Genomic DNA, 70,414 nt, shown 5'->3' with positions numbered 1-70,414 from the left:
GCCCTTGGGGTGGGTGGGCTGCCGGTGCAGGAGGCCTCGTAGGGACCAGCATTCCTGTGGGGAGGAGAACCTATCATGCCTGACCCTGGAGCGGGCGGTGCATGTTCAGCTGGGCGTGTGGACAAGGAGCAAAGTGCTGTGTGGACTGCGTGCACACTCTGCCAGCCAGGCGAGTCCTAGAGAGCTCCTTCTGATAGGACTTGTAGAGATGCCTTGTTGATCTGGTGTGGCCTCGGAGGTTCTTGTTGGATTCTTTGTGAGACAATTTTTGAATGGTCTGGGCGTGGCCCCGACCTTGAGAGCTGCTGGCACATTTTGTTTCCTTTTAGGAAATGGCTCCACATTTAATTCCGGTAGTGGGGAGTGACGAGGCCCAGAGCTCTTTGCATCGGGGCTGGGGGTATGTGGGTTTCAGGTTGCAGGGCTAGGTGGTTCCCCACGGGGACAGGGGGACAGGCTTCTATGTCCGTCTGTCTAGAGCACCTGTTTATGCCTCTCCCTGTTGCAGCCTCCATGCAGTACCAGGTTGACAAGTTCCGGATCCTTTGAAGTGAGTGTTACACACCCCACACCCCTTCCCACAGTCCTGGCTGCTGAGCAGGGCCGTGGGCTGGCCCTGGCTTGAGGCTCTTCCCTGACTCTGCTGTTTCAGAGGTTGAGCCCAGTATCTTCCGGCAAGAGGAGCAGCTGTTACCTCCGGGGCCGACGAGCTGTGGCCAAGCTTGTTGCCTCCTGTTCTGCCTCCACCAGGGCATCCTCTGCCCCTTGTTTTGCCCCCTGTCTGCCCCAGTTTCACAGCAGTTTTTGATTAAAAGGCTTCTCATATTGTGTTCTGTCCTCTCTCTGGGGGGTAGGGGTTGGGGGAATGGGGCAAGGCCTGGTGGGGAGCCACTCCGTATCAGAGCCTGTTCCACAACAGTACCTCTGGCATCCTGTGGGGGGCACTCTGGGTCAGCCTGTGCTACCATCCAGGCCGTCAGGCCAGCGGAGCGCCCCTAGTGTGTGTTCTGTGTGGGCTCTGTCTGGCCACCTTGGCACGTCCCCCCTTTTCCCTGAAGGCCCTCTTCTAGTTCTCTAAACACCCTCCTCTGGGCTTTAGGAGTTTCCATTCATTGCTGCCATTCTGCCTCCCTGTCAGAAGGAAGTCATGACCCCCTTACAGAGCTCCAGTCTTTCACCCTTCCCTCACTGAACTCATTGTCCTGCTTACCCCGACCACTCTGCTTTCCTGTCAGAGCACCCTCGATCTCTCCCCTGGCTTGCCATCGATGACCTTGCCTGCATGTTTACTTAAGCAGGTGGTAACAGGCACAGGTTTGCTCATCTTCCCCCTTCCCCTGCCCTACCCTCTCAGTGGAGTCCCTACCCCACCCCACCCCCGGAGCCACCTTGCAAGCAGGAACCTGCGTACTCTCCCCGCTCTCTTCAGCACTCACCCCTGAGACTCAGGCACCAAAACTTTGGCTTCCCCTTCCTTGGGTTCAGTAAAGGGCATGAGGATGAATCTTGGACCCGCTGAACTGGGGAGCAGGATCGAAGCTCAGGGGAACACAGGGGAACACAGGAGAAAAGCTCAGGTTAGTTGCTGAGCTGGAGGTCAGGAGAGGCGTCTGGTGCCAGTCTGGGGCAGAGTGCACCCTGACAGCTAGAGATGGATGGTCCGGTCCTTGGAGCTTTCATATCCTCCCTGCCCTAACCAACTGACCAGCCTACACTCCTGCAGCCTGGATGTCTCTCTGCCCTTGAGTGGAAACGGGCCCATCAGGCTCTATGACAAGTATGGTTGGTAAGTCTGTGTTCTTACAGGGTCTCCATCAAATACCGTTCCACCAGCCCCATGACATAGATTTTCCTGCAAATGATACTTCCCGGAGTGTCCCAGCTCAGTCTCCCAGACTACTTGTTAGGGCACACAAGACTGAGTCTGAAATCCATGTTCAATTCCCGTCCCTCCCTCCCGCCCTGAAGTTTGGGGAGGACTTCCTTCTCTCAGCCAAGACCCCAGGGCTGTGCCAGCCTGAGACTCAGAGGGACACATTTGTATTGGAGTGAAATGAGGGTAGGTTCTGCCTGACTCCCTTCCTGAAAGACCACGGTTTTATTTCACAAAAGAGGGTATGATGGTAGGTAGCACATTCAAAGTTGGTGCCTGGGCATCTCTCTGGGTGAATTAAAGTCATCAGGGATAATGCCCCTTGAGGCAGAAAGGTGTGATTCGGGGAGTAATGGAAATAGAGCCTGGTCCAGATTCTGTAAGGCACTGAGTGAGCCGAAGCAAGGGTCGGATCTCCTTTATTCAAGGGGTGTTGTCACGTTCCCAAAACATAGAAGGGGGAGGATGCAGTTCACCAAACCTCAGGACAGGACATCCCAAAATGTTGGAGTCGCTGGAGGAGGCACTGGATCCTACCTTGCGATTCTGTGATGTCTGCCAACTGCTGAGGGTGTGGATGAGTGAAAATGGGAAGGGTGGCTCCGGAGACTACCTGGGACGTGGCTGCCCATCTTAGAAACAGGAGATCCCCCCCCCAACCTGGATTACTTGTGGGGAGTTAGGGGTGACTGCACCTGAGCAATGGGGAGCCCGCGGGCCCGCCCTTCCCCCACATTTTGACCTTGACTTCCTTCCGGGGCTCATGGCATGAGGTCAGGTGGACAGAGCACGAGGGTTGGGCCAGTCACAGACCTCAGGGTCAGCAAAGAACATGCGTGGGACTTACTCCTTCCACTCAGACCCCTCCCTGGAGCAGGAGGGCCTGATCACTTAGTTTACAGCTGATCCGGTGGTTATTGCCTGGTGGTGTAGCACATCTCGCTGTTGTCCGAGTGAGTAGATTTGGCAGAGACCTTCCCGCTGAGGTTTCTGCCCACCGAGACACGTAGGTAAGTTGTGCCTGGGGCGAAGTCAAGCACCAGCATCAGCACCACCCTTGGGCAGAGTGGGGCACGGGACTGTGGTCACCAGGGTGAGGAAGTTGGAGAAGCTCATGGAAGTGGAGGTGCGAGGGCGTGAACACAACCCCTCGCTCACTTTTCACCAGGCTCCCTTCCCTCCTCTGGGCACACAGTTCAGACCAACTACCTCACTATAATGTTGCTGGAAACATATACATCACAGGCCTTGGCTCAGCCCCAAGCCTTCCACTTCCAGCGGGAAATCTGAGGCATAGGTTAAAGAAATACATCTGCGCCCCAGAGGGTAGGAGGAAGGCCGAAGCCCAGCCTCATTCGGTGCACCCCTGTTGCCTTTCCCCCTCATGCCCCTTCTCCAGCCTGGGAGACAGTGACAGCTGCTTTGGAGAGCCCTAGGCCCCATCCTGCCTGTCCAACACCTGGGAAGAGGCTCCCTCCCCATTACACCCCCACCCCACCAGCCCCAGCCCCAGCCCCAGCCCCAGGCCTACCTCTCTCTCTGGACTCTTGAGGGAGATTGGCACAAACAAAGAAGGTAGAGGAGGTGAGTCCTGAAGAGGGAGCCTGGGGTGGTGAGCACAGTAAACTTGCCCAAAGATGTCCAAGTCCTAATCCCTGCAGTTGGCTTGTATTTTCCTTTGCGTGATAACAGTGGGTTATGCTTGCAGATGCAATGAAGGCTGCTACTCAGCTGACTTAATGTGGGGTAAGTTTCACCTGCATTGGCCAGGTTCGGCCGGGCACACTGGGGCTGCCAGATTTTCCACCTTGACTATCCCTGGGTAACTATCCCAGTCCCTGGAGTGTCCCAGTGTTTGAATGACTGTGGTGTGCTTGATGCCCTTGTGCTCGTGCGATCTTGAAGGCCTGGTAAGTACTGCTCAGATGCAGATGGAGAACAGGCCTGTAGTTTCGAACCCCCCTTTTGTTCCAAGCCAATCACTTCTTCCTCCCTAGTCCTCTTGAGGTATCTGCCAGCCTGACTTTTACCAGGATGATTCACTTTTTGAAAAGGATTTACTATTGCTTTTTATTAAAATAACCCTTCCAAACATAAAAGATTAATTACATTGAATTAAACAGACCATACATATACACGTTGTGGAGCGTGTGAGCCCTCAGTATCACAAATAATCACGAACCAATCAACCCATGTAACTATACTCAGGTGACATAAATGTACATTGCACGTCCAGAAGTCACCGATATGTTCTTTTCTCTGAGGAATCCAAATGGATAAATCTACATACTGCCCGATTCCATTTACTTCACATTCTTGAGGAGGCCAAACTATAGACACAGAAAACAGACTGGGGATTGCCAGGGTCTCGGGCTTGAGATTAGGGGTTAAACTACCAAAGAGAATGAAACAATTTTGTAGCTGATGAAAATGCTTTTTATGTTGATTGTAGTGGTGTTTCCATAATCGAATGTTTGTAGGCACTTAGGTTTTTATGTAAATTAATCTCAGTAAACCCATATTATTTAATAAACTGTAGAAAGTACAGTATGAGATCGCAATCAGAGAAGAAAAAGAAACAAAGGGAGTCCAAAATGGAAAAGGAAAATGAAAACTGTCACTGTTTGCATGTGACATGTTACTATACATTGGAAATCCTAAGGATGCCACCTGAAATCTTCCAGAATTCATAAATCAATTCAGTAAAGTTGAAGAGTACAAAATTATTATATAGAAATCTGTTACATTGCTATCCTGTTCATGGGGTCCAATCCCAAAGAAGGGTAATGCCAAAGAACGTTCAAACTACCATACAACTGTGCTCATTTCATATGCTAGTAAGTGAAAGTGAAAGTGTTAGTTGCTCAGTCGTGTGTGAGTCTTGGCGTCCCCATGGACTGTAACCCAACAGGCTCCTCTTTTATGGGTTTCTCCAGGCAAGAATACCTACCTAAATATCCATCGACAGAGGAATGGATAAAGAATATGTGGTACCTATATACAGCGGAATATTACTTAACCATAAAAAGAATGAAATAATGCCACTTGCAGCAACATGGATGGACGTAGTGATTGCCATACTGAGTGAAGAAAGTCAGAAAGAGAAAGACAAATGTCCCTTACACGTGGAACCTAAACAACTGTACAAATGAACTTATTAACAAAACGGAAACAGACTTTGAAAACGTATGATTACCAAAAGGGAAAGGCAGAGGTAGGGAAGGGATAAAGTTCCTCATCTGGAACGCCCTAATGAGAGATGTTGAAGATGACATAAACAGATGGAAAGAAAGATCATATTCTTGTGAGGCCAAGCATTTGCAACTAGCCTCTGCTTTCCATTTCCCAAGGAAGGAGGCAAGTGGGCTTGAGTCCAGGTATTTACAATCAACCTCCGGCTTGCCCTTTGAAAGAGAAAGAATAAGAGATACAGGGTAAATAGTCAGGCTTGGTCTCCTGAGGACACTTTAAGATAACAGCTCTGGCAGAGACAGAGGGGCTACTCTCCGTTTGAGTAAAAGAGCAAGAGGTCACGTGTGTCCCATTCTCAGGGCAGGAGAGACACTGCACATGGGCAGAAAGGCTCCTTGGGGGTCAAAAACAAAGGGGCCCCACCCCATAATATGTGATGCAACGTCTCCCCCATAGGTCTCTGGGCTGGCATGCATCTTGGGATAGAGTTGCTCATGCATGTTGGGGAGGGTCCTAGGGCAGGTCAGGTGTGAGAAAAGAAACAGGATAACTGGCCAAACGGAAACAAAGACCCAAAAGGACTGCCCTATATAAGTGACTTAACTGCCTCTCACTGCACTCCTCCTCATTAGGACAGATGCCCACACCCTGTCTCTCCAACTGTGTATCATTGCCTTCTCTGTCTTAACTAAACAAGCTGTTTCTCTGTGTGCTCTCCTACTTGTTGTGCTGTGTCTCTAACAATAAACTCTGTACCTCTTTTTACAGATTTTGCCTCCTTGAGAAATGCGTTTTTCAAAGGGGCAAACTTAAAGCCACAGCTCACTGCTGCCTCTCTGAGATCACTTGGATTGGAAGAATCAATATTGGCAGAACGACTATACAACCCAGTGCAACCTACCGATGCTGAATCCCTATCAAATTACCGCTGGTATTTTTCACAGAACTAGAACAAAAATTCTCAAAGTTTGTATGGAGACACAAAGGACTGTGAATAGCCAGAGCAATCCTGAGAGAGAAAAATGGAGCTGGAGGAATCAGGCTCCTGGGCTTCAGACTATACTACAAAGGTACAGTCATCAAAACAGTATGGTACTGGCACAAAAACAGAAATATTGATCAAAGGAACAGGATAGAAAGCCCAGAAATAAACCCATGCGCCTACGGTCAATTAATCTCTGACAACGGAGGCAAGAATATACAAAGGAGAAAAGACAGTCTCTGCAATAAGTGGTGCTGGGAGAACAGCTGCACAGAAAAGAATGAAATTAGAACATTCTCTAACATCATACACGAAAATAAATTCAAAATGGATTGAAACCTAAATGTAACACGAGATACTATGTAACTCTTAGAGGAAAACATATGCAGAACACTCTTTGACATAAATCACAGCAATATGATTTTGCATCCACCTCCTAGAGTAATGAAAATAAAAACGAAAATAAACAAGTGGGATGCAATTAAACTTAAAAGCTTTTGGACAGCAAAGGTGGCGGGGGGGTGGGGGGTGGGGCGGGGACTATAAACAAGACGTAAAGACAACCCTCAGAATGGGAGAATATATTTGAAAATGATGTGACAGACAGGGGATTACCTTCCAATATACAAGCACTTCATGAAGCTCATCATACATACATACATACATACGTATATATATATAAAATCTGCCCATTATGTTTTATAAAAAGGGGCAGAAATTGTGTTTCTCCAAGAAGACATACAGATGGCCAAAAAGCACGTGAAAAGATGCTCAACATCATTAATTATCAGATAAATGCAAATCAGAACTACAATGAGGTATCACCTCACACCTATCAGAATGGCCATCATCATAAATGTACAAACGGTAAATGCTGGAGAAAGTGTGGAGAAAAGAGAATCCTCCTTCACTGTTGATGGGAACATAAATTGGTACAACCACTACGGAGAAGAGTATGAAGTTTCCCTAAAAACTGAAAATAGAACTACCGTAAGATCCAGCAATCCCACTCCTGGGCATATATCTGGAGAAAACCATAATTTGAAAAGATGCATGCACTCAAATGTTGATTGCAGCACTCTTTACAACAGCCAAGACACGGTACCTACCTAAATATCCAACGACGGAGAAATGGATAAGGAATATGTGGTACATATATACAATGGAATATTACTTAACCATACAAAGAATGAAATAATGCCACTTGCCGCAACATGGATGGATGTGGTGATTGTCATACTGAGTGAGGAAAGTCAGAAAGAGAAAGACAAGTGTCCCTTAGGGGTGGAACCTAAAAAACTGTACAAAGGAACTTATTTACCAAACAGAAACAGACTTTGAAAACTTATGATTACCAAAAGGGAAAGGCAGCGGTAGGGGAGGGATAAATTAGAAGTTCGGGATTAACAGATACAGCCTACTATATGTGAAATAGATAATCAACAAGGGCCTTCTCTATAGCACAGGGAACTCTACTCAACATTGTGTAATAATTTTTATGGATAAAGAATCAGAAAAGAAATGGATATATGTAGATGTATAACTGAATCACTCTGCTGTACACCTGAACCTAACACAACATTGTAAATCAACTACACGCCAGTTAAAAATAAACATTAAATTAAAAGAAATGTTTTTAAAAGTACATTATGAATAGATATTGGCACTACTTACTTTTTCTGAACATGGTTTTCTCCCATAGTCTGATGAGCTGGAAGGATATATCACCTCAAATTAAATCAAGTTTGTATTCCTGGGGTGAATCTGTGTGCTGTGCTATGCTTAGTCGCTCAGTCCTGCCTGGCACTTTGCGACCCCATGGAGCGGGGAGCCCAGCGGCTCTTCTGTCTATGGGGATTCTCCAGGCAAGAATACTGGAGTGGGTTGCCATGCCCTCCTCCCGGGGATCTTCCCCACCCAGGGATCGAACCCAGGTCTCCCGCATTGCAGGTAGGTTCTTTACCATCTGAGCCACCAGGGAAGCCCCGGGATGAACCTACTCATGGCATATGATGTATTTCCCTTTTGCATATCCTGTAGGATTCACCTTGCTAAGATTCCGTTTCTGGTTCTTGCTTTTATGCGCTGAGTGTGTGATTGACCTGTGCGTTTCCTTTCTCAAACTGTCCTTGACAGGATTTAATATCAAGGTTATTTCATTCTCAGGGAAATGAGTTTGGGAGTATCCCACCTTTTCTATTTTTCCTAAGGTTTTGTGTGAAATTGAAAATATTTATGCCTAGGATGTTTGTCAGCATTCAGTGGGGGAAGCCTGGAGGATTTCTGTGAAAGTTGCTTTGACTACTGGTGTATTTCATTATGGTTACCTGGAGCAACTCAGGGTGGCTATTCTTTCTGGAGTCAGTGTTGGTAAGTTATTTCTTTTTTTTTTTCTAAAAATTGGTCATCTTTTCCTAAGTGTTCAAACGGATTGGAATAAAGTGGCCCGTGATGTCCTCTTTGCCCCCAAATTTTATTTTCGGAAATATCTCTCTTACATGTAGCTGTTGTTGTTGTTCAAGTCACTAAGTCGTGTCCAACTCTTTGCGACCCCATGGACTGCAACACACCAGGCTGCCCTGTCCTCCACTATCTCCTGGAGTTTGCTCAAACTCGTGTCCATTGAGTCGGTGATGGCATCCAACCATCTCCTCCTGTGTACCCCATCCCCACCCCACCTTATCCTCCTGCCCTCACTCTCTCCCAGCATCAGGGTCTTTTCCACTGAGTCCTAACCACTGGACCCCCAGGGTATTCCTTCTACAGATAGCAGTTGCAAGAAAACAGCACAGAACACCCAAAGATCCTTCACCTGGACTGACCCACTATTAATATTTTGCCACATTTGCCATAGTCTTTGTCTGTCTCTCTCTCTGTTTTGTTGAATCACTGGAGTTCCTTTAAGACGTTGTGGTGTATCTTCTCTCAATATTCCAGTATGGATCTCTAAAGAAAAAGATTAGTCTGCCTCGAAATCTTAATGCAATTATCATACTCAGGAAATTTAATTTTGAGACAATACAGTTACCTACTATATGATCCTCACTCAAAATGTCTGATCGTCCCAATATGGTTTTTCTACCTGATTTCTAAAATAAGTTTGCTTCCAAATAAAGGCCACGTGATGCATTTGGTTGTCAAGCGTCTTCAGTGTCCTGTAAACTATAACATTTCCCTAGATTTTTTTGGTCTTGCACGATAGTGACATTTTTAAAGATCCAATCCAGGTGGTTTTTAGAAATCTTCTCCAGTTGAATTTGTCTCATTGCTGCTTCCTGATTCCACTCAGGTTAAATGTTTTGGCAGGAATACCACAAAGTTGATGTCCTGTCCGTCTCCGTGCATGGCATCAGGATATTCTTTAGATTCTTCCAATTCTATTCAGATATATTTGACATACAGCACTGTATAAATTTAAAGTGTACAGCATCATGGTTTGACTTATATACATCATGAAATGAAATGATTATCACAACAAGTTTAGTGAACGCTCATCTTCTCATATAGATACAAAATTAAAGAAAAAGACAATTTTTCTTGTGAGAAGAACTCTTAGGATTTGCTCTCTTAACAACTTTCATATATAACATATGGCAGTGTCGATTGTATTTACCATGTTGTACGTTACATCCCTCGTACTTATTTATCTAATAACCGGAAGTCTGCCCCTTTTGCCCACATTTGTCCAATTCCCCTCCCCCACACCTACCCTTTGGTAAGTGCAAATCTGATCTCTTTTCCTCCGCATCTTTGTTTGTTTCCTTGTTTGTCTGTTTGCAAGCGTAATTGACCTACAACACCATGTTAGTTCCTGGGATACAACATCGTGATTTATTATTTCTATACATTTCAAAATGGTCAGCACTGTAATTCTAGTTATGATATGCCACCATACAAGGGCAGTGCGTAGTTATTGACTATATTCCGTACACTGTGCCTGTCTCTTTTTCTATCTGATTATTTTAAGTTGCTGGCCTCTTAAGTTTAAATGCATATTAACTACCCCCCATCTTTACTCCTCTCCTCACGTTTACTGTTTCTGACATCATATTTTCCATCTTTTTCTTCTGTGTATCCCTTAACTAAGGGGCTTCCCAGGTGGCTCAGCGGTAAAGCATTTGCCCGCCAATGCAGGAGTCGTGCGTTCGACCTGTGGGTCGGGAAGGTCCCCTGGAGAAAGAAATGGCAACCGAATCCAATATCCTTGCCTGGAGAATCCCATGGACAGGGGAGTCTGGCGGGCTAGGTCCATGGGGCTTCAAAGACTCGAACATGACTTAGCAACTAAACAACAGCAACACTCCCGTACCTACTCATTGCGGATACAGATGCTTTTTACTACTTTAGTCCTTTATCCTTCCCACTAGCTTTGTAAGTCATTGATGTACTACCTTTACTGTATATTCGCCTTTATCAGTGAGCTTTCTCCTTTCATCATTTTCATGTTTCTAGTTGTGTCTTTTCTTTTTTGCTTGGAGAAGTCCGTTTGACATTTCCTGTAAAGCTGGTTTGGTGATGCTGAACTCTTTTAGCTTTTGCCTGTCTGTAAAACTTTTGATCTCTCCTTCAGATCGGAGTGACAGTCTTTCCAGTAGTGTCTTCTTGGTTGGAGGTTTTTCTCTTTATCGTTTTAAATATGTCGTGCCACTCCCTTCTGGCCTGCAGAGTTTCTGCCAGAAAGTCCCTTGTGTGTAACTTGTTGCTTTTCCCTTGCTGCTTTTAACATCCCCTCTTTAGCTTTATTTTTTGCCATTCTAACTACAATGTGTCTTGCTGTGGTCTTCTTTCTGTTTAGGGCTCTCTGTGTTCAGTACCTGGATGCCCATTTCTTTTGCCAGGTTAGCAAAGTGTTCAGCTGGTATGTCTTCACATATGCTCTCTGCCCCTTTCTCTCTTTCTTCTCCTGCTGGGACCCCTAGAATTCAAATGTTTCTATGCTTGACCTGGTCCCAGAGGTCTCTGAAACTGTCCTCATCTATGTTTATTCCTTCTTTTTTCCTGTTCAGCTTCAGTGATTTCCACTCTCCTGTCTTCCAGCTTCTTGATCTGTTCCTCCGTATCATCTCACCTACCGTTGAAGTATATTTTTTATTTCACGGATTGTACTCTTCATCTCTGTTTGGTTCTCCTTTAGATGTTTTATTCTTGCTACTTTTTTTAAACTTTTTTAAATTGATTTATTTTTAAATGGAGGATAATTCCTTTAAAATATTATGTTGGCTTCGGACGAACATCAACTTGAATCATCCATAGGTATACATATATCCCCTCCCTCTTGAACCTCCTTCCCAGCTCCCACCCCACCCCACCCATCTAGGTTGCCCCAGAGCACCAGGCTTGAGTCCCCTGCATCATACAGCAAATTCCCAATGGCTATCTGTTTTACATATGGTAAGGTATGTGTTTCAAAGCTACTCTCTCTATTCGTCCCACCGGCTCCTTCCCTCACTGTGTTCGCAAGACTGTTCTCTGTGTCTGCCAATAGGTTCATCAGTACCATCTATCTAGATTCCATATATATGCGTTAATATATGATAATTGTTTCTCACTTTCTGACTTACTTCACTCTGTATAATAGGCTCTAGGTTCATCCACCTCAATAGAACTGACTCAAATGTGTTCCTTTTTATGGCTGAGTAATGTTCCACTGTATATATGTACCACCACTTCTTTATCCATTCATCTGTCCATGGACATCTAAGTGGCTTCCATTTCCTAGCTGTTTCAAATAGTGCTGCAGTGAACATTGGCATACATGGGTCTTTTTGCATTATGGTATCGTCAGGGTACATGCCCAGTAGTGGGATTGTCGGGTCTTATGGTCGTTTTATTCCCAGGTTTTGTTTCAAGGACTCTCCTTACTGTTCTCCAGAGTAGCTATATCATTTACATTGCCACCAACAGTGCCAGAGGGTTTGCTTTTCTCCACATCATTTCTAGTGTGTGTTGTTTGTAGCTATTCTGATGATGGCCATCCTGACCTGTGTGAGGTGATACCTCGTTATAGTTTTGATTTACGTTTTCTAATAATGAGTGTGGGGAGAAATGGCAATAACCTCAGATACACAGACGACACCACCCTTACGGCAGACAGTGAAGACGAACTAAAGAGCCTCTTGATGAAGGTGAAAGAGAAGAGTGAAAAAACTGGCTTAAAACTCAACATTCAAGAAACGAAGATCATGGCATCCGGTCCCATCACTTCACGGCAAATAGATGAGGAAACAACGGAACCAGTGACAGACTTTATTTTCTTGGGCTCCAAAATCACTGTCAACGGTGACCACAGCCACAAAATTAAAAGACGCTTGCTCCTTGGAAGAAAAGCAATGACAAACCTAGACAGCGTATTAAAAAGCAGAGACGTTACTTTGCCTACAAAAGTCCTTGTACTCAAAGCTATGGCTTTTCCAGCAGTCACGTAGGGATGTGAGAGCTGGACAAGAAAAAAGGCTGAGCGCCGAAGAATTGACGCCTTTGAAGTGAAGTGCTGGAGAAGACTCTTGAGAGTCCCTTGGACAGCAAGGTCAAACCAGTCAACCCAAAAGGAAACCAATCCTGCTCATTCATTGGAAGCCCTGATGCTGAAGCTGAAGCTCCAATACTTTGGCCACCTGATGCGAAGAGCCGACTCATTGGAAAAGACCCTGATGCTGGGAAAGGCTGAAGGCAGGAGGAGAAGGGGACGACAGAGGATCAGATGTTTGGATGGCATCACTGACGCAGTGGACATGAGTTTGAGCAACCTCTGGGAGATAGTGAAGGACAGGGAAGCCTGGCGTGCTGCAGTCCATGGGTGGCAAAGAGTGGGACACGACTGAGCTACTAAACAACAATAAATTCTTTTGCATATAATCCTGCAAGCCTAAAACATACTTCTCTCCCCACTATGAATCAATATCAAACGAATACGCATAGCCTTCAGCTGACATAGGTAGGGCTAGCACCTACATTGCTGGCTATGGGGTCCTAGGTGTCCCAAAGTTCGTCTTGTCCTGCTGGTGAGTGTGGCTGTTTCTGGGGGCAGCTGGCTGACATGCCAAGGTATCTTCAGGCTGGTTTGTCCTGCCGTTGACTGGGTTTGGGGTCCAGGGTGTCCTGGGGCTAGCGCCAGCTCACTGGTGGGTGGAACTCTGTTTCTGTTCCTGGGTCTCTAACTGCAGGGCCCTGGGGGTCTCAGAGCTGGTCTCAGTTCACTCTTCGGTGGGGCCCGTTCCTGATATTGCTGGCTGTGGAATCCTGGATATTGCATAGGGGGTTTCCACACACTGCAGTGTGGGGCCAGATTCCAGAGCTGCTGGCTGAGAGCTCCAAAGTGTCCCAGACCTGGTGTCTACTTGCTGGTACACTGTGCTGGGGCTCAGTGGCTCTTGGGACTGGTGTGGGCCTGCTGGTGGGTGACCTATTTCCTGCTGTGGCAGGCTGCAGGGCTGGTTGCTGTTGTCTGCCTGCTAGTGGATGGAGCTGGTTCCTGGGTTCTCTGACTTCAGGGCTCTGGAGGAGTCCAGAGGTTGGTGTTTTGGGCCATTGGTGGATGGGTCTGGGTACAAGGAATACTAGGGCTGGTGCCTACCCACTGATGGGTAAAACTGGTCCTGGGGCTAGTGATGACCTGCTGTGGGCAGGGACTAGGTCCCACGGCCTCTGACTGCAGGACCCTGGAGTCCTGGCTTAGTGCCTTCTCACTGGTATAGGGCCAGTGTGGTGTGTCGGGGCCTCTGATTGACAGGTCCAGCTCCAGGGAGTCTTAAGACAGCAGGCTTGCTTGTGGGTGGGGCTGCGTCTCTGCCTGGCTAGTAGCTTGGCCTCTCCTAGTATTCCTGCCTACAGGCTGATGGGCAGGTCTAAGCACTGGTGCTAGTAAGCTAGAGGGAGGAGTCCAAAATGGCACTTGCTAGCACCAGTGACCACGGGGTAGAAGGAGCTCCGCAAAATGACTGCTTCCAGTGTCTATGTCCCCAGGGTGAGTCCAGTTGCCTCTTGCCTCTCTGGGAGGCTCTCCAAGATAAGTAGCTGGGTCTGACCCAGGCTCCTTTCAAACTATTGCTTCAGCCCTGGGTCCTGGAACGTGTGAGATTTTGTATGCCCCCGTTAAGAGTGGAGTCTATTTCCCACGACCCCTTGGCTCTCCTGAAATTAAGCCCTGCCGGCTTCAAATCCAGAAGTCCTGGGAGATCCTCTTCATGCGAATAAATACAATTTCATCAGCAAAATTATACAGACTACCACTACACAGAATAGGCATGAATCTTACAAACTTAACATTGATTGAAAAACCAGGAAGCAACACAGATATATTTAACAATTCCATTCGTACAGCTGTAAGTAGCTGTCAACACTAACTCATAACATTATATGTGTGTGTGTGTGTGTGTGTGTGTGTGTGTGTGTAGTATAAAATTTTTGAGGAAAACGGAAGAAAGGATGGCACATAAGTAAGAGTGGGCCTATTCTCCTTGAAGAAGGAACGGGGCTAAGATAAGACAGGGAAACTTCAGGAGTGTTGGGGAAAGCCGACACTATCCGCTTCTATGACTTGGGGGTATACACTTGATAATCAATTATTAAACTCCACATATATATTGTGACTTTTTCTCTATCTATGTTACGTTTCAGTATAATTGGAGAAAAATATAATGCTTAGGGAAATAACATCCCAGTATAAGCATATTGTAATTATGTTCTAACCAGAAGTAGAACCAAAGTTACTTTCTTTGTTGATAACATATCTAATTGAGCTTAGTAATCTTATTTCATCTACATTAATAACTATAGTTTTGAGAACTCATACCTTTTTACCTAAAATTAATCAAGTGATGCTTACTTAATTATAATATCAATCTCAATTTTTATATATATTCCATATTTGGGTAGTACATTCTCATTCAGAATTTAATTGTGAACTTGTGCTGAAACTCAAAGAAGTCATGTATTTGGATACAATTTCTCAGAGACGTCTCCCCTCCCCATCCACTTCCTCTCAGAGGTGGAGCACCAAGAACCTGAGAAAAAGAAATGAAGGCCAAAAGTCCAGAGCAATGTGCCTGCGCTATAGTACACCTATCTGACCAGCCGAGGACAGTATTGCTTAAGGCTGTTTGTTGGGAAGGGCCAGATGCCATGCCTTTGGAGTTCCTCCTGTTCTTTGTGATTCGTCTATTAACCCCTGAGACTGAGGAGCTTATTTGTGCCAGTATGGTGGCGGTGGTGATGGTGCTGGTGGTTGGATGGGCTGCATCTCCCTTGCCCGTTTGACACTGCTGTCTTAACACCAACCTTCACCCCTGCTCCCCGCAGCAGCAGCTCTTTTCTTCCTCTTTCTCCTCAGACAGAAACTGAGATCATCGATGTGCTAGACTGGGTGTGCTCCCACCTTCCACTGACACAGAAGCAGTAGGTGGGTGTGCACAACCCTTCAAGCCCTTCCCTTGTTCTTTGTAAGGAGCAAAGTGGAAAGAATTTTCCTTGAATGTCAGCCTCCACCCCGCAGTGAGTGCCCCTACTTTTGTTTCTAGTCTTGTGGCCCAAGTGAAGGCTCCACACTGGTTTGTGGCATCGATAGGGTCGATAGGAAGAATGTCATGTTTTTCAAAATCTCACTGATTGATGAAATGAAACAGGAGTCATCTTCTGGGGCCACCCCGCTGCCTAAAGATAACAAAACTTTTCCGATTATAAATACGGATCCATCTTCTAACCTTGTTGTTCAGAATTCCAGCTGTTATAATGCACCTCCCTTTTTAAGGATGGACCCGAAACAGAAATTGAGGAAACATTTCTCTTGAGACTTTACCTTAAATGACTGAGCATGTAAGGGTCTTCTCGTGCTTATTAGGGATTTTTCATCTCTTTAAAGTACATGTGCTTTATTGCTAATTCTTTGACACCATCAGAAGACATTTTGGAAAAAAATTGTTTTGCCCATGATTCTAGGACCCAAATGCCTCAACTGAGTTTTCCCGCATGGTTCCTGCCCCAGAATCACAGACGTACAGAATATTAGAGCTAGATAATCTCACGTAGAAATCTAACAGTTCTACTCCTGAGGGGTGTACAAATGGGGAATCTGAGAGTAGAGGGACAGTGCCATGTCAAGGCCAGCAGACAGTTCAACTATACCTCTTCAGTCCCCACTTTGCTGTTTGTTAGGACAGAAGCACCTCCATTGCCTCACACTCAGAGCCCTTGTGGATGGGTGTTGAAGTTGGTACAGCTTCTTCCCAACCTCCTGACTAACTGGAAACAATGAAATCTGTCCCATTTACTGTCAGTTATAGCTAGAGCCTTGTTCACTCACTTGAGCATCCCAGGTGAAGCACTCTCCTTCACTGCATCCACAGAATCTCTAGTGTTTTGGGGTCACCGTGGATTGCTGACCTGACAGGCCTAACGCAAGGTGGAGTAAGGTAGGGCAAGCACTTGATGAGCAATCAGGAGACCTGTCTCTCGCCTCACCTGCTGAAAAGCACTTCCCCTTTCTGAACCTCTTGTTTCTCCATCTGGGAAAAGAGGAAGGTGACCTAGAACAGTGGCTCTCAACCTGGGTTCCAAGAACTTCCTGAAATTGTGTGCAAAGACTTCTTGGGAGGGTGTATGGAGCTTTCAATAGATTCTCAAAGGAGTCCTATTATGGGCTGAGTTGTGTTGCCCCTAAATTCCTATCTTCAAACCTTAACGCTCAAAGTGACTGAATTTGGAGATGGAGCCTTTAGAGAGGTAATTAGGGTTGATTGAGGGAGCTGGTAAAGAATCTGCCTGCAATACAGGTTTGATTCCTGTGTTGGGAAGTACCCCTGGAGAAGGGATACGCTACCCACTCTAGTATTCTTGGGCTTCTCTGGTGGCTAGATGGTAACGAATCCACCTGCAGTGTGGCACACCTGAGTTCCATCCCTGTGTTGGGAAGTTCCCCTGGAGGAGGGCATGGCAACCCACCCCAGTATTCTTGCCTGGAAAATTCCCATGGACAGAGGAGCCTGGTGTGCCACAGTTCATGGGGTCACCAAGAGTCTGACACGACTGAGTGACCAAGCACAACACACACAGAGGTTATAAGAGTGGGGCCCTAATCCCATAGGATCTGATATCCTTAAAAGAGGAGGAGTTACCATGTCTCTCGCACTCTCTCTCTCTGTCTCCATCCACACACAGAGGAAATGTCATGTGAGGAAACAGAGAGAAGGTGGCCAACTGCAATACAAGAGGAGTGCCTACACCAGGAATTGAACTTGCTGGCACCTTGATCTTGGACTTCTAGTATCCCGGACTATGAGAAACTAAATGTCTTTTGTTTAAGCCATCCGGCCTGTGGTATTTGGTTTTGGCAACTCGAACAGACTAACGCAGGGCCCATAACCAAAAAAAAGGTTCAGAGCCATTGGACCCACTGGTTGCCAGAAACCCATCCTGGACATTCATGTTTCAATACAACGATTTTAGGCACTTGCAGATTTCTTGAGTTCTTGCTTCGAACAGTGCAGAATATCATTTATTGCAACATACTTCCTCTGCTAATAGTTGCGTAACACAGATTTGTATCTATATAAACCCAAAGGCCAGAGTTTAAATCCTGATTCCACCATCTACTAGATGTTTGACTTTGGACAAGTTATCGCATGTTTGTGCCTCGAATATAAAGTAGGGATAACATTAGTGTCTCCCTCACATGGCTGTTGTGAGAATTAAATGACATAATGCATGTAGAGGGCCTAGCACATAATCAAGTTTCAACAGATATTAGTAGCTTTTGTGATGAAAATATAAGTAGCAGTCAGGGTTTTTTGCCCTTATAAACAACACTGTTGTGAGCAAACCTCTTTATACACAGAGAATTGTTTTTAAGCCCTTAGCTGGATTAACTAAGAGGAAAAGACTAAAGTAACTGAAATCATAAATAAAAGAGGGGATATTACAACCAACGTGACAATAATAAACAGGATTTTACAAGAATATCATGACCAATTGTGGCAATAAATTGGACAACCTAGAAGAAATGGATAAATTCCTAGGAACACACAATCTACCAGAACTGAATCAAGGAGAAACAGAAAACACAATAGACCAATAATGAGATTGAATCGGTAATGACAACCCCCCAACACACACACACACAAAATCAGGATCTGATATCTTCACTGGAGAATTCCACCAAACATTTAAAGAATTAATGCCAATCTTTCTCAAATGCTTCCAAAAAATCGAAGAAGAGGGAACACTTCCAAACTCATTTTATGAGGCCAGCGTTATCCTGATATCAAAGGCACCAAAAGAAAAGAATACTAGAGGCCACATTCCCGGACAAATGCAGATGCAAAAATCCTCGACAAAATACTAGCAAAGCAATTCAACAGCACATTAGAAGGACTATGTGCCACGGTCAAAAGGGATTTATCCCTTGGTGCAAGGATAGCTTAACATACAAAAATCAATCAATGCAATAAAACACATTAGCTAAATGAAGGACAAAAATCACACGATCTTCTCTATAGATGCACAAAAAATTCAACACTCCTTCATGAGAAAACACAGTCAAAGAACTAGGAGTTGAAAGAAATTACCTCGACATAATAAAGGCCACAACTAACATCATACTCAGTGGTGAAAGTCTGAAATCGCTTCTTCTAAGGTAAGGAACAAGGCAAGGAAGCCCGCTCTCACCATTATGTTAGTATTCAACAACTGGAAGTCATAGCCAGAGCTGTTAGGAAAGCAAAAGAAATAAAAGGCATCCAAGTCAGAAAGAAGTAAAATTATCTCTGTTGAAGATAGCATGCTTTTTTACATGCAAAACTCAAAAGATAACACACACCCATACACACACACATGCACACAACTGGTAGAACTAATAAACAAATTCAAAAAAGTTGTAGGACACAAAATCCAAAACGAAAATTCAGTTGCATTACTATACACTAACAAAGAACAATTTGAAAAGGAAATTAAGAAAACAATTCCATTGACATTAGCAGCAAAAAAAGAATAAAATACTGAGGAATAAACTCAAGCAAGGAGTCAAAAGATGTGTACACAGCAAACTACAAAACATTGCTGAAAGAAACTAAAAAAGACACAAATAAATGGAAAGGCATCTGTCTGCACAGACCGGATTATAAATATTGTTAGGAAGTCCATACTATCTGAGGTGGTTAATTTTATGTGTCAGCTTGACTGGTCCACAGAGTGCGTAGGTATTAATCAAACATTATTCTGGGTGTTTGTGTAGGGTGCTTTTTCATGAGATTAACATTTAAATCAGTCAACTGGATAAAACAGATTTCCTCCTGATAATGTGGGTGGGCTTTACCTAATCAGTTGATAGTCTGAATAAAACGAAAAGGCAGCCTTTCCTCATGTAAGAGAATTCCTCCTGCGTGAAAGCCTTTGGACCTGGGACACCAGCTTCTTTTCCTGCCTTTGGACTCAAACTGAAATATCAGCTCTACTGGTTTGGTTCTTAGGCCTTCTAACCTGGGCTAGAGCTAGACCACTGGCTCTTCTGGGTCTCCAGCTAGCCAACTCACCCTCTAGATCTTGGGACTTACCAGCCTCTACAGTCAAATGAGTCAATTCTTTTACACACACACACACACACACACACACACACACACACACTCCACTGAATCTGTTCTTGTAACACACTACCCAGAGTGATCTACAGATCCAATGCAAACCCTATCAAAATCCCAATAGCATGTTTTACAGAAATAGAAAAACTCGTCCTAAAATTTAAATAGAATCTAAAAAGAGATCCTAAATAGGGAAAACAATTTGGAAAAAGAAAAAGTAGAGAACTCACACTTCCTGATTTCAAAACTTTACAAAGCTACAGTAATGAAAACTGTATGTTAGTGCCATATTAACAAATAGATCGGTGGAGTAAACTAGAGATCTTAGAAATAAACCCTCACTTTTAGAAGGTGAGCCAGGCCGTGGACTTCCTGATAGAGGAAAAAAATGGCTTTCCTCTCTTTTTTTTTTTTTTAAGGTTGAAGATCTTTGGATCAAAGCAAGGACTCTGAAGTCAGATTGCTTGGTTTCAATTCTACCACTGATCCCCATGGGCCAAATGACCTTGGGCCAGTGGCTGAACCTCTCAGTACCTGTTTCCTCACCTGTAAGAGGCTGGTAATCATTAGTACTATAGTCCTAGGAGGGTCACAAGGAAGCATTACTATTTATGTACAGCACTTAGAAGAGTGCCGGGCACAGGGTCCCTGCTCTATAAGTTGCTTTTCATAGATTCAGCCAAATTACCTCCCAAATGGATTTCTTGCACCACCGCCACAGAGGTTTGCTCCTCAACTCACCCACTCTCGGAATGGTTAAGCACTTGGAAGCTTGTCGTCCTAGTGCGGGAAGCCCGATTCGTGGTTTTAGTTTACATCTCCAGGGTCAGCGGTGGTGAGCATCTTTGAAGGGGGGACTGGACAGTGAGACTCTCTCTTCTTTGAATTGCCTCAGAGTGGGGAAAGAGCTGGGGGAGTGAGGTCAACCCCAGACTGTCCCCCAAATCTGCCTGCCAAGAACGTTTGATGGAGCAGTTGAGGCAGAGATGTTACAGAAGAAAACGACAATCCGTTTGTCCTCTGGCCACTTAGGGAGAAGTACGCTGACCACTCATCACTGAGCGCGGGATTCCTCTGCCCATTCTCCCATTGGGTCATAAGACTTGTGGTGGAAGGGAGGCTGGCAAATGCTTTCAGCACGTGCTAGGCGCCCAGCGCCTCCATCCTGACGTTTCATCCTCACCTCCCAGGAGACCAGCGCCCTCAGTACCTTCCTGCCTCCTGCTCCACCCACTTTGTACACAGTCAGGGCTCAGGGCTGTGACTCTAACCGGAAAGGGGAGGTGGGACAGGAGGAGGTGGGACGAGAGGCTTGACAGAGGTATACACGCAGCATCACCTTCAGCCACCAACTCGCCATCTGCTGCGATGGCCTTTGGGCTTGGCAGCAAACCACAGGAGGCCCTCGACCCCATTGGTTACACCTCGAGGGGGCGGGCAAAGAAGGCGCGTGCTGGTTGGCAGGAACCGGACCAATGAGGAGGCGCAGCGCTGGCATGCTGAAAGCTTCGCGAGATTTGCTGCGATCGCCTGCGCGTGCTGCTTTATGGCGCGCTCCAGACGCCGCCCGCCTCGCATGCCCTGACCGTTACCGCCGCCGCCCCCTCGACCTGGTTGATAAATCGTCGCCGCCCCAGGTCCGCGGCCACCCAGGTCGCCACATGAGCTCCTCAGATGATGAGGCGGCTGTTAGGGGAGTGGGTTTCAGCTCAGAGTGCGGGGAGCACACAAGCGGCCTTGAGGTCCGCTCCACAGCTCTGCAGGGACCCAGCCCCGGCCCTGAGCCGGGGGCAGCGCGAAACGGCGAGGGTGAGGGTGGGGATGGCTTCCTAGATCCTGAGTGCTTTGAGTCAGAGCGGGAGGTAACGGAAGCGGGAGGGCAGGTGCTGTGTGGCCGCGAAGGCCGGCCTGGTTCCCCGGCCAACGACCAGGGGGACGTCCTGCAGCTGGCTGACGAGTCAGTGGCGGCCATCCTGCAGCAGCTGGCCAACCTGGACTTGCTGGGCATCCGCAGATGCCTGTCTCCGGAGAGCTACGTGGTCGGCGAAGGGTCTCCCTTGTGGGCCCTCGAGGAGCGACCCGGCAGTCGAGGCGTGGCCGCCCAGAGGGTTGGGGAAGAGGCACAGGCTGAGGCCAGCCCTCTCGAGGTTGGCAGGCTCGAGGCGGGCCGGGCTGGGGGAAACCCTAAGAGAGGCAGTAAGAGTAGGTTGAAGGTGGCTGTGGATCGCCAGCGGCCCCCCTCAGAAAGCCCAGCCGGGCTGCTGTCCGACTCCGAGTCCTCTGATGAGTTCAGTGAGATAGAGCTGATGAGGGTGAGCATTTATGGCAAAGACGGAGGACAGGCCAAGCTCAACAGCCCCAAGGGCCCCGGGGACACACCCAAACACTCAAAAGTCCAAGGCAGGGAGAATCTCCTTAACGTGCCAGGCACTTGCCAGTCCTCGGCTCTGCGAGGATTAATCTCGGTTGTGGAAAGGCAGGTCAGGCAGGGCGATGCAGAGCAGGGGGACATCTCTCCCTCTAAGAAATTGCAGAGCATGCTCAAGGAGAAGGGGGGCAGCCTGCCCAGGTACCCGAGAGTAGCAGTAGCATCAGCTACTGCAGCTGCCACTACTGGCAGCCTACCGCGGCCCAATCCTAGGAGGAAGGGGGTCCAGGAGAAGAAATCCCTCAGGGGCGTCTCCAAACCTGCCCCGGGGAGAACCTTCCCTTCCTGGGAGCAGGGAATCTCGGCCACTCCCCTGGATCCGGTCACCTTCCCCCCAGTCTCCGGCATCCCGCTGCTTGAGAGGTCCAAGAAGTATGCCTTGGTCCCTTTGGGAGCCAAAGAATCCAAGCAAACCGGCACTCGGAAGAAATCCATGGCTAGGCGGGCACGGGAGTTGGTGGCAACGATGGCGGTGTCCGGAGAAGACAACGACCCAAATAGAGACCCATTCCCAAAGGGCCGAGTGAGTAGGCCAGGCCCCTCCTCGCTCCCCCCTCTTCCCCCTGCCATCCTCCCCAGGACACAGGTCTTCACCCGTGCTCCCTCTGTCCATCCCTCAGGGGTGGTCATTGGGTGGCCCTCGGTCACTGGGTCATTAGGATGCCAGATTGGGGTCTTTTACTAGGGACAGACGTTAAGGTAGCACTTTGGGTGTGCTGGGCTGGGTTCTCCACCCTTGGCCTGTTTCCAGCCAGGCTGGGGCTGGAGTGGAAGGGAGAGCTGGTAGCTGAATTGATTTGAGGGGCCCCTTAAAAGCTTCACAGAGCTTCAGTGTTTAGACACATCACTTTCCTGAATCCTACTTCCTAGATGATCCCCAAACCTTCCTTGCAGGGGCCCCAGGCTTTCTCAGTGCCACACTGTTGTCCCCAGCTCAGCTCTGCCTGCTGGCCTGGGGCTGACTTAGAGGGAATGTGCTGAAGAGATCAGCCTTTCAGTTTCCTTTCCAGTTCCCTGCCTCAGCTCGGTCTTGAATCACACGAGGTCTCACACACACAGACATAGACATATAAATGCACTGGTACGCACAGGTGCACGCACACACACACATCCTTACTCCAGGTCAGTGAGAAATCTTTGTTCTTAGCTGACCACTGACAGGGCACCGGCGTCTTGTCCACGGGTGCGTCAAGGAGAACCCAGCAGCACCAACGTCAACATCAGAGGCGGGCAGGATTCAGGAAACTCAGAGCCCGTGGCCATGAACAAGGGAGAAGTCATGCCCAGAGGGCCTGGCCCCTCAGGTGAGTGTCCTGGGTTTTGATATGGGGGCAGGGAACCAGGGGTGAGGGCAGAAACCTCTGTCTCTCTCTCTCTCTTTTCTGGGGCCTCAGCCTTGCTCTCAGGCTGCCTCTTCCATGGGAAACAGGTGTCAGCAGGGCTAGCCCTGGCCCCATCACCTTCTGTGTGGGATTTGTTTGGCAGGGGTGATCGGTGGCAGTGCCCCAACAGCTACTCTGGGCGTAGACCTGCAGGCTAATAGCATTTTCTGTGAAGTGCTGTTCGCCCACATTGCTCTCCCAGGTGCTGGCCGTGGCTGCCGCTCTGGGAGGCTCGAACCCAGAACCACAGTCTTTCGGGACCATGGTGGTAAAATGGCTGCCCCTGAGGAATAGGAGGGGCAGGCCCAGAGAGAAGGTTTGGGCTGCCTGCCGGGCAGAGCCGGGGAGGCTTGATGCTAGCAGAGGGTGGTACTACCTCACCTCACGTTAGACCCTGCTTGGCCCTTTCCACCTCACTGGGAGCCTGGGAAGCTGGATTGTGTGTCCTTTCCCTGTCAGGTGACCACGAACCAACTGACCATCCCCCAAGACCGAAAAGGCGGCAGCAGCCACCTGCAAGGCAGGGCTGTCCTCGGGTAATGCTTCTTCTGGCTCCTGGAAATGCACACCCAAACCCCATGGTGGGATCTGGGTCCAAGTTCAACTGACATGTGTGGGCACCCCCCCCGCCCCCCACCCCGTCCCCATCCCACACCCCAGGGAGGGAGCCCACCTCCTTTCCTCTGAGGAAAGTCTTTCCCTTGCCAGTCTAGACACCTGGCTTTGGGATGGAGGGCCCGGGGGGAGAGGAGAGGAGGAGGAGAGGGGAGGCGGGTGTATACTAACCATTTCTCTTCCTGCTGTGTCTGCTGGCCTAGTGTCTGGTGCTACAGAGAGAAATAGACGACCTTAAGGAGCAACTTGGTATGAGGAACCAGGGACAGAGAGCAGTGGGTTCTTAGTGCAGAAGTGGGGTGGGCCCTTGGGGTGGGTGGGCTGCCGGTGCAGGAGGCCTCGTAGGGACCAGCATTCCTGTGGGGAGGAGAACCTATCACGCCTGACCCTGGAGCGGGCGGTGCATGTTCAGCTGGGCGTGTGGACAAGGAGCAAAGTGCTGTGTGGACTGCGTGCACACTCTGCCAGCCAGGCGAGTCCTAGAGAGCTCCTTCTGATAGGACTTGTAGAGATGCCTTGTTGATCTGGTGTGGCCTCGGAGGTTCTTGTTGGATTCTTTGTGAGACAATTTTTGAATGGTCTGGGCGTGGCCCCGACCTTGAGAGCTGCTGGCACATTTTGTTTCCTTTTAGGAAATGGCTCCACATTTAATTCCGGTAGTGGGGAGTGACGAGGCCCAGAGCTCTTTGCATCAGGGCTGGGGGTATGTGGGTTTCAGGTTGCAGGGCTAGGTGGTTCCCCACGGGGACAGGGGGACAGGCTTCTATGTCCGTCTGTCTAGAGCACCTGTTTATGCCTCTCCCTGTTGCAGCCTCCATGCAGTACCAGGTTGACAAGTTCCGGATCCTTTGAAGTGAGTGTTACACACCCCACACCCCTTCCCACAGTCCTGGCTGCTGAGCAGGGCCGTGGGCTGGCCCTGGCTTGAGGCTCTTCCCTGACTCTGCTGTTTCAGAGGTTGAGCCCAGTATCTTCCGGCAAGAGGAGCAGCTGTTACCTCCGGGGCCGACGAGCTGTGGCCAAGCTTGTTGCCTCCTGTTCTGCCTCCACCAGGGCATCCTCTGCCCCTTGTTTTGCCCCCTGTCTGCCCCAGTTTCACAGCAGTTTTTGATTAAAAGGCTTCTCATATTGTGTTCTGTCCTCTCTCTGGGGGGTAGGGGTTGGGGGAATGGGGCAAGGCCTGGTGGGGAGCCACTCCGTATCAGAGCCTGTTCCACAACAGTACCTCTGGCATCCTGTGGGGGGCACTCTGGGTCAGCCTGTGCTACCATCCAGGCCGTCAGGCCAGCGGAGCGCCCCTAGTGTGTGTTCTGTGTGGGCTCTGTCTGGCCACCTTGGCACGTCCCCCCTTTTCCCTGAAGGCCCTCTTCTAGTTCTCTAAACACCCTCCTCTGGGCTTTAGGAGTTTCCATTCATTGCTGCCATTCTGCCTCCCTGTCAGAAGGAAGTCATGACCCCCTTACAGAGCTCCAGTCTTTCACCCTTCCCTCACTGAACTCATTGTCCTGCTTACCCCGACCACTCTGCTTTCCTGTCAGAGCACCCTCGATCTCTCCCCTGGCTTGCCATCGATGACCTTGCCTGCATGTTTACTTAAGCAGGTGGTAACAGGCACAGGTTTGCTCATCTTCCCCCTTCCCCTGCCCTACCCTCTCAGTGGAGTCCCTACCCCACCCCACCCCCGGAGCCACCTTGCAAGCAGGAACCTGCGTACTCTCCCCGCTCTCTTCAGCACTCACCCCTGAGACTCAGGCACCAAAACTTTGGCTTCCCCTTCCTTGGGTTCAGTAAAGGGCATGAGGATGAATCTTGGACCCGCTGAACTGGGGAGCAGGATCGAAGCTCAGGGGAACACAGGGGAACACAGGAGAAAAGCTCAGGTTAGTTGCTGAGCTGGAGGTCAGGAGAGGCGTCTGGTGCCAGTCTGGGGCAGAGTGCACCCTGACAGCTAGAGATGGATGGTCCGGTCCTTGGAGCTTTCATATCCTCCCTGCCCTAACCAACTGACCAGCCTACACTCCTGCAGCCTGGATGTCTCTCTGCCCTTGAGTGGAAACGGGCCCATCAGGCTCTATGACAAGTATGGTTGGTAAGTCTGTGTTCTTACAGGGTCTCCATCAAATACCGTTCCACCAGCCCCATGACATAGATTTTCCTGCAAATGATACTTCCCGGAGTGTCCCAGCTCAGTCTCCCAGACTACTTGTTAGGGCACACAAGACTGAGTCTGAAATCCATGTTCAATTCCCGTCCCTCCCTCCCGCCCTGAAGTTTGGGGAGGACTTCCTTCTCTCAGCCAAGACCCCAGGGCTGTGCCAGCCTGAGACTCAGAGGGACACATTTGTATTGGAGTGAAATGAGGGTAGGTTCTGCCTGACTCCCTTCCTGAAAGACCACGGTTTTATTTCACAAAAGAGGGTATGATGGTAGGTAGCACATTCAAAGTTGGTGCCTGGGCATCTCTCTGGGTGAATTAAAGTCATCAGGGATAATGCCCCTTGAGGCAGAAAGGTGTGATTCGGGGAGTAATGGAAATAGAGCCTGGTCCAGATTCTGTAAGGCACTGAGTGAGCCGAAGCAAGGGTCGGATCTCCTTTATTCAAGGGGTGTTGTCACGTTCCCAAAACATAGAAGGGGGAGGATGCAGTTCACCAAACCTCAGGACAGGACATCCCAAAATGTTGGAGTCGCTGGAGGAGGCACTGGATCCTACCTTGCGATTCTGTGATGTCTGCCAACTGCTGAGGGTGTGGATGAGTGAAAATGGGAAGGGTGGCTCCGGAGACTACCTGGGACGTGGCTGCCCATCTTAGAAACAGGAGATCCCCCCCCCAACCTGGATTACTTGTGGGGAGTTAGGGGTGACTGCACCTGAGCAATGGGGAGCCCGCGGGCCCGCCCTTCCCCCACATTTTGACCTTGACTTCCTTCCGGGGCTCATGGCATGAGGTCAGGTGGACAGAGCACGAGGGTTGGGCCAGTCACAGACCTCAGGGTCAGCAAAGAACATGCGTGGGACTTACTCCTTCCACTCAGACCCCTCCCTGGAGCAGGAGGGCCTGATCACTTAGTTTACAGCTGATCCGGTGGTTATTGCCTGGTGGTGTAGCACATCTCGCTGTTGTCCGAGTGAGTAGATTTGGCAGAGACCTTCCCGCTGAGGTTTCTGCCCACCGAGACACGTAGGTAAGTTGTGCCTGGGGCGAAGTCAAGCACCAGCATCAGCACCACCCTTGGGCAGAGTGGGGCACGGGACTGTGGTCACCAGGGTGAGGAAGTTGGAGAAGCTCATGGAAGTGGAGGTGCGAGGGCGTGAACACAACCCCTCGCTCACTTTTCACCAGGCTCCCTTCCCTCCTCTGGGCACACAGTTCAGACCAACTACCTCACTATAATGTTGCTGGAAACATATACATCACAGGCCTTGGCTCAGCCCCAAGCCTTCCACTTCCAGCGGGAAATCTGAGGCATAGGTTAAAGAAATACATCTGCGCCCCAGAGGGTAGGAGGAAGGCCGAAGCCCAGCCTCATTCGGTGCACCCCTGTTGCCTTTCCCCCTCATGCCCCTTCTCCAGCCTGGGAGACAGTGACAGCTGCTTTGGAGAGCCCTAGGCCCCATCCTGCCTGTCCAACACCTGGGAAGAGGCTCCCTCCCCATTACACCCCCACCCCACCAGCCCCAGCCCCAGCCCCAGCCCCAGGCCTACCTCTCTCTCTGGACTCTTGAGGGAGATTGGCACAAACAAAGAAGGTAGAGGAGGTGAGTCCTGAAGAGGGAGCCTGGGGTGGTGAGCACAGTAAACTTGCCCAAAGATGTCCAAGTCCTAATCCCTGCAGTTGGCTTGTATTTTCCTTTGCGTGATAACAGTGGGTTATGCTTGCAGATGCAATGAAGGCTGCTACTCAGCTGACTTAATGTGGGGTAAGTTTCACCTGCATTGGCCAGGTTCGGCCGGGCACACTGGGGCTGCCAGATTTTCCACCTTGACTATCCCTGGGTAACTATCCCAGTCCCTGGAGTGTCCCAGTGTTTGAATGACTGTGGTGTGCTTGATGCCCTTGTGCTCGTGCGATCTTGAAGGCCTGGTAAGTACTGCTCAGATGCAGATGGAGAACAGGCCTGTAGTTTCGAACCCCCCTTTTGTTCCAAGCCAATCACTTCTTCCTCCCTAGTCCTCTTGAGGTATCTGCCAGCCTGACTTTTACCAGGATGATTCACTTTTTGAAAAGGATTTACTATTGCTTTTTATTAAAATAACCCTTCCAAACATAAAAGATTAATTACATTGAATTAAACAGACCATACATATACACGTTGTGGAGCGTGTGAGCCCTCAGTATCACAAATAATCACGAACCAATCAACCCATGTAACTATACTCAGGTGACATAAATGTACATTGCACGTCCAGAAGTCACCGATATGTTCTTTTCTCTGAGGAATCCAAATGGATAAATCTACATACTGCCCGATTCCATTTACTTCACATTCTTGAGGAGGCCAAACTATAGACACAGAAAACAGACTGGGGATTGCCAGGGTCTCGGGCTTGAGATTAGGGGTTAAACTACCAAAGAGAATGAAACAATTTTGTAGCTGATGAAAATGCTTTTTATGTTGATTGTAGTGGTGTTTCCATAATCGAATGTTTGTAGGCACTTAGGTTTTTATGTAAATTAATCTCAGTAAACCCATATTATTTAATAAACTGTAGAAAGTACAGTATGAGATCGCAATCAGAGAAGAAAAAGAAACAAAGGGAGTCCAAAATGGAAAAGGAAAATGAAAACTGTCACTGTTTGCATGTGACATGTTACTATACATTGGAAATCCTAAGGATGCCACCTGAAATCTTCCAGAATTCATAAATCAATTCAGTAAAGTTGAAGAGTACAAAATTATTATATAGAAATCTGTTACATTGCTATCCTGTTCATGGGGTCCAATCCCAAAGAAGGGTAATGCCAAAGAACGTTCAAACTACCATACAACTGTGCTCATTTCATATGCTAGTAAGTGAAAGTGAAAGTGTTAGTTGCTCAGTCGTGTGTGAGTCTTGGCGTCCCCATGGACTGTAACCCAACAGGCTCCTCTTTTATGGGTTTCTCCAGGCAAGAATACCTACCTAAATATCCATCGACAGAGGAATGGATAAAGAATATGTGGTACCTATATACAGCGGAATATTACTTAACCATAAAAAGAATGAAATAATGCCACTTGCAGCAACATGGATGGACGTAGTGATTGCCATACTGAGTGAAGAAAGTCAGAAAGAGAAAGACAAATGTCCCTTACACGTGGAACCTAAACAACTGTACAAATGAACTTATTAACAAAACGGAAACAGACTTTGAAAACGTATGATTACCAAAAGGGAAAGGCAGAGGTAGGGAAGGGATAAAGTTCCTCATCTGGAACGCCCTAATGAGAGATGTTGAAGATGACATAAACAGATGGAAAGAAAGATCATATTCTTGTGAGGCCAAGCATTTGCAACTAGCCTCTGCTTTCCATTTCCCAAGGAAGGAGGCAAGTGGGCTTGAGTCCAGGTATTTACAATCAACCTCCGGCTTGCCCTTTGAAAGAGAAAGAATAAGAGATACAGGGTAAATAGTCAGGCTTGGTCTCCTGAGGACACTTTAAGATAACAGCTCTGGCAGAGACAGAGGGGCTACTCTCCGTTTGAGTAAAAGAGCAAGAGGTCACGTGTGTCCCATTCTCAGGGCAGGAGAGACACTGCACATGGGCAGAAAGGCTCCTTGGGGGTCAAAAACAAAGGGGCCCCACCCCATAATATGTGATGCAACGTCTCCCCCATAGGTCTCTGGGCTGGCATGCATCTTGGGATAGAGTTGCTCATGCATGTTGGGGAGGGTCCTAGGGCAGGTCAGGTGTGAGAAAAGAAACAGGATAACTGGCCAAACGGAAACAAAGACCCAAAAGGACTGCCCTATATAAGTGACTTAACTGCCTCTCACTGCACTCCTCCTCATTAGGACAGATGCCCACACCCTGTCTCTCCAACTGTGTATCATTGCCTTCTCTGTCTTAACTAAACAAGCTGTTTCTCTGTGTGCTCTCCTACTTGTTGTGCTGTGTCTCTAACAATAAACTCTGTACCTCTTTTTACAGATTTTGCCTCCTTGAGAAATGCGTTTTTCAAAGGGGCAAACTTAAAGCCACAGCTCACTGCTGCCTCTCTGAGATCACTTGGATTGGAAGAATCAATATTGGCAGAACGACTATACAACCCAGTGCAACCTACCGATGCTGAATCCCTATCAAATTACCGCTGGTATTTTTCACAGAACTAGAACAAAAATTCTCAAAGTTTGTATGGAGACACAAAGGACTGTGAATAGCCAGAGCAATCCTGAGAGAGAAAAATGGAGCTGGAGGAATCAGGCTCCTGGGCTTCAGACTATACTACAAAGGTACAGTCATCAAAACAGTATGGTACTGGCACAAAAACAGAAATATTGATCAAAGGAACAGGATAGAAAGCCCAGAAATAAACCCATGCGCCTACGGTCAATTAATCTCTGACAACGGAGGCAAGAATATACAAAGGAGAAAAGACAGTCTCTGCAATAAGTGGTGCTGGGAGAACAGCTGCACAGAAAAGAATGAAATTAGAACATTCTCTAACATCATACACGAAAATAAATTCAAAATGGATTGAAACCTAAATGTAACACGAGATACTATGTAACTCTTAGAGGAAAACATATGCAGAACACTCTTTGACATAAATCACAGCAATATGATTTTGCATCCACCTCCTAGAGTAATGAAAATAAAAACGAAAATAAACAAGTGGGATGCAATTAAACTTAAAAGCTTTTGGACAGCAAAGGTGGCGGGGGGGTGGGGGGTGGGGCGGGGACTATAAACAAGACGTAAAGACAACCCTCAGAATGGGAGAATATATTTGAAAATGATGTGACAGACAGGGGATTACCTTCCAATATACAAGCACTTCATGAAGCTCATCATACATACATACATACATACGTATATATATATAAAATCTGCCCATTATGTTTTATAAAAAGGGGCAGAAATTGTGTTTCTCCAAGAAGACATACAGATGGCCAAAAAGCACGTGAAAAGATGCTCAACATCATTAATTATCAGATAAATGCAAATCAGAACTACAATGAGGTATCACCTCACACCTATCAGAATGGCCATCATCATAAATGTACAAACGGTAAATGCTGGAGAAAGTGTGGAGAAAAGAGAATCCTCCTTCACTGTTGATGGGAACATAAATTGGTACAACCACTACGGAGAAGAGTATGAAGTTTCCCTAAAAACTGAAAATAGAACTACCGTAAGATCCAGCAATCCCACTCCTGGGCATATATCTGGAGAAAACCATAATTTGAAAAGATGCATGCACTCAAATGTTGATTGCAGCACTCTTTACAACAGCCAAGACACGGTACCTACCTAAATATCCAACGACGGAGAAATGGATAAGGAATATGTGGTACATATATACAATGGAATATTACTTAACCATACAAAGAATGAAATAATGCCACTTGCCGCAACATGGATGGATGTGGTGATTGTCATACTGAGTGAGGAAAGTCAGAAAGAGAAAGACAAGTGTCCCTTAGGGGTGGAACCTAAAAAACTGTACAAAGGAACTTATTTACCAAACAGAAACAGACTTTGAAAACTTATGATTACCAAAAGGGAAAGGCAGCGGTAGGGGAGGGATAAATTAGAAGTTCGGGATTAACAGATACAGCCTACTATATGTGAAATAGATAATCAACAAGGGCCTTCTCTATAGCACAGGGAACTCTACTCAACATTGTGTAATAATTTTTATGGATAAAGAATCAGAAAAGAAATGGATATATGTAGATGTATAACTGAATCACTCTGCTGTACACCTGAACCTAACACAACATTGTAAATCAACTACACGCCAGTTAAAAATAAACATTAAATTAAAAGAAATGTTTTTAAAAGTACATTATGAATAGATATTGACACTACTTACTTTTTCTGAACATGGTTTTCTCCCATAGTCTGATGAGCTGGAAGGATATATCACCTCAAATTAAATCAAGTTTGTATTCCTGGGGTGAATCTGTGTGCTGTGCTGTGCTTAGTCGCTCAGTCCTGCCCGGCACTTTGCGACCCCATGGAGGGGGGAGCCCAGCGGCTCTTCTCTCTATGGGGATTCTCCAGGCAAGAATACTGGAGTGGGTTGCCATGCCCTCCTCCCGGGGATCTTCCCCACCCAGGGATCGTACCCAGGTCTCCCCCATTGCAGGTAGGTTCTTTACCATCTGAGCCACCAGGGAAGCCCCGGGATGAACCTACTCATGGCATATGATGTATTTCCCTTTTGCATATCCTGTAGGATTCACCTTGCTAAGATTCCGTTTCTGGTTCTTGCTTTTATGCGCTGAGTGTGTGATTGACCTGTGCGTTTCCTTTCTCAAACTGTCCTTGACAGGATTTAATATCAAGGTTATTTCATTCTCAGGGAAATGAGTTTGGGAGTATCCCACCTTTTCTATTTTTCCTAAGGTTTTGTGTGAAATTGAAAATATTTATGCCTAGGATGTTTGTCAGCATTCAGTGGGGGAAGCCTGGAGGATTTCTGTGAAAGTTGCTTTGACTACTGGTGTATTTCATTATGGTTACCTGGAGCAACTCAGGGTGGCTATTCTTTCTGGAGTCAGTGTTGGTAAGTTATTTCTTTTTTTTTTCTAAAAATTGGTCATCTTTTCCTAAGTGTTCAAACGGATTGGAATAAAGTGGCCCGTGATGTCCTCTTTGCCCCCAAATTTTATTTTCGGAAATATCTCTCTTACATGTAGCTGTTGTTGTTGTTCAAGTCACTAAGTCGTGTCCAACTCTTTGCGACCCCATGGACTGCAACACACCAGGCTGCCCTGTCCTCCACTATCTCCTGGAGTTTGCTCAAACTCGTGTCCATTGAGTCGGTGATGGCATCCAACCATCTCCTCCTGTGTACCCCATCCCCACCCCACCTTATCCTCCTGCCCTCACTCTCTCCCAGCATCAGGGTCTTTTCCACTGAGTCCTAACCACTGGACCCCCAGGGTATTCCTTCTACAGATAGCAGTTGCAAGAAAACAGCACAGAACACCCAAAGATCCTTCACCTGGACTGACCCACTATTAATATTTTGCCACATTTGCCATAGTCTTTGTCTGTCTCTCTCTCTGTTTTGTTGAATCACTGGAGTTCCTTTAAGACGTTGTGGTGTATCTTCTCTCAATATTCCAGTATGGATCTCTAAAGAAAAAGATTAGTCTGCCTCGAAATCTTAATGCAATTATCATACTCAGGAAATTTAATTTTGAGACAATACAGTTACCTACTATATGATCCTCACTCAAAATGTCTGATCGTCCCAATATGGTTTTTCTACCTGATTTCTAAAATAAGTTTGCTTCCAAATAAAGGCCACGTGATGCATTTGGTTGTCAAGCGTCTTCAGTGTCCTGTAAACTATAACATTTCCCTAGATTTTTTTGGTCTTGCACGATAGTGACATTTTTAAAGATCCAATCCAGGTGGTTTTTAGAAATCTTCTCCAGTTGAATTTGTCTCATTGCTGCTTCCTGATTCCACTCAGGTTAAATGTTTTGGCAGGAATACCACAAAGTTGATGTCCTGTCCGTCTCCGTGCATGGCATCAGGATATTCTTTAGATTCTTCCAATTCTATTCAGATATATTTGACATACAGCACTGTATAAATTTAAAGTGTACAGCATCATGGTTTGACTTATATACATCATGAAATGAAATGATTATCACAACAAGTTTAGTGAACGCTCATCTTCTCATATAGATACAAAATTAAAGAAAAAGACAATTTTTCTTGTGAGAAGAACTCTTAGGATTTGCTCTCTTAACAACTTTCATATATAACATATGGCAGTGTCGATTGTATTTACCATGTTGTACGTTACATCCCTCGTACTTATTTATCTAATAACCGGAAGTCTGCCCCTTTTGCCCACATTTGTCCAATTCCCCTCCCCCACACCTACCCTTTGGTAAGTGCAAATCTGATCTCTTTTCCTCCGCATCTTTGTTTGTTTCCTTGTTTGTCTGTTTGCAAGCGTAATTGACCTACAACACCATGTTAGTTCCTGGGATACAACATCGTGATTTATTATTTCTATACATTTCAAAATGGTCAGCACTGTAATTCTAGTTATGATATGCCACCATACAAGGGCAGTGCGTAGTTATTGACTATATTCCGTACACTGTGCCTGTCTCTTTTTCTATCTGATTATTTTAAGTTGCTGGCCTCTTAAGTTTAAATGCATATTAACTACCCCCCATCTTTACTCCTCTCCTCACGTTTACTGTTTCTGACATCATATTTTCCATCTTTTTCTTCTGTGTATCCCTTAACTAAGGGGCTTCCCAGGTGGCTCAGCGGTAAAGCATTTGCCCGCCAATGCAGGAGTCGTGCGTTCGACCTGTGGGTCGGGAAGGTCCCCTGGAGAAAGAAATGGCAACCGAATCCAATATCCTTGCCTGGAGAATCCCATGGACAGGGGAGTCTGGCGGGCTAGGTCCATGGGGCTTCAAAGACTCGAACATGACTTAGCAACTAAACAACAGCAACACTCCCGTACCTACTCATTGCGGATACAGATGCTTTTTACTACTTTAGTCCTTTATCCTTCCCACTAGCTTTGTAAGTCATTGATGTACTACCTTTACTGTATATTCGCCTTTATCAGTGAGCTTTCTCCTTTCATCATTTTCATGTTTCTAGTTGTGTCTTTTCTTTTTTGCTTGGAGAAGTCCGTTTGACATTTCCTGTAAAGCTGGTTTGGTGATGCTGAACTCTTTTAGCTTTTGCCTGTCTGTAAAACTTTTGATCTCTCCTTCAGATCGGAGTGACAGTCTTTCCAGTAGTGTCTTCTTGGTTGGAGGTTTTTCTCTTTATCGTTTTAAATATGTCGTGCCACTCCCTTCTGGCCTGCAGAGTTTCTGCCAGAAAGTCCCTTGTGTGTAACTTGTTGCTTTTCCCTTGCTGCTTTTAACATCCCCTCTTTAGCTTTATTTTTTGCCATTCTAACTACAATGTGTCTTGCTGTGGTCTTCTTTCTGTTTAGGGCTCTCTGTGTTCAGTACCTGGATGCCCATTTCTTTTGCCAGGTTAGCAAAGTGTTCAGCTGGTATGTCTTCACATATGCTCTCTGCCCCTTTCTCTCTTTCTTCTCCTGCTGGGACCCCTAGAATTCAAATGTTTCTATGCTTGACCTGGTCCCAGAGGTCTCTGAAACTGTCCTCATCTATGTTTATTCCTTCTTTTTTCCTGTTCAGCTTCAGTGATTTCCACTCTCCTGTCTTCCAGCTTCTTGATCTGTTCCTCCGTATCATCTCACCTACCGTTGAAGTATATTTTTTATTTCACGGATTGTACTCTTCATCTCTGTTTGGTTCTCCTTTAGATGTTTTATTCTTGCTACTTTTTTTAAACTTTTTTAAATTGATTTATTTTTAAATGGAGGATAATTCCTTTAAAATATTATGTTGGCTTCGGACGAACATCAACTTGAATCATCCATAGGTATACATATATCCCCTCCCTCTTGAACCTCCTTCCCAGCTCCCACCCCACCCCACCCATCTAGGTTGCCCCAGAGCACCAGGCTTGAGTCCCCTGCATCATACAGCAAATTCCCAATGGCTATCTGTTTTACATATGGTAAGGTATGTGTTTCAAAGCTACTCTCTCTATTCGTCCCACCGGCTCCTTCCCTCACTGTGTTCGCAAGACTGTTCTCTGTGTCTGCCAATAGGTTCATCAGTACCATCTATCTAGATTCCATATATATGCGTTAATATATGATAATTGTTTCTCACTTTCTGACTTACTTCACTCTGTATAATAGGCTCTAGGTTCATCCACCTCAATAGAACTGACTCAAATGTGTTCCTTTTTATGGCTGAGTAATGTTCCACTGTATATATGTACCACCACTTCTTTATCCATTCATCTGTCCATGGACATCTAAGTGGCTTCCATTTCCTAGCTGTTTCAAATAGTGCTGCAGTGAACATTGGCATACATGGGTCTTTTTGCATTATGGTATCGTCAGGGTACATGCCCAGTAGTGGGATTGTCGGGTCTTATGGTCGTTTTATTCCCAGGTTTTGTTTCAAGGACTCTCCTTACTGTTCTCCAGAGTAGCTATATCATTTACATTGCCACCAACAGTGCCAGAGGGTTTGCTTTTCTCCACATCATTTCTAGTGTGTGTTGTTTGTAGCTATTCTGATGATGGCCATCCTGACCTGTGTGAGGTGATACCTCGTTATAGTTTTGATTTACGTTTTCTAATAATGAGTGTGGGGAGAAATGGCAATAACCTCAGATACACAGACGACACCACCCTTACGGCAGACAGTGAAGACGAACTAAAGAGCCTCTTGATGAAGGTGAAAGAGAAGAGTGAAAAAACTGGCTTAAAACTCAACATTCAAGAAACGAAGATCATGGCATCCGGTCCCATCACTTCACGGCAAATAGATGAGGAAACAACGGAACCAGTGACAGACTTTATTTTCTTGGGCTCCAAAATCACTGTGAACGGTGACCGCAGCCACAAAATTAAAAGACGCTTGCTCCTTGGAAGAAAAGCAATGACAAACCTAGACAGCGTATTAAAAAGCAGAGACGTTACTTTGCCTACAAAAGTCCTTGTACTCAAAGCTATGGTTTTTCCAGCAGTCACGTAGGGATGTGAGAGCTGGACAAGAAAAAAGGCTGAGCGCCGAAGAATTGACGCCTTTGAAGTGAAGTGCTGGAGAAGACTCTTGAGAGTCCCTTGGACAGCAAGGTCAAACCAGTCAACCCAAAAGGAAACCAATCCTGCTCATTCATTGGAAGCCCTGATGCTGAAGCTGAAGCTCCAATACTTTGGCCACCTGATGCGAAGAGCCGACTCATTGGAAAAGACCCTGATGCTGGGAAAGGCTGAAGGCAGGAGGAGAAGGGGACGACAGAGGATCAGATGTTTGGATGGCATCACTGACGCAGTGGACATGAGTTTGAGCAACCTCTGGGAGATAGTGAAGGACAGGGAAGCCTGGCGTGCTGCAGTCCATGGGTGGCAAAGAGTGGGACACGACTGAGCTACTAAACAACAATAAATTCTTTTGCATATAATCCTGCAAGCCTAAAACATACTTCTCTCCCCACTATGAATCAATATCAAACGAATACGCATAGCCTTCAGCTGACATAGGTAGGGCTAGCACCTACATTGCTGGCTATGGGGTCCTAGGTGTCCCAAAGTTCGTCTTGTCCTGCTGGTGAGTGTGGCTGTTTCTGGGGGCAGCTGGCTGACATGCCAAGGTATCTTCAGGCTGGTTTGTCCTGCCGTTGACTGGGTTTGGGGTCCAGGGTGTCCTGGGGCTAGCGCCAGCTCACTGGTGGGTGGAACTCTGTTTCTGTTCCTGGGTCTCTAACTGCAGGGCCCTGGGGGTCTCAGAGCTGGTCTCAGTTCACTCTTCGGTGGGGCCCGTTCCTGATATTGCTGGCTGTGGAATCCTGGATATTGCATAGGGGGTTTCCACACACTGCAGTGTGGGGCCAGATTCCAGAGCTGCTGGCTGAGAGCTCCAAAGTGTCCCAGACCTGGTGTCTACTTGCTGGTACACTGTGCTGGGGCTCAGTGGCTCTTGGGACTGGTGTGGGCCTGCTGGTGGGTGACCTATTTCCTGCTGTGGCAGGCTGCAGGGCTGGTTGCTGTTGTCTGCCTGCTAGTGGATGGAGCTGGTTCCTGGGTTCTCTGACTTCAGGGCTCTGGAGGAGTCCAGAGGTTGGTGTTTTGGGCCATTGGTGGATGGGTCTGGGTACAAGGAATACTAGGGCTGGTGCCTACCCACTGATGGGTAAAACTGGTCCTGGGGCTAGTGATGACCTGCTGTGGGCAGGGACTAGGTCCCACGGCCTCTGACTGCAGGACCCTGGAGTCCTGGCTTAGTGCCTTCTCACTGGTATAGGGCCAGTGTGGTGTGTCGGGGCCTCTGATTGACAGGTCCAGCTCCAGGGAGTCTTAAGACAGCAGGCTTGCTTGTGGGTGGGGCTGCGTCTCTGCCTGGCTAGTAGCTTGGCCTCTCCTAGTATTCCTGCCTACAGGCTGATGGGCAGGTCTAAGCACTGGTGCTAGTAAGCTAGAGGGAGGAGTCCAAAATGGCACTTGCTAGCACCAGTGACCACGGGGTAGAAGGAGCTCCGCAAAATGACTGCTTCCAGTGTCTATGTCCCCAGGGTGAGTCCAGTTGCCTCTTGCCTCTCTGGGAGGCTCTCCAAGATAAGTAGCTGGGTCTGACCCAGGCTCCTTTCAAACTATTGCTTCAGCCCTGGGTCCTGGAACGTGTGAGATTTTGTATGCCCCCGTTAAGAGTGGAGTCTATTTCCCACGACCCCTTGGCTCTCCTGAAATTAAGCCCTGCCGGCTTCAAATCCAGAAGTCCTGGGAGATCCTCTTCATGCGAATAAATACAATTTCATCAGCAAAATTATACAGACTACCACTACACAGAATAGGCATGAATCTTACAAACTTAACATTGATTGAAAAACCAGGAAGCAACACAGATATATTTAACAATTCCATTCGTACAGCTGTAAGTAGCTGTCAACACTAACTCATAACATTATGTGTGTGTGTGTGTGTGTGTGTGTGTGTGTGTGTAGTATAAAATTTTTGAGGAAAACGGAAGAAAGGATGGCACATAAGTAAGAGTGGGCCTATTCTCCTTGAAGAAGGAACGGGGCTAAGATAAGACAGGGAAACTTCAGGAGTGTTGGGGAAAGCCGACACTATCCGCTTGTATGACTTGGGGGTATACACTTGATAATCAATTATTAAACTCCACATATATATTGTGACTTTTTCTCTATCTATGTTACGTTTCAGTATAATTGGAGAAAAATATAATGCTTAGGGAAATAACATCCCAGTATAAGCATATTGTAATTATGTTCTAACCAGAAGTAGAACCAAAGTTACTTTCTTTGTTGATAACATATCTAATTGAGCTTAGTAATCTTATTTCATCTACATTAATAACTATAGTTTTGAGAACTCATACCTTTTTACCTAAAATTAATCAAGTGATGCTTACTTAATTATAATATCAATCTCAATTTTTATATATATTCCATATTTGGGTAGTACATTCTCATTCAGAATTTAATTGTGAACTTGTGCTGAAACTCAAAGAAGTCATGTATTTGGATACAATTTCTCAGAGACGTCTCCCCTCCCCATCCACTTCCTCTCAGAGGTGGAGCACCAAGAACCTGAGAAAAAGAAATGAAGGCCAGAAGTCCAGAGCAATGTGCCTGCGCTATAGTACACCTATCTGACCAGCCGAGGGCAGTATTGCTTAAGGCTGTTTGTTGGGAAGGGCCAGATGCCATGCCTTTGGAGTTCCTCCTGTTCTTTGTGATTCGTCTATTAACCCCTGAGACTGAGGAGCTTATTTGTGCCAGTATGGTGGCGGTGGTGATGGTGCTGGTGGTTGGATGGGCTGCATCTCCCTTGCCCGTTTGACACTGCTGTCTTAACACCAACCTTCACCCCTGCTCCCCGCAGCAGCAGCTCTTTTCTTCCTCTTTCTCCTCAGACAGAAACTGAGATCATCGATGTGCTAGACTGGGTGTGCTCCCACCTTCCACTGACACAGAAGCAGTAGGTGGGTGTGCACAACCCTTCAAGCCCTTCCCTTGTTCTTTGTAAGGAGCAAAGTGGAAAGAATTTTCCTTGAATGTCAGCCTCCACCCCGCAGTGAGTGCCCCTACTTTTGTTTCTAGTCTTGTGGCCCAAGTGAAGGCTCCACACTGGTTTGTGGCATCGATAGGGTCGATAGGAAGAATGTCATGTTTTTCAAAATCTCACTGATTGATGAAATGAAACAGGAGTCATCTTCTGGGGCCACCCCGCTGCCTAAAGATAACAAAACTTTTCCGATTATAAATACGGATCCATCTTCTAACCTTGTTGTTCAGAATTCCAGCTGTTATAATGCACCTCCCTTTTTAAGGATGGACCCGAAACAGAAATTGAGGAAACATTTCTCTTGAGACTTTACCTTAAATGACTGAGCATGTAAGGGTCTTCTCGTGCTTATTAGGGATTTTTCATCTCTTTAAACTACATGTGCTTTATTGCTAATTCTTTGACACCATCAGAAGACATTTTGGAAAAAAATTGTTTTGCCCATGATTCTAGGACCCAAATGCCTCAACTGAGTTTGCCCGCATGGTTCCTGCCCCAGAATCACAGACGTACAGAATATTAGAGCTAGATAATCTCACGTAGAAATCTAACAGTTCTACTCCTGAGGGGTGTACAAATGGGGAATCTGAGAGTAGAGGGACAGTGCCATGTCAAGGCCAGCAGACAGTTCAACTATACCTCTTCAGTCCCCACTTTGCTGTTTGTTAGGACAGAAGCACCTCCATTGCCTCACACTCAGAGCCCTTGTGGATGGGTGTTGAAGTTGGTACAGCTTCTTCCCAACCTCCTGACTAACTGGAAACAATGAAATCTGTCCCATTTACTGTCAGTTATAGCTAGAGCCTTGTTCACTCACTTGAGCATCCCAGGTGAAGCACTCTCCTTCACTGCATCCACAGAATCTCTAGTGTTTTGGGGTCACCGTGGATTGCTGACCTGACAGGCCTAACGCAAGGTGGAGTAAGGTAGGGCAAGCACTTGATGAGCAATCAGGAGACCTGTCTCTCGCCTCACCTGCTGAAAAGCACTTCCCCTTTCTGAACCTCTTGTTTCTCCATCTGGGAAAAGAGGAAGGTGACCTAGAACAGTGGCTCTCAACCTGGGTTCCAAGAACTTCCTGAAATTGTGTGCAAAGACTTCTTGGGAGGGTGTATGGAGCTTTCAATAGATTCTCAAAGGAGTCCTATTATGGGCTGAGTTGTGTTGCCCCTAAATTCCTATCTTCAAACCTTAACGCTCAAAGTGACTGAATTTGGAGATGGAGCCTTTAGAGAGGTAATTAGGGTTGATTGAGGGAGCTGGTAAAGAATCTGCCTGCAATACAGGTTTGATTCCTGTGTTGGGAAGTACCCCTGGAGAAGGGATACGCTACCCACTCTAGTATTCTTGGGCTTCTCTGGTGGCTAGATGGTAACGAATCCACCTGCAGTGTGGCACACCTGAGTTCCATCCCTGTGTTGGGAAGTTCCCCTGGAGGAGGGCATGGCAACCCACCCCAGTATTCTTGCCTGGAAAATTCCCATGGACAGAGGAGCCTGGTGTGCCACAGTTCATGGGGTCACCAAGAGTCTGACACGACTGAGTGACCAAGCACAACACACACAGAGGTTATAAGAGTGGGGCCCTAATCCCATAGGATCTGATATCCTTAAAAGAGGAGGAGTTACCAGGTCTCTCGCACTCTCTCTCTCTGTCTCCATCCACACACAGAGGAAATGTCATGTGAGGAAACAGAGAGAAGGTGGCCAACTGCAATACAAGAGGAGTGCCTACACCAGGAATTGAACTTGCTGGCACCTTGATCTTGGACTTCTAGTATCCTGGACTATGAGAAACTAAATGTCTTTTGTTTAAGCCATCCGGCCTGTGGTATTTGGTTTTGGCAACTCGAACAGACTAACGCAGGGCCCATAACCAAAAAAAAGGTTCAGAGCCATTGGACCCACTGGTTGCCAGAAACCCATCCTGGACATTCATGTTTCAATACAACGATTTTAGGCACTTGCAGATTTCTTGAGTTCTTGCTTCGAACAGTGCAGAATATCATTTATTGCAACATACTTCCTCTGCTAATAGTTGCGTAACACAGATTTGTATCTATATAAACCCAAAGGCCAGAGTTTAAATCCTGATTCCACCATCTACTAGATGTTTGACTTTGGACAAGTTATCGCATGTTTGTGCCTCGAATATAAAGTAGGGATAACATTAGTGTCTCCCTCACATGGCTGTTGTGAGAATTAAATGACATAATGCATGTAGAGGGCCTAGCACATAATCAAGTTTCAACAGATATTAGTAGCTTTTGTGATGAAAATATAAGTAGCAGTCAGGGTTTTTTGCCCTTATAAACAACACTGTTGTGAGCAAACCTCTTTATACACAGAGAATTGTTTTTAAGCCCTTAGCTGGATTAACTAAGAGGAAAAGACTAAAGTAACTGAAATCATAAATAAAAGAGGGGATATTACAACCAACGTGACAATAATAAACAGGATTTTACAAGAATATCATGACCAATTGTGGCAATAAATTGGACAACCTAGAAGAAATGGATAAATTCCTAGGAACACACAATCTACCAGAACTGAATCAAGGAGAAACAGAAAACACAATAGACCAATAATGAGATTGAATCGGTAATGACAACCCCCCAACACACACACACACAAAATCAGGATCTGATATCTTCACTGGAGAATTCCACCAAACATTTAAAGAATTAATGCCAATCTTTCTCAAATGCTTCCAAAAAATCGAAGAAGAGGGAACACTTCCAAACTCATTTTATGAGGCCAGCGTTATCCTGATATCAAAGGCACCAAAAGAAAAGAATACTAGAGGCCACATTCCCGGACGAATGCAGATGCAAAAATCCTCGACAAAATACTAGCAAAGCAATTCAACAGCACATTAGAAGGACTATGTGCCACGGTCAAAAGGGATTTATCCCTTGGTGCAAGGATAGCTTAACATACAAAAATCAATCAATGCAATAAAACACATTAGCTAAATGAAGGACAAAAATCACACGATCTTCTCTATAGATGCACAAAAAATTCAACACTCCTTCATGAGAAAACACAGTCAAAGAACTAGGAGTTGAAAGAAATTACCTCGACATAATAAAGGCCACAACTAACATCATACTCAGTGGTGAAAGTCTGAAATCGCTTCTTCTAAGGTAAGGAACAAGGCAAGGAAGCCCGCTCTCACCATTATGTTAGTATTCAACAACTGGAAGTCATAGCCAGAGCTGTTAGGAAAGCAAAAGAAATAAAAGGCATCCAAGTCAGAAAGAAGTAAAATTATCTCTGTTGAAGATAGCATGCTTTTTTACATGCAAAACTCAAAAGATAACACACACCCATACACACACACATGCACACAACTGGTAGAACTAATAAACAAATTCAAAAAAGTTGTAGGACACAAAATCCAAAACGAAAATTCAGTTGCATTACTATACACTAACAAAGAACAATTTGAAAAGGAAATTAAGAAAACAATTCCATTGACATTAGCAGCAAAAAAAGAATAAAATACTGAGGAATAAACTCAAGCAAGGAGTCAAAAGATGTGTACACAGCAAACTACAAAACATTGCTGAAAGAAACTAAAAAAGACACAAATAAATGGAAAGGCATCTGTCTGCACAGACCGGATTATAAATATTGTTAGGAAGTCCATACTATCTGAGGTGGTTAATTTTATGTGTCAGCTTGACTGGTCCACAGAGTGCGTAGGTATTAATCAAACATTATTCTGGGTGTTTCTGTAGGGTGCTTTTTCATGAGATTAACATTTAAATCAGTCAACTGGATAAAACAGATTTCCTCCTGATAATGTGGGTGGGCTTTACCTAATCAGTTGATAGTCTGAATAAAACGAAAAGGCAGCCTTTCCTCATGTAAGAGAATTCCTCCTGCGTGAAAGCCTTTGGACCTGGGACACCAGCTTCTTTTCCTGCCTTTGGACTCAAACTGAAATATCAGCTCTACTGGTTTGGTTCTTAGGCCTTCTAACCTGGGCTAGAGCTAGACCACTGGCTCTTCTGGGTCTCCAGCTAGCCAACTCACCCTCTAGATCTTGGGACTTACCAGCCTCTACAGTCAAATGAGTCAATTCTTTTACACACACACACACACACACACACACACACACACACACACACACACTCCACTGAATCTGTTCTTGTAACACACTACCCAGAGTGATCTACAGATCCAATGCAAACCCTATCAAAATCCCAATAGCATGTTTTACAGAAATAGAAAAACTCGTCCTAAAATTTAAATAGAATCTAAAAAGAGATCCTAAATAGGGAAAACAATTTGGAAAAAGAAAAAGTAGAGAACTCACACTTCCTGATTTCAAAACTTTACAAAGCTACAGTAATGAAAACTGTATGTTAGTGCCATATTAACAAATAGATCGGTGGAGTAAACTAGAGATCTTAGAAATAAACCCTCACTTTTAGAAGGTGAGCCAGGCCGTGGACTTCCTGATAGAGGAAAAAAATGGCTTTCCTCTCTTTTTTTTTTTTTTAAGGTTGAAGATCGTTGGATCAAAGCAAGGACTCTGAAGTCAGATTGCTTGGTTTCAATTCTACCACTGATCCCCATGGGCCAAATGACCTTGGGCCAGTGGCTGAACCTCTCAGTACCTGTTTCCTCACCTGTAAGAGGCTGGTAATCATTAGTACTATAGTCCTAGGAGGGTCACAAGGAAGCATTACTATTTATGTACAGCACTTAGAAGAGTGCCGGGCACAGGGTCCCTGCTCTATAAGTTGCTTTTCATAGATTCAGCCAAATTACCTCCCAAATGGATTTCTTGCACCACCGCCACAGAGGTTTGCTCCTCAACTCACCCACTCTCGGAATGGTTAAGCACTTGGAAGCTTGTCGTCCTAGTGCGGGAAGCCCGATTCGTGGTTTTAGTTTACATCTCCAGGGTCAGCGGTGGTGAGCATCTTTGAAGGGGGGACTGGACAGTGAGACTCTCTCTTCTTTGAATTGCCTCAGAGTGGGGAAAGAGCTGGGGGAGTGAGGTCAACCCCAGACTGTCCCCCAAATCTGCCTGCCAAGAACGTTTGATGGAGCAGTTGAGGCAGAGATGTTACAGAAGAAAACGACAATCCCTTTGTCCTCTGGCCACTTAGGGAGAAGTACGCCGACCACTCATCACTGAGCGCGGGATTCCTCTGCCCATTCTCCCATTGGGTCATAAGACTTGTGGTGGAAGGGAGGCTGGCAAATGCTTTCAGCACGTGCTAGGCGCCCAGCGCCTCCATCCTGACGTTTCATCCTCACCTCCCAGGAGACCAGCGCCCTCAGTACCTTCCTGCCTCCTGCTCCACACACTTTGTACACAGTCAGGGCTCAGGGCTGTGACTCTAACCGGAAAGGGGAGGTGGGACAGGAGGAGGTGGGACGAGAGGCTTGACAGAGGTATACACGCAGCATCACCTTCAGCCACCAACTCGCCATCTGCCGCGATGGCCTTTGGGCTTGGCAGCAAACCACAGGAGGCCCTCGACCCCATTGGTTACACCTCGAGGGGGCGGGCAAAGAAGGCGCGTGCTGGTTGGCAGGAACCGGACCAATGAGGAGGCGCAGCGCTGGCAAGCTGAAAGCTTCGCGAGATTTGCTGCGATCGCCTCGCGTGCTGCTTTATGGCGCGCTCCAGACGCCGCCCGCCTCGCATGCCCTGACCGTTACCGCCGCCGCCCCCTCGACCTGGTTGATAAATCGTCGCCGCCCCAGGTCCGCGGCCACCCAGGTCGCCACATGAGCTCCTCAGATGATGAGGCGGCTGTTAGGGGAGTGGGTTTCAGCTCAGAGTGCGGGGAGCACACAAGCGGCCTTGAGGTCCGCTCCACAGCTCTGCAGGGACCCAGCCCCGGCCCTGAGCCGGGGGCAGCGCGAAACGGCGAGGGTGAGGGTGGGGATGGCTTCCTAGATCCTGAGTGCTTTGAGTCAGAGCGGGAGGTAACGGAAGCGGGAGGGCAGGTGCTGTGTGGCCGCGAAGGCCGGCCTGGTTCCCCGGCCAACGACCAGGGGGACGTCCTGCAGCTGGCTGACGAGTCAGTGGCGGCCATCCTGCAGCAGCTGGCCAACCTGGACTTGCTGGGCATCCGCAGATGCCTGTCTCCGGAGAGCTACGTGGTCGGCGAAGGGTCTCCCTTGTGGGCCCTCGAGGAGCGACCCGGCAGTCGAGGCGTGGCCGCCCAGAGGGTTGGGGAAGAGGCACAGGCTGAGGCCAGCCCTCTCGAGGTTGGCAGGCTCGAGGCGGACCGGGCTGGGGGAAACCCTAAGAGAGGCAGTAAGAGTAGGTTGAAGGTGGCTGTGGATCGCCAGCGGCCCCCCTCAGAAAGCCCAGCCGGGCTGCTGTCCGACTCCGAGTCCTCTGATGAGTTCAGTGAGATAGAGCTGATGAGGGTGAGCATTTATGGCAAAGACGGAGGACAGGCCAAGCTCAACAGCCCCAAGGGCCCCGGGGACACACCCAAACACTCAAAAGTCCAAGGCAGGGAGAATCTCCTTAACGTGCCAGGCACTTGCCAGTCCTCGGCTCTGCGAGGATTAATCTCGGTTGTGGAAAGGCAGGTCAGGCAGGGCGATGCAGAGCAGGGGGACATCTCTCCCTCTAAGAAATTGCAGAGCATGCTCAAGGAGAAGGGGGGCAGCCTGCCCAGGTACCCGAGAGTAGCAGTAGCATCAGCTACTGCAGCTGCCACTACTGGCAGCCTACCGCGGCCCAATCCTAGGAGGAAGGGGGTCCAGGAGAAGAAATCCCTCAGGGGCGTCTCCAAACCTGCCCCGGGGAGAACCTTCCCTTCCTGGGAGCAGGGAATCTCGGCCACTCCCCTGGATCCGGTCACCTTCCCCCCAGTCTCCGGCATCCCGCTGCTTGAGAGGTCCAAGAAGTATGCCTTGGTCCCTTTGGGAGCCAAAGAATCCAAGCAAACCGGCGCTCGGAAGAAATCCATGGCTAGGCGGGCACGGGAGTTGGTGGCAACGATGGCGGTGTCCGGAGAAGACAACGACCCAAATAGAGACCCATTCCCAAAGGGCCGAGTGAGTAGGCCAGGCCCCTCCTCGCTGCCCCCTCTTCCCCCTGCCATCCTCCCCAGGACACAGGTCTTCACCCGTGCTCCCTCTGTCCATCCCTCAGGGGTGGTCATTGGGTGGCCCTCGGTCACTGGGTCATTAGGATGCCAGATTGGGGTCTTTTACTAGGGACAGACGTTAAGGTAGCACTTTGGGTGTGCTGGGCTGGGTTCTCCACCCTTGGCCTGTTTCCAGCCAGGCTGGGGCTGGAGTGGAAGGGAGAGCTGGTAGCTGAATTGATTTGAGGGGCCCCTTAAAAGCTTCACAGAGCTTCGGTGTTTAGACACATCACTTTCCTGAATCCTACTTCCTAGCTGATCCCCAAACCTTCCTTGCAGGGGCCCCAGGCTTTCTCAGTGCCACACTGTTGTCCCCAGCTCAGCTCTGCCTGCTGGCCTGGGGCTGACTTAGAGGGAATGTGCTGAAGAGATCAGCCTTTCAGTTTCCTTTCCAGTTCCCTGCCTCAGCTCGGTCTTGAATCACACGAGGTCTCACACACACAGACATAGACATATAAATGCACTGGTACGCACAGGTGCACGCACACACACACATCCTTACTCCAGGTCAGTGAGAAATCTTTGTTCTTAGCTGACCACTGACAGGGCACCGGCGTCTTGTCCACGGGTGCGTCAAGGAGAACCCAGCAGCACCAACGTCAACATCAGAGGCGGGCAGGATTCAGGAAACTCAGAGCCCGTGGCCATGAACAAGGGAGAAGTCATGCCCAGAGGGCCTGGCCCCTCAGGTGAGTGTCCTGGGTTTTGATATGGGGGCAGGGAACCAGGGGTGAGGGCAGAAACCTCTGTCTCTCTCTCTCTCTTTTCTGGGGCCTCAGCCTTGCTCTCAGGCTGCCTCTTCCATGGGAAACAGGTGTCAGCAGGGCTAGCCCTGGCCCCATCACCTTCTGTGTGGGATTTGTTTGGCAGGGGTGATCGGTGGCAGTGCCCCAACAGCTACTCTGGGCGTAGACCTGCAGGCTAATAGCATTTTCTGTGAAGTGCTGTTCGCCCACATTGCTCTCCCAGGTGCTGGCCGTGGCTGCCGCTCTGGGAGGCTCGAACCCAGAACCACAGTCTTTCGGGACCATGGTGGTAAAATGGCTGCCCCTGAGGAATAGGAGGGGCAGGCCCAGAGAGAAGGTTTGGGCTGCCTGCCGGGCAGAGCCGGGGAGGCTTGATGCTAGCAGAGGGTGGTACTACCTCACCTCACGTTAGACCCTGCTTGGCCCTTTCCACCTCACTGGGAGCCTGGGAAGCTGGATTGTGTGTCCTTTCCCTGTCAGGTGACCACGAACCAACTGACCATCCCCCAAGACCGAAAAGGCGGCAGCAGCCACCTGCAAGGCAGGGCTGTCCTCGGGTAATGCTTCTTCTGGCTCCTGGAAATGCACACCCAAACCCCATGGTGGGATCTGGGTCCAAGTTCAACTGACATGTGTGGGCACCCCCCCCCGCCCCCCACCCCGTCCCCATCCCACACCCCAGGGAGGGAGCCCACCTCCTTTCCTCTGAGGAAAGTCTTTCCCTTGCCAGTCTAGACACCTGGCTTTGGGATGGAGGGCCCGGGGGGAGAGGAGAGGAGGAGGAGAGGGGAGGCGGGTGTATACTAACCATTTCTCTTCCTGCTGTGTCTGCTGGCCTAGTGTCTGGTGCTACAGAGAGAAATAGACGACCTTAAGGAGCAACTTGGTATGAGGAACCAGGGACAGAGAGCAGTGGGTTCTTAGTGCAGAAGTGGGGTGGGCCCTTGGGGTGGGTGGGCTGCCGGTGCAGGAGGCCTCGTAGGGACCAGCATTCCTGTGGGGAGGAGAACCTATCACGCCTGACCCTGGAGCGGGCGGTGCATGTTCAGCTGGGCGTGTGGACAAGGAGCAAAGTGCTGTGTGGACTGCGTACACACTCTGCCAGCCAGGCGAGTCCTAGAGAGCTCCTTCTGATAGGACTTGTAGAGATGCCTTGTTGATCTGGTGTGGCCTCGGAGGTTCTTGTTGGATTGTTTGTGAGACAATTTTTGAATGGTCTGGGCGTGGCCCCGACCTTGAGAGCTGCTGGCACATTTTGTTTCCTTTTAGGAAATGGCTCCACATTTAATTCCGGTAGTGGGGAGTGACGAGGCCCAGAGCTCTTTGCATCGGGGCTGGGGGTATGTGGGTTTCAGGTTGCAGGGCTAGGTGGTTCCCCACGGGGACAGGGGGACAGGCTTCTATGTCCGTCTGTCTAGAGCACCTGTTTATGCCTCTCCCTGTTGCAGCCTCCATGCAGTACCAGGTTGACAAGTTCCGGATCCTTTGAAGTGAGTGTTACACACCCCACACCCCTTCCCACAGTCCTGGCTGCTGAGCAGGGCCGTGGGCTGGCCCTGGCTTGAGGCTCTTCCCTGACTCTGCTGTTTCAGAGGTTGAGCCCAGTATCTTCCGGCAAGGGGAGCAGCTGTTACCTCCGGGGCCGACGAGCTGTGGCCAAGCTTGTTGCCTCCTGTTCTGCCTCCACCAGGGCATCCTCTGCCCCTTGTTTTGCCCCCTGTCTGCCCCAGTTTCACAGCAGTTTTTGATTAAAAGGCTTCTCATATTGTGTTCTGTCCTCTCTCTGGGGGGTAGGGGTTGGGGGAATGGGGCAAGGCCTGGTGGGGAGCCACTCCGTATCAGAGCCTGTTCCACAACAGTACCTCTGGCATCCTGTGGGGGGCACTCTGGGTCAGCCTGTGCTACCATCCAGGCCGTCAGGCCAGCGGAGCGCCCCTAGTGTGTGTTCTGTGTGGGCTCTGTCTGGCCACCTTGGCACGTCCCCCCTTTTCCCTGAAGGCCCTCTTCTAGTTCTCTAAACACCCTCCTCTGGGCTTTAGGAGTTTCCATTCATTGCTGCCATTCTGCCTCCCTGTCAGAAGGAAGTCATGACCCCCTTACAGAGCTCCAGTCTTTCACCCTTCCCTCACTGAACTCATTGTCCTGCTTACCCCGACCACTCTGCTTTCCTGTCAGAGCACCCTCGATCTCTCCCCTGGCTTGCCATCGATGACCTTGCCTGCATGTTTACTTAAGCAGGTGGTAACAGGCACAGGTTTGCTCATCTTCCCCCTTCCCCTGCCCTACCCTCTCAGTGGAGTCCCTACCCCACCCCACCCCCGGAGCCACCTTGCAAGCAGGAACCTGCGTACTCTCCCCGCTCTCTTCAGCACTCACCCCTGAGACTCAGGCACCAAAACTTTGGCTTCCCCTTCCTTGGGTTCAGTAAAGGGCATGAGGATGAATCTTGGACCCGCTGAACTGGGGAGCAGGATCGAAGCTCAGGGGAACACAGGGGAACACAGGAGAAAAGCTCAGGTTAGTTGCTGAGCTGGAGGTCAGGAGAGGCGTCTGGTGCCAGTCTGGGGCAGAGTGCACCCTGACAGCTAGAGATGGATGGTCCGGTCCTTGGAGCTTTCATATCCTCCCTGCCCTAACCAACTGACCAGCCTACACTCCTGCAGCCTGGATGTCTCTCTGCCCTTGAGTGGAAACGGGCCCATCAGGCTCTATGACAAGTATGGTTGGTAAGTCTGTGTTCTTACAGGGTCTCCATCAAATACCGTTCCACCAGCCCCATGACATAGATTTTCCTGCAAATGATACTTCCCGGAGTGTCCCAGCTCAGTCTCCCAGACTACTTGTTAGGGCACACAAGACTGAGTCTGAAATCCATGTTCAATTCCCGTCCCTCCCTCCCGCCCTGAAGTTTGGGGAGGACTTCCTTCTCTCAGCCAAGACCCCAGGGCTGTGCCAGCCTGAGACTCAGAGGGACACATTTGTATTGGAGTGAAATGAGGGTAGGTTCTGCCTGACTCCCTTCCTGAAAGACCACGGTTTTATTTCACAGAAGAGGGTATGATGGTAGGTAGCACATTCAAAGTTGGTGCCTGGGCATCTCTCTGGGTGAATTAAAGTCATCAGGGATAATGCCCCTTGAGGCAGAAAGGTGTGATTCGGGGAGTAATGGAAATAGAGCCTGGTCCAGATTCTGTAAGGCACTGAGTGAGCTGAAGCAAGGGTCGGATCTCCTTTATTCAAGGGGTGTTGTCACGTTCCCAAAACATAGAAGGGGGAGGATGCAGTTCACCAAACCTCAGGACAGGACATCCCAAAATGTCGGAGTCGCTGGAGGAGGCACTGGATCCTACCTTGCGATTCTGTGATGTCTGCCAACTGCTGAGGGTGTGGATGAGTGAAAATGGGAAGGGTGGCTCCGGAGACTACCTGGGACGTGGCTGCCCATCTTAGAAACAGGAGATCCCCCCCCCAACCTGGATTACTTGTGGGGAGTTAGGGGTGACTGCACCTGAGCAATGGGGAGCCCGTGGGCCCGCCCTTCCCCCACATTTTGACCTTGACTTCCTTCCGGGGCTCATGGCATGAGGTCAGGTGGACAGAGCACGAGGGTTGGGCCAGTCACAGACCTCAGGGTCAGCAAAGAACATGCGTGGGACTTACTCCTTCCACTCAGACCCCTCCCTGGAGCAGGAGGGCCTGATCACTTAGTTTACAGCTGATCCGGTGGTTATTGCCTGGTGGTGTAGCACATCTCGCTGTTGTCCGAGTGAGTAGATTTGGCAGAGACCTTCCCGCTGAGGTTTCTGCCCACCGAGACACGTAGGTAAGTTGTGCCTGGGGCGAAGTCAAGCACCAGCATCAGCACCACCCTTGGGCAGAGTGGGGCACGGGACTGTGGTCACCAGGGTGAGGAAGTTGGAGAAGCTCATGGAAGTGGAGGTGCGAGGGCGTGAACACAACCCCTCGCTCACTTTTCACCAGGCTCCCTTCCCTCCTCTGGGCACACAGTTCAGACCAACTACCTCACTATAATGTTGCTGGAAACATATACATCACAGGCCTTGGCTCAGCCCCAAGCCTTCCACTTCCAGCGGGAAATCTGAGGCATAGGTTAAAGAAATACATCTGCGCCCCAGAGGGTAGGAGGAAGGCCGAAGCCCAGCCTCATTCGGTGCACCCCTGTTGCCTTTCCCCCTCATGCCCCTTCTCCAGCCTGGGAGACAGTGACAGCTGCTTTGGAGAGCCCTAGGCCCCATCCTGCCTGTCCAACACCTGGGAAGAGGCTCCCTCCCCATTACACCCCCACCCCACCAGCCCCAGCCCCAGCCCCAGCCCCAGGCCTACCTCTCTCTCTGGACTCTTGAGGGAGATTGGCACAAACAAAGAAGGTAGAGGAGGTGAGTCCTGAAGAGGGAGCCTGGGGTGGTGAGCACAGTAAACTTGCCCAAAGATGTCCAAGTCCTAATCCCTGCAGTTGGCTTGTATTTTCCTTTGCGTGATAACAGTGGGTTGTGCTTGCAGATGCAATGAAGGCTGCTACTCAGCTGACTTAACGTGGGGTAAGTTTCACCTGCATTGGCCAGGTTCGGCCGGGCACACTGGGGCTGCCAGATTTTCCACCTTGACTGTCCCTGGGTAACTATCCCAGTCCCTGGAGTGTCCCAGTGTTTGAATGACTGTGGTGTGCTTGATGCCCTTGTGCTCGTGCGATCTTGAAGGCCTGGTAAGTACTGCTCAGATGCAGATGGAGAACAGGCCTGTAGTTTCGAACCCCCCTTTTGTTCCAAGCCAATCACTTCTTCCTCCCTAGTCCTCTTGAGGTATCTGCCAGCCTGACTTTTACCAGGATGATTCACTTTTTGAAAAGGATTTACTATTGCTTTTTATTAAAATAACCCTTCCAAACATAAAAGATTAATTACATTGAATTAAACAGACCATACATATACACGTTGTGGAGCGTGTGAGCCCTCAGTATCACAAATAATCACGAACCAATCAACCCATGTAACTATACTCAGGTGACATAAATGTACATTGCACGTCCAGAAGTCACCGATATGTTCTTTTCTCTGAGGAATCCAAATGGATAAATCTACATACTGCCCGATTCCATTTACTTCACATTCTTGAGGAGGCCAAACTATAGACACAGAAAACAGACTGGGGATTGCCAGGGTCTCGGGCTTGAGATTAGGGGTTAAACTACCAAAGAGAATGAAACAATTTTGTAGCTGATGAAAATGCTTTTTATGTTGATTGTAGTGGTGTTTCCATAATCGAATGTTTGTAGGCACTTAGGTTTTTATGTAAATTAATCTCAGTAAACCCATATTATTTAATAAACTGTAGAAAGTACAGTATGAGATCGCAATCAGAGAAGAAAAAGAAACAAAGGGAGTCCAAAATGGAAAAGGAAAATGAAAACTGTCACTGTTTGCATGTGACATGTTACTATACATTGGAAATCCTAAGGATGCCACCTGAAATCTTCCAGAATTCATAAATCAATTCAGTAAAGTTGAAGAGTACAAAATTATTATATAGAAATCTGTTACATTGCTATCCTGTTCATGGGGTCCAATCCCAAAGAAGGGTAATGCCAAAGAACGTTCAAACTACCATACAACTGTGCTCATTTCATATGCTAGTAAGTGAAAGTGAAAGTGTTAGTTGCTCAGTCGTGTGTGAGTCTTGGCGTCCCCATGGACTGTAACCCAACAGGCTCCTCTTTTATGGGTTTCTCCAGGCAAGAATACCTACCTAAATATCCATCGACAGAGGAATGGATAAAGAATATGTGGTACCTATATACAGCGGAATATTACTTAACCATAAAAAGAATGAAATAATGCCACTTGCAGCAACATGGATGGACGTAGTGATTGCCATACTGAGTGAAGAAAGTCAGAAAGAGAAAGACAAATGTCCCTTACACGTGGAACCTAAACAACTGTACAAATGAACTTATTAACAAAACGGAAACAGACTTTGAAAACGTATGATTACCAAAAGGGAAAGGCAGAGGTAGGGAAGGGATAAAGTTCCTCATCTGGAACGCCCTAATGAGAGATGTTGAAGATGACATAAACAGATGGAAAGAAAGATCATATTCTTGTGAGGCCAAGCATTTGCAACTAGCCTCTGCTTTCCATTTCCCAAGGAAGGAGGCAAGTGGGCTTGAGTCCAGGTATTTACAATCAACCTCCGGCTTGCCCTTTGAAAGAGAAAGAATAAGAGATACAGGGTAAATAGTCAGGCTTGGTCTCCTGAGGACACTTTAAGATAACAGCTCTGGCAGAGACAGAGGGGCTACTCTCCGTTTGAGTAAAAGAGCAAGAGGTCACGTGTGTCCCATTCTCAGGGCAGGAGAGACACTGCACATGGGCAGAAAGGCTCCTTGGGGGTCAAAAACAAAGGGGCCCCACCCCATAATATGTGATGCAACGTCTCCCCCATAGGTCTCTGGGCTGGCATGCATCTTGGGATAGAGTTGCTCATGCATGTTGGGGAGGGTCCTAGGGCAGGTCAGGTGTGAGAAAAGAAACAGGATAACTGGCCAAACGGAAACAAAGACCCAAAAGGACTGCCCTATATAAGTGACTTAACTGCCTCTCACTGCACTCCTCCTCATTAGGACAGATGCCCACACCCTGTCTCTCCAAGTGTGTATCATTGCCTTCTCTGTCTTAACTAAACAAGCTGTTTCTCTGTGTGCTCTCCTACTTGTTGTGCTGTGTCTCTAACAATAAACTCTGTACCTCTTTTTACAGATTTTGCCTCCTTGAGAAATGCGTTTTTCAAAGGGGCAAACTTAAAGCCACAGCTCACTGCTGCCTCTCTGAGATCACTTGGATTGGAAGAATCAATATTGGCAGAACGACTATACAACCCAGTGCAACCTACCGATGCTGAATCCCTATCAAATTACCGCTGGTATTTTTCACAGAACTAGAACAAAAATTCTCAAAGTTTGTATGGAGACACAAAGGACTGTGAATAGCCAGAGCAATCCTGAGAGAGAAAAATGGAGCTGGAGGAATCAGGCTCCTGGGCTTCAGACTATACTACAAAGGTACAGTCATCAAAACAGTATGGTACTGGCACAAAAACAGAAATATTGATCAAAGGAACAGGATAGAAAGCCCAGAAATAAACCCATGCGCCTACGGTCAATTAATCTCTGACAACGGAGGCAAGAATATACAAAGGAGAAAAGACAGTCTCTGCAATAAGTGGTGCTGGGAGAACAGCTGCACAGAAAAGAATGAAATTAGAACATTCTCTAACATCATACACGAAAATAAATTCAAAATGGATTGAAACCTAAATGTAACACGAGACACTATGTAACTCTTAGAGGAAAACATATGCAGAACACTCTTTGACATAAATCACAGCAATATGATTTTGCATCCACCTCCTAGAGTAATGAAAATAAAAACGAAAATAAACAAGTGGGATGCAATTAAACTTAAAAGCTTTTGGACAGCAAAGGTGGCGGGGGGGTGGGGGGTGGGGCGGGGACTATAAACAAGACGTAAAGACAACCCTCAGAATGGGAGAATATATTTGAAAATGATGTGACAGACAGGGGATTACCTTCCAATATACAAGCACTTCATGAAGCTCATCATACATACATACATACATACGTATATATATATAAAATCTGCCCATTATGTTTTATAAAAAGGGGCAGAAATTGTGTTTCTCCAAGAAGACATACAGATGGCCAAAAAGCACGTGAAAAGATGCTCAACATCATTAATTATCAGATAAATGCAAATCAGAACTACAATGAGGTATCACCTCACACCTATCAGAATGGCCATCATCATAAATGTACAAACGGTAAATGCTGGAGAAAGTGTGGAGAAAAGAGAATCCTCCTTCACTGTTGATGGGAACATAAATTGGTACAACCACTACGGAGAAGAGTATGAAGTTTCCCTAAAAACTGAAAATAGAACTACCGTAAGATCCAGCAATCCCACTCCTGGGCATATATCTGGAGAAAACCATAATTTGAAAAGATGCATGCACTCAAATGTTGATTGCAGCACTCTTTACAACAGCCAAGACACGGTAGCTACCTAAATATCCAACGACGGAGAAATGGATAAGGAATATGTGGTACATATATACAATGGAATATTACTTAACCATACAAAGAATGAAATAATGCCACTTGCCGCAACATGGATGGATGTGGTGATTGTCATACTGAGTGAGGAAAGTCAGAAAGAGAAAGACAAGTGTCCCTTAGGGGTGGAACCTAAAAAACTGTACAAAGGAACTTATTTACCAAACAGAAACAGACTTTGAAAACTTATGATTACCAAAAGGGAAAGGCAGCGGTAGGGGAGGGATAAATTAGAAGTTCGGGATTAACAGATACAGCCTACTATATGTGAAATAGATAATCAACAAGGGCCTTCTCTATAGCACAGGGAACTCTACTCAACATTGTGTAATAATTTTTATGGATAAAGAATCAGAAAAGAAATGGATATATGTAGATGTATAACTAAATCACTCTGCTGTACACCTGAACCTAACACAACATTGTAAATCAACTACACGCCAGTTAAAAATAAACATTAAATTAAAAGAAATGTTTTTAAAAGTACATTATGAATAGATATTGACACTACTTACTTTTTCTGAACATGGTTTTCTCCCATAGTCTGATAAGCTGGAAGGATATATCACCTCAAATTAAATCAAGTTTGTATTCCTGGGGTGAATCTGTGTGCTGTGCTGTGCTTAGTCGCTCAGTCCTGCCCGGCACTTTGCGACCCCATGGAGGGGGGAGCCCAGCGGCTCTTCTGTCTATGGGGATTCTCCAGGCAAGAATACTGGAGTGGGTTGCCATGCCCTCCTCCCGGGGATCTTCCCCACCCAGGGATCGAACCCAGGTCTCCCGCATTGCAGGTAGGTTCTTTACCATCTGAGCCACCAGGGAAGCCCCGGGATGAACCTACTCATGGCATATGATGTATTTCCCTTTTGCATATCCTGTAGGATTCACCTTGCTAAGATTCCGTTTCTGGTTCTTGCTTTTATGCGCTGAGTGTGTGATTGACCTGTGCGTTTCCTTTCTCAAACTGTCCTTGACAGGATTTAATATCAAGGTTATTTCATTCTCAGGGAAATGAGTTTGGGAGTATCCCACCTTTTCTATTTTTCCTAAGGTTTTGTGTGAAATTGAAAATATTTATGCCTAGGATGTTTGTCAGCATTCAGTGGGGGAAGCCTGGAGGATTTCTGTGAAAGTTGCTTTGACTACTGGTGTATTTCATTATGGTTACCTGGAGCAACTCAGGGTGGCTATTCTTTCTGGAGTCAGTGTTGGTAAGTTATTTCTTTTTTTTTTCTAAAAATTGGTCATCTTCTCCTAAGTGTTCAAACGGATTGGAATAAAGTGGCCCATGATGTCCTCTTTGCCCCCAAATTTTATTTTCGGTAATATCTCTCTTACATGTAGCTGTTGTTGTTGTTCAAGTCACTAAGTCGTGTCCAACTCTTTGCGACCCCATGGACTGCAACACACCAGGCTGCCCTGTCCTCCACTATCTCCTGGAGTTTGCTCAAACTCGTGTCCATTGAGTCGGTGATGGCATCCAACCATCTCCTCCTGTGTACCCCATCCCCACCCCACCTTATCCTCCTGCCCTCACTCTCTCCCAGCATCAGGGTCTTTTCCACTGAGTCCTAACCACTGGACCCCCAGGGTATTCCTTCTACAGATAGCAGTTGCAAGAAAACAGCACAGAACACCCAAAGATCCTTCACCTGGACTGACCCACTATTAATATTTTGCCACATTTGCCATAGTCTTTGTCTGTCTCTCTCTCTGTTTTGTTGAATCACTGGAGTTCCTTTAAGACGTTGTGGTGTATCTTCTCTCAATATTCCAGTATGGATCTCTAAAGAAAAAGATTAGTCTGCCTCGAAATCTTAATGCAATTATCATACTCAGGAAATTTAATTTTGAGACAATACAGTTACCTACTATATGATCCTCACTCAAAATGTCTGATCGTCCCAATATGGTTTTTCTACCTGATTTCTAAAATAAGTTTGCTTCCAAATAAAGGCCACGTGATGCATTTGGTTGTCAAGCGTCTTCAGTGTCCTGTAAACTATAACATTTCCCTAGATTTTTTTGGTCTTGCACGATAGTGACATTTTTAAAGATCCAATCCAGGTGGTTTTTAGAAATCTTCTCCAGTTGAATTTGTCTCATTGCTGCTTCCTGATTCCACTCAGGTTAAATGTTTTGGCAGGAATACCACAAAGTTGATGTCCTGTCCGTCTCCGTGCATGGCATCAGGATATTCTTTAGATTCTTCCAATTCTATTCAGATATATTTGACATACAGCACTGTATAAATTTAAAGTGTACAGCATCATGGTTTGACTTATATACATCATGAAATGAAATGATTATCACAACAAGTTTAGTGAACGCTCATCTTCTCATATAGATACAAAATTAAAGAAAAAGACAATTTTTCTTGTGAGAAGAACTCTTAGGATTTGCTCTCTTAACAACTTTCATATATAACATATGGCAGTGTCGATTGTATTTACCATGTTGTACGTTACATCCCTCGTACTTATTTATCTAATAACCGGAAGTCTGCCCCTTTTGCCCACATTTGTCCAATTCCCCTCCCCCACACCTACCCTTTGGTAAGTGCAAATCTGATCTCTTTTCCTCCGCATCTTTGTTTGTTTCCTTGTTTGTCTGTTTGCAAGCGTAATTGACCTACAACACCATGTTAGTTCCTGGGATACAACATCGTGATTTATTATTTCTATACATTTCAAAATGGTCAGCACTGTAATTCTAGTTATGATATGCCACCATACAAGGGCAGTGCGTAGTTATTGACTATATTCCGTACACTGTGCCTGTCTCTTTTTCTATCTGATTATTTTAAGTTGCTGGCCTCTTAAGTTTAAATGCATATTAACTACCCCCCATCTTTACTCCTCTCCTCACGTTTACTGTTTCTGACATCATATTTTCCATCTTTTTCTTCTGTGTATCCCTTAACTAAGGGGCTTCCCAGGTGGCTCAGCGGTAAAGCATTTGCCCGCCAATGCAGGAGTCGTGCGTTCGACCTGTGGGTCGGGAAGGTCCCCTGGAGAAAGAAATGGCAACCGAATCCAATATCCTTGCCTGGAGAATCCCATGGACAGGGGAGTCTGGCGGGCTAGGTCCATGGGGCTTCAAAGACTCGAACATGACTTAGCAACTAAACAACAGCAACACTCCCGTACCTACTCATTGCGGATACAGATGCTTTTTACTACTTTAGTTCTTTATCCTATCCACTAGCTTTGTAAGTCATTGATGTACTACCTTTACTGTATATTCGCCTTTATCAGTGAGCTTTCTCCTTTCATCATTTTCATGTTTCTAGTTGTGTCTTTTCTTTTTTGCTTGGAGAAGTCCGTTTGACATTTCCTGTAAAGCTGGTTTGGTGATGCTGAACTCTTTTAGCTTTTGCCTGTCTGTAAAACTTTTGATCTCTCCTTCAGATCGGAGTGACAGTCTTTCCAGTAGTGTCTTCTTGGTTGGAGGTTTTTCTCTTTATCGTTTTAAATATGTCGTGCCACTCCCTTCTGGCCTGCAGAGTTTCTGCCAAAAAGTCCCTTGTGTGTAACTTGTTGCTTTTCCCTTGCTGCTTTTAACATCCCCTCTTTAGCTTTATTTTTTGCCATTCTAACTACAATGTGTCTTGCTGTGGTCTTCTTTCTGTTTAGGGCTCTCTGTGTTCAGTACCTGGATGCCCATTTCTTTTGCCAGGTTAGCAAAGTGTTCAGCTGGTATGTCTTCACATATGCTCTCTGCCCCTTTCTCTCTTTCTTCTCCTGCTGGGACCCCTAGAATTCAAATGTTTCTATGCTTGACCTGGTCCCAGAGGTCTCTGAAACTGTCCTCATCTATGTTTATTCCTTCTTTTTTCCTGTTCAGCTTCAGTGATTTCCACTCTCCTGTCTTCCAGCTTCTTGATCTGTTCCTCCGTATCATCTCACCTACCGTTGAAGTATATTTTTTATTTCACGGATTGTACTCTTCATCTCTGTTTGGTTCTCCTTTAGATGTTTTATTCTTGCTACTTTTTTTAAACTTTTTTAAATTGATTTATTTTTAAATGGAGGATAATTCCTTTAAAATATTATGTTGGCTTCGGACGAACATCAACTTGAATCATCCATAGGTATACATATATCCCCTCCCTCTTGAACCTCCTTCCCAGCTCCCACCCCACCCCACCCATCTAGGTTGCCCCAGAGCACCAGGCTTGAGTCCCCTGCATCATACAGCAAATTCCCAATGGCTATCTGTTTTACATATGGTAAGGTATGTGTTTCAAAGCTACTCTCTCTATTCGTCCCACCGGCTCCTTCCCTCACTGTGTTCGCAAGACTGTTCTCTGTGTCTGCCAATAGGTTCATCAGTACCATCTTTCTAGATTCCATATATATGCGTTAATATATGATAATTGTTTCTCACTTTCTGACTTACTTCACTCTGTATAATAGGCTCTAGGTTCATCCACCTCAATAGAACTGACTCAAATGTGTTCCTTTTTATGGCTGAGTAATGTTCCACTGTATATATGTACCACCACTTCTTTATCCATTCATCTGTCCATGGACATCTAAGTGGCTTCCATTTCCTAGCTGTTTCAAATAGTGCTGCAGTGAACATTGGCATACATGGGTCTTTTTGCATTATGGTATCGTCAGGGTACATGCCCAGTAGCGGGATTGTCGGGTCTTATGGTCGTTTTATTCCCAGGTTTTGTTTCAAGGACTCTCCTTACTGTTCTCCAGAGTAGCTATATCATTTACATTGCCACCAACAGTGCCAGAGGGTTTGCTTTTCTCCACATCATTTCTAGTGTGTGTTGTTTGTAGCTATTCTGATGATGGCCATCCTGACCTGTGTGAGGTGATACCTCGTTATAGTTTTGATTTACGTTTTCTAATAATGAGTGTGGGGAGAAATGGCAATAACCTCAGATACACAGACGACACCACCCTTACGGCAGACAGTGAAGACGAACTAAAGAGCCTCTTGATGAAGGTGAAAGAGAAGAGTGAAAAAACTGGCTTAAAACTCAACATTCAAGAAACGAAGATCATGGCATCCGGTCCCATCACTTCACGGCAAATAGATGAGGAAACAACGGAACCAGTGACAGACTTTATTTTCTTGGGCTCCAAAATCACTGTGAACGGTGACCGCAGCCACAAAATTAAAAGACGCTTGCTCCTTGGAAGAAAAGCAATGACAAACCTAGACAGCGTATTAAAAAGCAGAGACGTTACTTTGCCTACAAAAGTCCTTGTACTCAAAGCTATGGCTTTTCCAGCAGTCACGTAGGGATGTGAGAGCTGGACAAGAAAAAAGGCTGAGCGCCGAAGAATTGACGCCTTTGAAGTGAAGTGCTGGAGAAGACTCTTGAGAGTCCCTTGGACAGCAAGGTCAAACCAGTCAACCCAAAAGGAAACCAATCCTGCTCATTCATTGGAAGCCCTGATGCTGAAGCTGAAGCTCCAATACTTTGGCCACCTGATGCGAAGAGCCGACTCATTGGAAAAGACCCTGATGCTGGGAAAGGCTGAAGGCAGGAGGAGAAGGGGACGACAGAGGATCAGATGTTTGGATGGCATCACTGACGCAGTGGACATGAGTTTGAGCAACCTCTGGGAGATAGTGAAGGACAGGGAAGCCTGGCGTGCTGCAGTCCATGGGTGGCAAAGAGTGGGACACGACTGAGCTACTAAACAACAATAAATTCTTTTGCATATAATCCTGCAAGCCTAAAACATACTTCTCTCCCCACTATGAATCAATATCAAACGAATACGCATAGCCTTCAGCTGACATAGGTAGGGCTAGCACCTACATTGCTGGCTATGGGGTCCTAGGTGTCCCAAAGTTCGTCTTGTCCTGCTGGTGAGTGTGGCTGTTTCTGGGGGCAGCTGGCTGACATGCCAAGGTATCTTCAGGCTGGTTTGTCCTGCCGTTGACTGGGTTTGGGGTCCAGGGTGTCCTGGGGCTAGCGCCAGCTCACTGGTGGGTGGAACTCTGTTTCTGTTCCTGGGTCTCTAACTGCAGGGCCCTGGGGGTCTCAGAGCTGGTCTCAGTTCACTCTTCGGTGGGGCCCGTTCCTGATATTGCTGGCTGTGGAATCCTGGATATTGCATAGGGGGTTTCCACACACTGCAGTGTGGGGCCAGATTCCAGAGCTGCTGGCTGAGAGCTCCAAAGTGTCCCAGACCTGGTGTCTACTTGCTGGTACACTGTGCTGGGGCTCAGTGGCTCTTGGGACTGGTGTGGGCCTGCTGGTGGGTGACCTATTTCCTGCTGTGGCAGGCTGCAGGGCTGGTTGCTGTTGTCTGCCTGCTAGTGGATGGAGCTGGTTCCTGGGTTCTCTGACTTCAGGGCTCTGGAGGAGTCCAGAGGTTGGTGTTTTGGGCCATTGGTGGATGGGTCTGGGTACAAGGAATACTAGGGCTGGTGCCTACCCACTGATGGGTAAAACTGGTCCTGGGGCTAGTGATGACCTGCTGTGGGCAGGGACTAGGTCCCACGGCCTCTGACTGCAGGACCCTGGAGTCCTGGCTTAGTGCCTTCTCACTGGTATAGGGCCAGTGTGGTGTGTCGGGGCCTCTGATTGACAGGTCCAGCTCCAGGGAGTCTTAAGACAGCAGGCTTGCTTGTGGGTGGGGCTGCGTCTCTGCCTGGCTAGTAGCTTGGCCTCTCCTAGTATTCCTGCCTACAGGCTGATGGGCAGGTCTAAGCACTGGTGCTAGTAAGCTAGAGGGAGGAGTCCAAAATGGCACTTGCTAGCACCAGTGACCACGGGGTAGAAGGAGCTCCACAAAATGACTGCTTCCAGTGTCTATGTCCCCAGGGTGAGTCCAGTTGCCTCTTGCCTCTCTGGGAGGCTCTCCAAGATAAGTAGCTGGGTCTGACCCAGGCTCCTTTCAAACTATTGCTTCAGCCCTGGGTCCTGGAACGTGTGAGATTTTGTATGCCCCCGTTAAGAGTGGAGTCTATTTCCCACGACCCCTTGGCTCTCCTGAAATTAAGCCCTGCCGGCTTCAAATCCAGAAGTCCTGGGAGATCCTCTTCATGCGAATAAATACAATTTCATCAGCAAAATTATACAGACTACCACTACACAGAATAGGCATGAATCTTACAAACTTAACATTGATTGAAAAACCAGGAAGCAACACAGATATATTTAACAATTCCATTCGTACAGCTGTAAGTAGCTGTCAACACTAACTCATAACATTATATATGTGTGCGTGTGTGTGTGTGTGTGTGTGTGTGTGTGTGTGTGTACTATAAAATTTTTGAGGAAAACGGAAGAAAGGATGGCACATAAGTAAGAGTGGGCCTATTCTCCTTGAAGAAGGAACGGGGCTAAGATAAGACAGGGAAACTTCAGGAGTGTTGGGGAAAGCCGACACTATCCGCTTCTATGACTTGGGGGTATACACTTGATAATCAATTATTAAACTCCACATATATATTGTGACTTTTTCTCTATCTATGTTACGTTTCAGTATAATTGGAGAAAAATATAATGCTTAGGGAAATAACATCCCAGTATAAGCATATTGTAATTATGTTCTAACCAGAAGTAGAACCAAAGTTACTTTCTTTGTTGATAACATATCTAATTGAGCTTAGTAATCTTATTTCATCTACATTAATAACTATAGTTTTGAGAACTCATACCTTTTTAACTAAAATTAATCAAGTGATGCTTACTTAATTATAATATCAATCTCAATTTTTATATATATTCCATATTTGGGTAGTACATTCTCATTCAGAATTTAATTGTAAACTTGTGCTGAAACTCAAAGAAGTCATGTATTTGGATACAATTTCTCAGAGACGTCTCCCCTCCCCATCCACTTCCTCTCAGAGGTGGAGCACCAAGAACCTGAGAAAAAGAAATGAAGGCCAAAAGTCCAGAGCAATGTGCCTGCGCTATAGTACACCTATCTGACCAGCCGAGGACAGTATTGCTTAAGGCTGTTTGTTGGGAAGGGCCAGATGCCATGCCTTTGGAGTTCCTCCTGTTCTTTGTGATTCGTCTATTAACCCCTGAGACTGAGGAGCTTATTTGTGCCAGTATGGTGGCGGTGGTGATGGTGCTGGTGGTTGGATGGGCTGCATCTCCCTTGCCCGTTTGACACTGCTGTCTTAACACCAACCTTCACCCCTGCTCCCCGCAGCAGCAGCTCTTTTCTTCCTCTTTCTCCTCAGACAGAAACTGAGATCATCGATGTGCTAGACTGGGTGTGCTCCCACCTTCCACTGACACAGAAGCAGTAGGTGGGTGTGCACAACCCTTCAAGCCCTTCCCTTGTCCTTTGTAAGGAGCAAAGTGGAAAGAATTTTCCTTGAATGTCAGCCTCCACCCCGCAGTGAGTGCCCCTACTTTTGTTTCTAGTCTTGTGGCCCAAGTGAAGGCTCCACACTGGTTTGTGGCATCGATAGGGTCGATAGGAAGAATGTCATGTTTTTTAAAAGCTCACTGGTTGATGAAATGAAACAGGAGTCATTTTCTGGGGCCACCCCGCTGCCTAAAGAAAACAAAACTTTTCCCATTATAAATACAGATCCATCTTCTAACCTTGTTGTTCAGAATTCCAGCTGTTATAATGCACCTCCCTTTTAAAGGATGGACCCGAAACAGAAATTGAGGAAACATTTCTCTTGAGACTTTACCTTAAATGACTGAGCATGTAAGGGTCTTCTCGTGCTTATTAGGGATTTTTCATCTCTTTAAACTACATGTGCTTTATTGCTAATTCTTTGACACCATCAGAAGACATTTTGGAAAAAAATTGTTTTGCCCATGATTCTAGGACCCAAATGCCTCAACTGAGTTTGCCCGCATGGTTCCTGCCCCAGAAGCACAGACGTACAGAATATTAGAGCTAGATAATCTCATGTAGAAATCTAACAGTTCTACTCCTGAGGGGTGTACAAATGGGGAATCTGAGAGTAGAGGGACAGTGCCATGTCAAGGCCAGCAGACAGTTCAACTATACCTCTTCAGTCCCCACTTTGCTGTTTGTTAGGACAGAAGCACCTCCATCGCCTCACACTCAGAACCCTTGTGGATGGGTGTTGAAGTTGGTACAGCTTCTTCCCAACCTCCTGACTAACTGGAAACAATGAAATCTGTCCCATTTACTGTCAGTTATAGCTAGAGCCTTGTTCACTCACTTGAGCATCCCGGGTGAAGCACTCTGCTTCACTGCATCCACAGAATCTCTAGTGTTTTGGGGTCACCGTGGATTGCTGACCTGACATGCCTAACGCAAGGTGGAGTAAGGTAGGGCAAGCACTTGATGAGCAATCAGGAGACCTGTCTCTCGCCTAACCTGCTGAAAAGCACTTCCCCTTTCTGAACCTCTTGTTTCTCCATCTGGGAAAAGCGGAAGGTGACCTAGAACAGTGGCTCTCAACCTGGGTTCCAAGAACTTCCTGAAATTGTGTGCAAAGACTTCTTGGGAGGGTGTATGGAGCTTTCAATAGATTCTCAAAGGAGTCCTATTATGGGCTGAGTTGTGTTGCCCCTAAATTCCTATCTTCAAACCTTAATGCTCAAAGTGACTGAATTTGGAGATGGAGCCTTTAGAGAGGTAATTAGGGTTGATTGAGGGAGCTGGTAAAGAATCTGCCTGCAATACAGGTTTGATTCCTGTGTTGGGAAGTACCCCTGGAGAAGGGATACGCTACCCACTCTAGTATTCTTGGGCTTCTCTGGTGGCTAGATGGTAACGAATCCACCTGCAGTGTGGCACACCTGAGTTCCATCCCTGTGTTGGGAAGTTCCCCTGGAGGAGGGCATGGCAACCCACCCCAGTATTCTTGCCTGGAAAATTCCCATGGACAGAGGAGCCTGGTGTGCCACAGTTCATGGGGTCACCAAGAGTCTGACACGACTGAGTGACCAAGCACAACACACACAGAGGTTATAAGAGTGGGGCCCTAATCCCATAGGATCTGATATCCTTAAAAGAGGAGGAGTTACCATGTCTCTCGCACTCTCTCTCTCTGTCTCCATCCACACACAGAGGAAATGTCATGTGAGGAAACAGAGAGAAGGTGGCCAACTGCAATACAAGAGGAGTGCCTACACCAGGAATTGAACTTGCTGGCACCTTGATCTTGGACTTCTAGTATCCCGGACTATGAGAAACTAAATGTCTTTTGTTTAAGCCATCCGGCCTGTGGTATTTGGTTTTGGCAACTCGAACAGACTAACGCAGGGCCCATAACCAAAAAAAAGGTTCAGAGCCATTGGACCCACTGGTTGCCAGAAACCCATCCTGGACATTCATGTTTCAATACAACGATTTTAGGCACTTGCAGATTTCTTGAGTTCTTGCTTCGAACAGTGCAGGATATCATTTATTGCAACATACTTCCTCTGCTAATAGTTGCGTAACACAGATTTGTATCTATATAAACCCAAAGGCCAGAGTTTAAATCCTGATTCCACCATCTACTAGATGTTTGACTTTGGACAAGTTATCGCATGTTTGTGCCTCGAATATAAAGTAGGGATAACATTAGTGTCTCCCTCACATGGCTGTTGTGAGAATTAAATGACATAATGCATGTAGAGGGCCTAGCACATAATCAAGTTTCAACAGATATTAATAGCTTTTGTGATGAAAATGTAAGTAGCAGTCAGGGTTTTTTGCCCTTATAAACAACACTGTTGTGAGCAAACCTCTTTATACACAGAGAATTGTTTTTAAGTCCTTAGCTGGATTAACTAAGAGGAAAAGACTAAAGTAACTGAAATCATAAATAAAAGAGGGGATATTACAACCAACGTGACAATAATAAACAGGATTTTACAAGAATATCATGACCAATTGTGGCAATAAATTGGACAACCTAGAAGAAATGGATAAATTCCTAGGAACACACAATCTACCAGAACTGAATCAAGGAGAAACAGAAAACACAATAGACCAATAATGAGATTGAATCGGTAATGACAACCCCCCAACACACACACACACAAAATCAGGATCTGATATCTTCACTGGAGAATTCCACCAAACATTTAAAGAATTAATGCCAATCTTTCTCAAATGCTTCCAAAAAATCGAAGAAGAGGGAACACTTCCAAACTCATTTTATGAGGCCAGCGTTATCCTGATATCAAAGGCACCAAAAGAAAAGAATACTAGAGGCCACATTCCCGGACGAATGCAGATGCAAAAATACTCGACAAAATACTAGCAAAGCAATTCAACAGCACATTAGAAGGACTATGTGCCACGGTCAAAAGGGATTTATCCCTTGGTGCAAGGATAGCTTAACATACAAAAATCAATCAATGCAATAAAACACATTAACTAAATGAAGGACAAAAATCACACGATCTTCTCTATAGATGCACAAAAAATTCAACACTCCTTCATGAGAAAACACAGTCAAAGAACTAGGAGTTGAAAGAAATTACCTCGACATAATAAAGGCCACAACTAACATCATACTCAGTGGTGAAAGTCTGAAATCGCTTCTTCTAAGGTAAGGAACAAGGCAAGGAAGCCCGCTCTCACCATTATGTTAGTATTCAACAACTGGAAGTCATAGCCAGAGCTGTTAGGAAAGCAAAAGAAATAAAAGGCATCCAAGTCAGAAAGAAGTAAAATTATCTCTGTTGAAGATAGCATGCTTTTTTACATGCAAAACTCAAAAGATAACACACACCCATACACACACACATGCACACAACTGGTAGAACTAATAAACAAATTCAAAAAAGTTGTAGGACACAAAATCCAAAACGAAAATTCAGTTGCATTACTATACACTAACAAAGAACAATTTGAAAAGGAAATTAAGAAAACAATTCCATTGACATTAGCAGCAAAAAAAGAATAAAATACTGAGGAATAAACTCAAGCAAGGAGTCAAAAGACGTGTACACAGCAAACTACAAAACATTGCTGAAAGAAACTAAGAAAGACACAAATAAATGGAAAGGCATCTGTCTGCACAGACCGGATTATAAATATTGTTAGGAAGTCCATACTATCTGAGGTGGTTAATTTTATGTGTCAGCTTGACTGGTCCACAGAGTGCGTAGGTATTAATCAAACATTATTCTGGGTGTTTGTGTAGGGTGCTTTTTCATGAGATTAACATTTAAATCAGTCAACTGGATAAAACAGATTTCCTCCTGATAATGTGGGTGGGCTTTACCTAATCAGTTGATAGTCTGAATAAAACGAAAAGGCAGCCTTTCCTCATGTAAGAGAATTCCTCCTGCGTGAAAGCCTTTGGACCTGGGACACCAGCTTCTTTTCCTGCCTTTGGACTCAAACTGAAATATCAGCTCTACTGGTTTGGTTCTTAGGCCTTCTAACCTGGGCTAGAGCTAGACCACTGGCTCTTCTGGGTCTCCAGCTAGCCAACTCACCCTCTAGATCTTGGGACTTACCAGCCCCTACAGTCAAATGAGTCAATTCTTTTACACACACACACACACACACACACACACACACACACACTCCACTGAATCTGTTCTTGTAACACACTACCCAGAGTGATCTACAGATCCAATGCAAACCCTATCAAAATCCCAATAGCATGTTTTACAGAAATAGAAAAACTCATCCTAAAATTTAAATAGAATCTAAAAAGAGATCCTAAATAGGGAAAACAATTTGGAAAAAGAAAAAGTAGAGAACTCACACTTCCTGATTTCAAAACTTTACAAAGCTACAGTAATGAAAACTGTATGTTAGTGCCATATTAACAAATAGATCGGTGGAGTAAACTAGAGATCTTAGAAATAAACCCTCACTTTTAGAAGGTGAGCCAGGCCGTGGACTTCCTGATAGAGGAAAAAAATGGCTTTCCTCTCTTTTTTTTTTTTTTAAGGTTGAAGATCTTTGGATCAAAGCAAGGACTCTGAAGTCAGATTGCTTGGTTTCAATTCTACCACTGATCCCCATGGGCCAAATGACCTTGGGCCAGTGGCTGAACCTCTCAGTACCTGTTTCCTCACCTGTAAGAGGCTGGTAATCATTAGTACTATAGTCCTAGGAGGGTCACAAGGAAGCATTACTATTTATGTACAGCACTTAGAAGAGTGCCGGGCACAGGGTCCCTGCTCTATAAGTTGCTTTTCCTAGATTCAGCCAAATTACCTCCCAAATGGATTTCTTGCACCACCGCCACAGAGGTTTGCTCCTCAACTCACCCACTCTCGGAATGGTTAAGCACTTGGAAGCTTGTCGTCCTAGTGCGGGAAGCCCGATTCGTGGTTTTAGTTTACATCTCCAGGGTCAGCGGTGGTGAGCATCTTTGAAGGGGGGACTGGACAGTGAGACTCTCTCTTCTTTGAATTGCCTCAGAGTGGGGAAAGAGCTGGGGGAGTGAGGTCAACCCCAGACTGTCCCCCAAATCTGCCTGCCAAGAACGTTTGATGGAGCAGTTGAGGCAGAGATGTTACAGAAGAAAACGACAATCCCTTTGTCCTCTGGCCACTTAGGGAGAAGTACGCCGACCACTCATCACTGAGCGCGGGATTCCTCTGCCCATTCTCCCATTGGGTCATAAGACTTGTGGTGGAAGGGAGGCTGGCAAATGCTTTCAGCACGTGCTAGGCGCCCAGCGCCTCCATCCTGACGTTTCATCCTCACCTCCCAGGAGACCAGCGCCCTCAGTACCTTCCTGCCTCCTGCTCCACACACTTTGTACACAGTCAGGGCTCAGGGCTGTGACTCTAACCGGAAAGGGGAGGTGGGACAGGAGGAGGTGGGACGAGAGGCTTGACAGAGGTATACACGCAGCATCACTTTCAGCCACCAACTCGCCATCTGCTGCGATGGCCTTTGGGCTTGGCAGCAAACCACAGGAGGCCCTCGACCCCATTGGTTACACCTCGAGGGGGCGGGCAAAGAAGGCGCGTGCTGGTTGGCAGGAACCGGACCAATGAGGAGGCGCAGCGCTGGCATGCTGAAAGCTTCGCGAGATTTGCTGCGATCGCCTGCGCGTGCTGCTTTATGGCGCGCTCCAGACGCCGCCCGCCTCGCATGCCCTGACCGTTACCGCCGCCGCCCCCTCGACCTGGTTGATAAATCGTCGCCGCCCCAGGTCCGCGGCCACCCAGGTCGCCACATGAGCTCCTCAGATGATGAGGCGGCTGTTAGGGGAGTGGGTTTCAGCTCAGAGTGCGGGGAGCACACAAGCGGCCTTGAGGTCCACTCCACAGCTCTGCAGGGACCCAGCCCCGGCCCTGAGCCGGGGGCAGCGCGAAACGGCGAGGGTGAGGGTGGGGATGGCTTCCTAGATCCTGAGTGCTTTGAGTCAGAGCGGGAGGTAACGGAAGCGGGAGGGCAGGTGCTGTGTGGCCGCGAAGGCCGGCCTGGTTCCCCGGCCAACGACCAGGGGGACGTCCTGCAGCTGGCTGACGAGTCAGTGGCGGCCATCCTGCAGCAGCTGGCCAACCTGGACTTGCTGGGCATCCGCAGATGCCTGTCTCCGGAGAGCTACGTGGTCGGCGAAGGGTCTCCCTTGTGGGCCCTCGAGGAGCGACCCGGCAGTCGAGGCGTGGCCGCCCAGAGG

General features: G+C 47.1%; 4 protein-coding genes across 9 annotated transcripts in view; all 4 read left to right on the top strand.

Annotated features, from left to right (window-relative positions):
* The window catches only part of LOC145537196 (uncharacterized protein CXorf49 homolog), a 4,081-nt gene extending 3,253 nt beyond the window's left edge, over positions 1 to 828 (top strand). For 2 of the 3 annotated variants that reach the window (XR_014076254.1, XM_081568026.1), the window contains 2 exons: positions 509 to 550; positions 653 to 828. Coding sequence is in view for 1 of the 3 variants with exons in the window: in XM_081568026.1 (XP_081424152.1) it covers positions 509 to 549 (41 nt within the window). In the remaining 2 variants the exon portion in view is untranslated. Of the gene's footprint in view, positions 1 to 329; positions 401 to 508; positions 551 to 652 lie in introns of all 3 variants that reach the window. The other variant, XR_014076253.1, reaches the window with a different exon arrangement.
* Positions 829 to 21,087: 20,259 nt separating this feature from the next.
* LOC145535493 (uncharacterized protein CXorf49 homolog) lies at positions 21,088 to 25,168 on the top strand. 3 transcript variants are annotated; one of them, XR_014075438.1, is made up of 7 exons: positions 21,114 to 22,563; positions 23,188 to 23,344; positions 23,882 to 23,958; positions 24,241 to 24,286; positions 24,670 to 24,740; positions 24,849 to 24,890; positions 24,993 to 25,168. XR_014075438.1 is itself a non-coding variant. In XM_081563932.1 (6 exons), exons 1-5 carry the CDS (start codon positions 21,088 to 21,090, stop codon positions 24,887 to 24,889), a joined length of 1,797 nt encoding a protein of 598 aa, XP_081420058.1. In that variant the 3' UTR covers position 24,890; positions 24,993 to 25,168. The 3 variants fall into 3 exon arrangements, 1 of the variants encoding a protein (XP_081420058.1); XM_081563932.1 differs by lacking the exon at positions 24,670 to 24,740 and having other exon boundaries at positions 21,088 to 22,563; XR_014075439.1 differs by lacking the exons at positions 23,882 to 23,958; positions 24,670 to 24,740.
* Positions 25,169 to 45,469: 20,301 nt separating this feature from the next.
* Positions 45,470 to 49,510, top strand: LOC145535386 (uncharacterized protein CXorf49 homolog). The gene is made up of 6 exons (XM_081563808.1): positions 45,470 to 46,907; positions 47,532 to 47,688; positions 48,226 to 48,302; positions 48,586 to 48,631; positions 49,194 to 49,235; positions 49,338 to 49,510. The coding sequence occupies exons 1-5, from the start codon at positions 45,618 to 45,620 to the stop codon at positions 49,232 to 49,234; spliced, it is 1,611 nt and encodes a 536-aa protein (XP_081419934.1). The 5' UTR covers positions 45,470 to 45,617; the 3' UTR covers position 49,235; positions 49,338 to 49,510.
* A 20,297-nt stretch (positions 49,511 to 69,807) lies between these two features.
* Positions 69,808 to 70,414, top strand: part of LOC145535385 (uncharacterized protein CXorf49 homolog) — a 4,053-nt gene continuing 3,446 nt past the window's right edge. For both annotated transcript variants that reach the window (XR_014075398.1, XM_081563807.1), the window contains exon 1: positions 69,808 to 70,414. This exon is cut by the window's right edge and continues 843 nt beyond it. Coding sequence is in view for 1 of the 2 variants with exons in the window: in XM_081563807.1 (XP_081419933.1) it covers positions 69,968 to 70,414 (447 nt within the window). In the remaining variant the exon portion in view is untranslated.

Source organism: Giraffa tippelskirchi, chromosome X (assembly GCF_054371585.1).
Source record: "Giraffa tippelskirchi isolate mGirTip1 chromosome X, T2T-mGirTip1v1.2.pri, whole genome shotgun sequence".
NCBI classification, from domain to species: Eukaryota; Metazoa; Chordata; class Mammalia; order Artiodactyla; family Giraffidae; genus Giraffa; species Giraffa tippelskirchi.
This window is presented reverse-complemented; position numbering and strand designations above follow the sequence as displayed.

Bases quoted from the DNA above. Each gene is read 5' to 3' on its own strand.
- LOC145535386 (XM_081563808.1), top strand. From the start codon at position 45,618: ATGAGCTCCTCAGATGATGAGGCGGCTGTTAGGGGAGTGGGTTTCAGC. The intron at 47,689-48,225 runs GTGAGTGTCCTG...TTTCCCTGTCAG, and splicing joins CAGAGGGCCTGGCCCCTCAG to GTGACCACGAACCAACTGAC. The intron at 48,303-48,585 runs GTAATGCTTCTT...CTGCTGGCCTAG, and splicing joins CAAGGCAGGGCTGTCCTCGG to TGTCTGGTGCTACAGAGAGA.
- LOC145535493 (XM_081563932.1), top strand. From the start codon at position 21,088: ATGAGGAGGCGCAGCGCTGGCATGCTGAAAGCTTCGCGAGATTTGCTG. The intron at 22,564-23,187 runs GTGAGTAGGCCA...CTTTGTTCTTAG, and splicing joins ACCCATTCCCAAAGGGCCGA to CTGACCACTGACAGGGCACC. The intron at 24,287-24,848 runs GTATGAGGAACC...TCCCTGTTGCAG, and splicing joins CGACCTTAAGGAGCAACTTG to CCTCCATGCAGTACCAGGTT.